Below are 51383 nucleotides of genomic sequence, written 5' to 3'. Positions count from 1 at the left end.
CCATCCCAGACCACCCAACCAGCCCATGGCTCCCTGAGGGCTGAGGCCTGTCGCTGTCCGTGGTCCTGAATCCCGCAGGTCCTGACTCCCAGCCTGGACAGTGTCCACTCCCCCCGAGGCCTCCCGGAGTCAGTAGGGTGAAGGCAGAAGTGTGGGGAAGGGAGGGGGTGAAGGAAGAAGTGGGGAGGGGGGAAGGAAACAAAGAACAGGGATGGGGGGGAGGTGGCCCCGCCAGACATTTCCAGAGAGAGAGTGATTTCTTCTCCTGTTTCCAATCGCCACAGTGACCGAGAACCACGGCGCAGAAGCTGGCACACCGCGGAGGAGGCCTGGTGGAGTCTGCGGCCTGGGCGAGTGTGGACAGGCACCGGGAGCCGGGCCGGAGCGGGCACGGGTGGCTGGGAGTGACACCGGGCAGAGCGGCCCGCAGTCTCCAGCCTTCCTGCTTCACCTCCCAGCTGACGACAAGGTGGTGCGTGTTCACACGGCCAGAGGGCGATCAGAGCTGCAGCTCCTCTGTCCCGGGTCCCAGGCGGCTGCATGTGCTCCTGACAGCGCCGTCACATCTCGCACAGCTCCAGCGTTTTGTCTCCCTCTGGGAACGTGGCTGAGTACAGCCCTCCCTTTCCCCGGCACAGGCCAGGCTCAGAGCCTCCTTCCTGGCAGACACATGACCCCACCCCACCCCCCATGTTCCAGTTACACTGTCTGTGGCTCTGGGCCTTTGCACCTGCTGCCCACACACACACACACACACACACACACACACACACACACCCCTGCAGTGCCTTCCCCCCTCCCCCCTTTCTCCTTCTCGGCCCAGCTCCTCTGTCTCCCCCACAGGACACGGCAGGGCAGGAAGGACCACGCTCACCGCAGTATCCCCAGCGGCTGGTCAATCCATTCACTTTGGTCCCTTCCCTTCCATATGAATGAGCTGAGCCAGACAATGAGCGGCAAGCAGCCCGGTCTGGGTGGCCCAGGTGATTAGAGCGTCACCCCGATATGCCAAGGTTGTGGGTTTGACAACCTTGTCAAGAGGTTGGCCACATACAAGAAGCAACCAGTAAATGCATCCATGAGTGGAAGAACAAACTCTCTCTCTCTCTCTCTCTTTCTCTCTCTCTCTCTCTCTCTCTCGCTCTCGCTCTCGCTCTCTCTCTCTGTCTCCCCTTCCTCCCTCCCTTCCTCTGCTCTCTAAATATCAATTAAAAATATTTAAATGCATGGCTAAATATCCTAGGCCTGGGAGAGGGGTGCATGTGGACACCCTGGAGGTGCTCAGAGGGAGAAGTCTCCTGGTTCTCAGAAAGGCGCTGCCTAAAGCAGCCTTAAAGACCATTTTGCATTTTGTATGCTCTCCCCTCCCTGCTTGGTCTCATTTTGCAGATGAGAAAACGGAGGCTGAGAGAGAAAGGGCCTTGGACACGGTTGGCCGGGGAGATGGTGGACATGCTGGAGCTGCCGGAGATGATGGGGGTGTCCTGCTGAGTGGGAGCAGGTGGGGCGGGCCGGCTCCCCCGCCCAGACCCATGGGCCCCATGGTGGCCACACACCCCCCTCGGGAGAAAATATTTGGGCCTCCGGCGGGAAGATGGCTCTGCCTCCCCTCCTCCACTACCTCACCTGCCGGAGGATCCTCGCCTCTGAATAATGAGCCATTCCTAATTTAATTACATCGTTAATTAATCCGGCTCTCCCCGGAGCTCTGAGCTGGAGTCTGAGGAACTGCTGCACCGGCCCCAGGAGGGAGGGGGCATTCTTCCCTGCTTCGGGGAGGGAGGAGAGCAGGTCGCACTGTCCCCTGGGACTGAGGGTGCCCTCTGCTGTCCCTCCATCAGCGCTGGCTCTGAGACGGCGGTGCTGGGCGGGGGGTGAGGAGGCAGCTGGGGGAGGAAGCAGGGGGCAGAGGGAAGCCCTGCTGGGGTTCCCAGGCCCGCCTCACCCACGCAGCCAGAGTCGGGCTCGGGAGCATCATGAGCATGTGATCATGTCTGGAGGGTCTTCTCGTGTCGAGCACTTTATCCCACTGAACTCTAACCTCACGGTATTTCCATCTGCGCCTTGCAAAAGAAGAAACTGAGGCTCAAAGGACAGGGAGTGCTATTTTTCTTTTTATTTTGCAAATGGGGAAACTGAGGCACGGGCAGAGGCTCTGGCCCTGGTCCCAGCCGGGGCTGCATCAGGCCATCTGGCTCCAGTCGGAGCTAGAAGCCACTGTGTTAACTGGGCGGTGGTGGGTGGCTTGGGAAGTGCCCAGGCTGAGGACCCTCCCGTGCCCTGGCGACAGTCACACGGGGCTCTCCTGGCTCCACCCCGCCCCCACTCCGAGGGCACCGTGCTTGCTTTATGCTCTGCTCTCGTGATGGTAATAATTTTTTAAACAAGGGGCCCTGCATTTTCATTTTGCGTTGGGCTCCACAAATACATAGCCCTCCCCCAGGGTCAGAGGCCTCCATCAGTATCCGCTCTGCTCCCCTTCCGACCTGATTTGGGGCACCCACCGCTGGCTGGCTGTCCTCTCCCCACCCCCCCATCTCGTCATGGCGGTGCGCAGAGATGGTTCTGCCCTGTGTCTCTCTGCAAAGCCCAGCACAGGGCCAGGCACAGCGTAGGACCGGGGAGTGCGGGCGGGGTCAGACCCGCTGGGGTGGGATGGAGTGAGCCAGCCCTCTTGGGGGTCCTGGGTGGAACTGTGGGTGCAGTTCCTAACTCTGCTTTCCACTTGGAGACCCTGCGATCCCCTCTGGCCACACCCTGACTCCTGTCCTGGGCTCCTCGCCCAGACACAGCCTCTCGGGATAAACCTTTAGGAGCTCTGGGCCCAGAGACCTGTCCCCTGCACCTCAGCTCCACCTGTTTGGAGTGAAGAGATTCAGACATTTTATCCTTCTTTGCCCAGGCTGGCAGCGGAGGCCCCAAAGGAGCCGACAAGGACAGGTCTCAGACCCTGTTCCTCTCCAGGCCTCCCTCCCAGCCATCTCAGGAGCCTCCGTTTCCTCCTCTGTGGTGGAGGGAGCGCCAGGGGCCAGGTCAAAAGCTCAACACACCCCACGGCCTCCAGCCGCAGCTCCTGGAGGGGCAGAGGCCCCTGCTTCTTGAGCCTCTGCATTCTTTTTTTTTTCTTTTTTTTCTTTTTTTTTTTTTTAATTGATTTTTAGAGACAGAGAAAGGGAGAGGGATAAAGAGATAGAAATGTCCATGAAAGAGAAACATCATTGATTGGCTGCCTCCTGCATGCCCCCTACTGGGGATCAAGCCCGAAACCCCGGCATGTGCCCTGACTTGCACTGTGACCTCTTAGTTCCTGAGTTGACACTCGACCACTGAGCCACACCGGCCAGGGGAGCAGCCGCACTCTTGAAGCCTGAGCCTCCAGGGGGCTGGGGTTCTCACAACTGAGCAGACTCAAGGCCCTGAAAACATAGCAAAGCCTGCTCCTCCTTCGTCTTCCTCTGATTCTGCCCCTCGCATGACACAGGTCATCCCAGAGCCCCAGCCTGACATCCTGGTGGGTTGGGGGTTGGGGACTGTCAGAAGGGGAACTGGGAGATGTATTAGTCAGGATGTGATAGGTTATGCTGCGGTAACAAACAGAACTCAGAACTCTCAGAGCTTTGACACCACAGTAGGTTATTGCTCACTTGTGTCAGTCCTAATGGGCAGTCCCCCTGCCATCCCTGGTACCAAGGTCACGGTAGCAAGGAAAATGAGCTGGAGATTGCAAGGGCTGCTTTCAAGAGCCAGGCCAGACTCAGAGCTCAATTCCCAGCCCCACCTAATTGCCAAGAAAGTGCAAACACCAAGCTCTGTTCTCTCCCGATGGGTGAGGGAGGTCATGAGATCCTCTTCTGGGACCCGAGCCCCCTCTGGTGTGAGAACAGCCCGCTCCAAACGCAGCCCTCAGCCCCGCCCTTGCTCTTGCTGAGAGGCAGTCTCACCAGCTTAGCATTAAGAACTCAAGATCCATCATCAGACAAAATGCCATCACTCCCTCCCCACCTCACCCTCCCCTCCTGCAGGCTCTGCGCCAGAGGCCACATCACCCAGCCGAGTGGAAGCTGGAAGATAAGCAATGGACGGTCCATCCTCATTGTTCATTTATCATTTATGCTCTCAGCCATAACGAAAGAGGATTTCCTAAAAAGTGAAGTAAGCGATCAGAAATCATTTAGGGAAGAGGAGTGAGCTAGCTGTACTAGACAATTATTATGTGCAACCCACAGATATACTAGAAAGTTGAAATGAATATTGACGTAGTACAGTTGAATAAGATAGCAATGTAATACAATAATATGATAAATGACACGTTTTCCTGTAACACGGTAATAATAATACTATTCCATCTGAGCTTCCTAGAAGCACAGACAAAACTTCCTCCAGCCGAAACCGGTGTGGCTCAGTGGATATAGCATCGGCCTGCAGATTGAAAGGTCCCAGGTTCGATTCCGGTCAAGGGCATGTACCTTGGTTGCGGTCACATCCCCGGAAGGGGGTGTGCAGGAGGCAGCTGGTCGATGTTTCTCTCTCTATCCCTCTTCCTTCCTCTCTGTAAGAAAATCAATAAAATCTATATATTTTTTAATAAAATATATTTTTTAAAACTTTAAAAAAAAAGCACACACACACAAAACTTCCTCCATAGAGTCACCCCTTCCTGCTTCTTCGGCCCGTTCTCTTTTCCCCTCCCGACTCCCTTCTCTTTAAGCTCCCAGTGTTCAGATTCACTGAGGGCAATCCCCCTCCTTTCTTAGACACCCATAACCCCACCCCCTCACCCCCCCATCCCACCTGCCTGCAAGGGAAGGACAGCAGCAAGTCAAGTGGCTACAGGATGAGTGTAAGGGAAGCCTCAGAGGGAAGATCGGAGCCTGCACAGGACTGCAAGGTCACTCCCTCGCCATCTCCCGGCTCCTCCTCCCGGATGGAGCAGAGGCTGGACGCCAGGGCATTGGGCACCTTGGCGCCACATGGCAGGGGGCCAGGCCTTGGCGTCACCAAACGCCTGGGACTGCATTTGGAGGGCAGACCCCCTTCCCTAACGCCCGATATCCTAATTCACTGGATCCGCAGGGGGACCCTGCAGGAGAGGCCTGTACTGTTACCCCTGACTCACAGAGGGGGAAACTGAGGCCAAGAAAGGAAAGTGACCTTTTCAAGCTTACCCGGCTCCCTTCCCCTGCAGACCCCGCCTCAGGGCAGGGGACCCCCACGCGGTGGGGGAGGTGCTCGGAGTTCTGAGAGAGGGAGGGAGCGAACAGGCAGCCTCTGTTTGGTCAGGAAGGAGGAGGGGAGGGAGATGGCTCCCCTCTCCCCACTCCCAGGCTTTAGTTGCCATGACAACATGGCCTACATTGCGGGTGTTTATTGGAACTTTGTGTTTTAATGGAGATGTAATTAGAATTAAAAGGCTGAGGCTAAAAAGGGCAGAACCCATGCCATCCCCTAGGGCAGTGGTCAGCAAACTCATGAGTCCACAGAGCCAAATATCAACAGGACAACGATTGACATTTCTTTGGAGAGCCACATTTTTTAAACTTAAACTTCTTCCAATGCCACTTCTTCAAGATAGACTCGGTATTCTGTGGAAGAGCCACACTCAAGGGGCCAAAGAGCCTCATGGGGCTCACGAGCCGCGGTTTGCTGACCACGGCCCTAAGAAGCCAGAACCCCCCTCCACCTCCCGACCTGACACTTTTTCTACCACCACACTGTCCCCACTGCCCAGGCAGGACCCTAGGCTGTGTCTGTGGCTGGTCAGGGTGGAACCATTAAGAAGGTCCCACCTATAACCCACAACCAGAGTCACAGTCTGACCCCAGATCTCCATGGAGAATTTCCAGTAGCTTCTTCCTGTGTCTTTTTTTTTTTTTTTTAATATATTTTTTTGATTTTTTTACAGAGAGGAAGAGAGAGGGATAGAGTTAGAAACATTGATGAGAGAGAAACATTGATCAGCTCCCTCTTGCACACCCCCTACTGGGGATGTGCCTGCAACCAAGGTACATGCCCTTGATAGGAATCGAACCTGGGACCCTTCAGTTAGGGCTTCCCGTGTCTTTTTTAAAGATTTTCTAATTGGTTTTTAGAGAGAAGGGAAGGGAGAGGAGGAGAGAGAAACATCCATGTGAAAGCAAGACATCGATGGATTGGCTGCCTCCTCCAGGATGGAGCCAGATACCTGGGCATGTGACCTGACCTAAATCAAACCAGCAACCTTTCTGTGGGCACTCAACCAACTGAGCCACACAAGCCAGGTCTTTAATGACTTCTTAAGTCAGTCATGCCAATCATTTTATCTTTTCATCCTCAAATCATTGAAAAGAGGCCACTCTGTCTCCTCCTGGACCTCTGTCAGAGGGGACCACAGTCCCTGGGTGCCACCGTGAAGCCTGCAAACCCTGGGGTCCCAGACCAGCCCTCGAAGGGAGCAAAGGCCCACGCTTGTGGAGAGGGTGGCGTGAATGTGTGCGCACCGCCAGGCACACAAGCAGCCCTATGTTTACCCCGAGTCTACCTCCCTGCAGGGAGCACGCTCAGCAGATGTATGTTGAGTGAATACATGACTACGAGGCAGGCCCTGCTGCTGAGCACCCTCTGTGCAGCCTCTTCGAGCGCCTGGCAGCAGACCTGTAAGGGTGGCACTGCCAGCTCCCACCCAGCCCCCAGGAAGCTCAGAGAGGGAACATGACCTCCCCAGGTCACACGGACGCATTTGAACACAGACCTGCTGACGCCACGCTCTTGAGCCTTCCTGTGGGCACGAGTGGGCATGAGTCAGGCGCACTGCCAGCCCAGGTGGCTGTCACTTTTTACAAACATACAACACCCTCTCTGTGCCCGGGGCTAGCGCAAGTGCTTTGCACTCAGTCCTCACAGCAACCTTACAAGGGAGGACAATTATTAAATGCAACTCACAGCCAAAACCGGTTTGGCTCAGTGGATAGAGCATCGGCCCAGAGACTGAAAGTTCCCGGGTTCGATTCTGGTCAAGGGCATGTACTCTGGTTGTGGGCACATCCCCAGTAGGGGGTGTGCAGGAGGCAGCTGATCGATGTTTCTCTCTTATCGACGTTTCTAACTCTCTATCCCTTTCTCTTCCTCTCTGTAAAAAATCAATAAAATACTTTTTTTTTTTTTAATGCAACTCACAGACTCGAGAACCTAGGCACAAGAGGGTATGTGACTTACCCAAGGCCGCACAGCCAGGGGGTGGAAAAGCCAGGCTGTCCACCTGCACGGGCGGGCTCTAGAATCCATGCTCCCCCCAGACCGCAGGGCCCCACCCCCTCAGCCCTGGGAAGAGGGCGGGACAATAGTGCTCAAAGCCCAGGGGAAATGCCGCTGGCTTTTGGACACGCGGCTCGGGGAACACAGTCTGCCAACCCTGAGGTCCCCCTGCCCACGGCCCTGCCCCGCTGCCAGCATCTCCCACCCAGACGGACACTGAGCCGAGACACCGAGGAGGGGCGTGGCCAGGAGGAGATGAGACATGAGACACACGCAGGAAAGCCCAAGACTGAGCCAGAGCCAGAGAGACCCTGAGAGGGACGAATGAGACCAGACCCGAGGCCAAAGGGAGCCCGCAGCCCCGAAAACTGAGAACCAGGCCGCGCAGAAATGGATCTTCTCTCTGTAACGGCACTTCCGAGCCGCTGATGGCAGAGGAGGAGGAGAGAGGGAGACAGGGGTGCACTCGGCAGTAATGCAGAGCAAGGTGGGGAGAGAAGGGGGCGCGGACATGGAGACTGGAATCCACCTCTCCACAGAGGCAACTGGAAACTCCATTTGGGTTTTCAGTTGAAGGTGGAAAGAAGCCAGGCGTTTGGGGGCAGGGGTGGCTGAGCAAAGACGGAGAGAGAGAGGGGACTCAGACAGAGAAAGGAGAGGACAGACACCCGAGAGGCAAGAGTCAGAGATAAAGACAAGGCGACCAAGGACATACAGAGAAGGAAGAAAGGCGGAGAGAAAAGCAAAGGCAAGTTGTAAGATCCCAGGTGCCCCCATAGAGACCAGCAAAAAGATCGCACTCACACACACAAATACATACAAGCACGCTCATACACATGCTCCTCACACTCCTGCTCAGGGCTCAGAGACCTGGGTTCTGGGATTGACGCTACTCTTTTTTCTTTTTTTAGTGTGTGTGTGTGTGTGTGTGTGTGTGTGTGTGTGTGTGTGTGATTTCAGGGAGAGGAAGGGAGAGGGATCAATGATGAGAAAGTACCATTGATTGGCTGCCTGCTGCATGCCACCCCCTGGGGATGAGCCTGCAACCAGCCAGCTTGATCTGCTCTTGAAAACGCTTTTCAAGCTGCAGGAGGCCCGCCTCCCTGGGAGCCTCGGGTCCCCCTGAGCGTGGGTGCGGTTGGGCTGGTTCCCGGAAGGCCGGGGCATGTGGGCAGCAGGCCTAGGAAGGCAGCAGGCTCACCGCGCGTCTTCTCTATGTGGAGGCCCCGGTGAGCAGGCACTGCGGGGGCCTGGGTGGCGGGGGGAGGGGGTGTCAGGAAGAGGGGAGCCTCTGGGAGGTGGGGGAACCTGGGAGGCAATGGGGGGCCCTGGAGGCAGGGGTCCAGGGCTTCCCCCACGGATGAGCAGCGAAGCCGCCCTCGGCGAACACAGCCAGGACAGGAACCCCTGTGAAGTCCCGAGATGCCCCCTCTGCCAGGGACACGGGCAGAGCAGGAGGGGCTGCTTTCCTGAGCCCTCCCCTCAGGAGTCAGGGCCGCGGCTCTGGTTCTTGTGCAGAGAGGGGTGGGCATGTCTGTAAGACCCGCACACAGTCGCTGGCTCTGACTCCCTCTCTTCGAGGTGCTCCGGGGCATGAATGGTAGGAAGCTGAGCCCATTACACAGAGGGGGAAACTGAGGCATCTGTGAGGGATTGCCGAGGGCCCCATCGCCCCCTGCAGCCACCCCAGCTGCCCATCGTACCCCGTCCCAGGAGGCCTCTCTCCTGAGCAGCCCAGCCCGACACTCTACCTCCCCTTCCACCCGCTCCCCCGGCAGCGGGGCAAGCACAACGGGGATGGCTGCAAAGAGCCTGTTGAGACTAGGGGTGTCCCAGTCCCACACTCCTATCTGGACACCCCAACAGGGTCCTGGACACCCCAACCAGGACTGAGACACAACCCGTCTGGGGCGCGAGAAAGCTATCCTGCGGCGCCATCTAGTGGCCGCAGAGACCGCCTGGGCCCACGAGTCCGGCTGAGACGGGGATGCTTCAGGATTGGGGGGCCCCAGGCACCCACCCCCCCCCCCCCCCCCCACACACACACACACACACACACACACACCGTCGCTGGAACAATTGGATGCAAAGAATTCCTCCAGCCCGGACACTGTGGCTGATATCCTAGGTCGGAAGCTGACTCACGCATCCCATGAGTACATGGACATCTCTACCTGCAGACCTCAGACGCCCCAAACCCAGCCTTCGTCTGTCTCATTCGTGCACTATGAAGCACTTATGCATGCCCAGCACTGTTCCAGGCGCTGGAGATACCACGATGCTCAAAATGAAGACCCCTGCCCTGCGGTGGGGCGCGATGGGGAAGCACAATAAGCAAGGAGCATGAGAAACAGGAAAACAATCTGGTGGTTTGAGAAGCAGGAAAAGGGAGCGTGTCTGGATAGAGCATCGGCCTGTGGACTGAAAGGTCCCAGGTTTGATTCTGGTCAAAGGCATGTACCTTGGTTGCAGGCACATCCCCAGTAGGAGGTGTGCAGGAGGCAACTGATCGATGATTCTCTCTTATCAATGTTTCTAACTCTCTGTCCCTCTCTCTTGCTCTCTGTAAAAAAATCAATAAAATATATTTTTTAAAAAGAATAAACTCCAAATGGATAAAAGGGGTGGGATCTTTTGGATAAACTCCAAAAGAATAAACTCCAAATGGACCCAGACAATAGGATGCTGAAGGGCTGGGGGTGGGAGAGGGGTGCTGGCTGGGGTGGGGGGGGGATGAGGGAAAAGGGAGACATATGTAATATTTTCAACAATAAAGATTTAGGAGACAACTAAGTTGGCAGGCATAGGTAAACGCTTGTACTCCCTGCCTTAAATGTAAGTCATGAAATCATAAAAATCCTAGAAGAAACCATAGGCAGCAAAATCTCAGACATGTCTCATAGCAATATGTTTATGATACATCTCCTAGGCAGTGGTCAGCAAACTGCGGCTCTTGAGCCACATGCGGCTCTTTGGCCCCTTCAGTGTGGCTCTTCCACAAAATACCACGGCCTAGGCGAGTCTGTTTTGAAGAAGTGGCGTTAGAAGAAGTTTAAGTTTAAAAGATTTGGCTCTCCAAAGAAATTTCAATCATTCTCCTGTTGATATTTGACTCTGTGGACTAATGAGTTTGCTGACCACTGGTCTAGGGCAAAGGAAACGAAGGAGAGAATAAACCAAAATAAAAAACTTCTGCACAACAAAAGAAACCATCAACAAAACAAAAAGGGAGCCCACTGTAAGGGAGAACGTAGTTGGTAATGATACATCTGATAAAGGGTTATCAGATGTATCTGATATATAAGGAATATATATATATATATATATTATACAACTTTACAAAAGACAAACAAGCCAATTAAAAAATGGACAAAGGACCTAAATAATTTTCCAAAGTGGACATAAGATGGCCAAGAGACATATGAAAAAATGCTCAAAGTCACTGATCATCAGAGAAATACAAATTAAAATGACAATGAGGCATCACCTCACACCTGTCAGAATGGCTACCATCAACAAATGACAAGTGCTGGCGAGGATGTGGTAAAAAGGGAACCCTGGCCGAAACTGGTTTGGCTCAGTGGTAGAGCTTTGGTCTGCGGACTAAAAGGTCCCAGGTTCAATTCCAGTCAAGGGCATGTACATTGGTTACGGGCACATCCCCAGTAGGGGATGTGCAAGAGGCAGCTGGTCAATGTTTCTCTCTCATCAGCGTTTCTAGTTCTCTATCCTCTCTCCTCCTCTCTGTAAAAAATCAATAATATATATATATATATATATATATATATATATATATATATATATATATTTTTTTTTTTTTTTTTTTTTTTTTTTTTTTTTTTAAAAGGGGAACCCTCATGCACTGCTGGTGGGAATGCAGACTGGTGCAGCCACTGTGGAGAACAGTATGGAGTTTCCTCAAAAATTAAATATGGAACTGCCATTTGGCCCAGTGATCCCACCCCTAGGAATATATCCCAAGAAATCAGAAACACCAATCAGAAAGGATATCTGCACCCCTATGTTCATAGCACAACTTACAAGAGCTAAGATCTGGAAACAGCCCAAGTGCCCACCAGTAGATGAGCGGATAAAAAAGCTGCGCAGCAGTAAGAAAGAAGAATCTTACCCTTTGAGACAGCATGGAGGAACCTGGAGAGCATCATGTTAAGTGAAATAAGTCAGTCGGAGAAAGACAATTTCACATGATCTCACTCATTTGTGGCATCTAAGTAACAAAATGAAGAGAGTGGATCCAGAGACATGGAACGGAATCTCTGAGGGAAGGCGGGGAGGGTGTGTGGGTGGAAGATAATCAACCAAAGAACTTGTGTGCATATAAGCATAACCCATGGACCCAGACAATAGGATGCTGAAGGGCTGGGGGTGGGAGAGGGTTGCTGGCTGGGGGGGGGGGGGGGGGGGGGGTGGGAGATGAGGGAAAAGGGAGACATATGTAATATTTTCAACAATAAAGATTTAGGAGACAACTAAGTTGGCAGGCATAGGTAAACGCTTGTACTCCCTGCCTCCCACAACCACATCAAAATTACAACTAAAATACAGAACAACCATCATCCAGAACCACTGGAAAGCTGGCAAAATGGAAGTGAAGGAGGAAGCACTGAAACTGGTAGGAGGTGCAGAGGCGTGGGACGGGCTGATAGGGCACCCACACGGGCTGCTTTTTTAATTGGGAGGGAGATCTTCTCTGCAGAGGGCCCAGCCCCATACCAGACCCCCCAGCCCAGAGTCCCAGAGCTTACTTACCGTATTTTCCGACGTATAAGACGACCCCCTAATTTTACAGTTAAAACATAGGTTTAGGCCTATATTCGCTGTATAAGACTACCCCCCACTTCCGAGGCAACACCAGTTCTTTTTTTTAATAGACCGCCTCTCTAACTCAGCCAATCCAAGCAGGCTTTTTATGCATGCAAATTATACATGTTCTGTACCTGAAGCTATACTATGTTCTAGTAAAAAGCCTGCTCAGATTGGCCAGAGTCAGAGAGGCGGTCTATTAAAAAAAGAACTGGTGTTGCCTCGGAAGTGGGGGGGTAGTCTTATACAGTGAATATAGGCCTAAACCTATGTTTTAACTGTAAAATTAGGGGGTCGTCTTATACGCTGGAAAATACGGTACTTACATACTATGGGCTGTAAAGACCAGTGCCGATTGGGGATCATGAGAACAGAGCTGCTAGAGATTCAGCTGTTCCTTTTAAAAGGCCAGCACCGAAAACTGAACTTACAAGGTCCCACTTCCTCTGAGGTCCAGCACCAGGGCAGGTCTTGGGAACACAGACACATACAAGGAGGAACTGGACTGTCGGGCACCGGGGCAGGAACTCAGAGGTGGCCTGCTCCCAGACACAGATGCTGGCATGGATCATTGTTCCTGTGCTGGGACCTCCCCAGAGGCAGGGCTGAGTGGCAGCCATTTCTGTTTGCTCAGCCCAGGTGATTCCCTAAGACCCCACCTCATCCAATTTACAACCCCACCCAAGCTGCATGCAGCAGCTTTTGCTTCTGAATGGCCTTTCTTTGCTCAGGCTAAAATCTCTCAAATGAGCTGTAGCTCAGTCAGGGAGCCGAAAACCTATCGATAAAAGGCCCAAGACCTGCTACCAGCACCAGCCTGCCTGGCTTCATAGCTGGGCCTCATCTGGGCACTTCCAACCCCAATACAAAGAGGAGGAATCTGCAGATCTCTCTGTAGCTCCTGCTGCGTGGCCCCATGTTGAATCACTGTATATTATAGCAGCCTCTGTTCTCACTGAGCCCCAATCGGCACTGGTTTTTACAGCCCGTAAGGAAGTAAGTATGTAAGTAAAGTAAGCAAGCTCTGGGACTCTGGGCTGGGGTTCTGGTGTGAGGCTGGGCCCCCTTGCTCCTCCGAGTGGCCTCTGCAGAGAAGATCTCCCTCGCGATTAAAAAAGCAGCCCTTGCCGAAGTCGGTTTGGCTCAGTGGTAGAGCGTCAGTCTGCGGACTGAAAGGTCCCAGGTTCGATTCCGGTCAAGGGCATGTACGTTGGTTGCGGGCACATCCCCGGTAGCGGGTGTGCAAGAGGCAGCTGGTCGATGTTTCTCTCTCATCGACGTTTCTAGCTCTCTAGCTCTCTCCCTTCCTCTCTGTAAAAAGTCAATAAAATATATTTAAAAAAAAAAAAAAAGCAGCCCTTGTGGGGGTGCCCTACAGCCCATTCCACGCCTCTGGAGACCCAAGAGCCAGTGTGCCCAGTGGTCAGTGTCAGATCATATCAGATTACAACTCTAGACATCCATAAGTAACACACTCGAGGGGAAGACTCAGTGAGCACCAAAGCCCCAGTCCGCAGGGGTGTTTCCTGCACAGCAGCTCTCCAATATAGTCACAGCTGGTTCTCACAGCCAATTGGCCTGGGGGTCAATTCCTCCCAGGGACGCCAACAGCAATCAAGTCTCAACTACAACAAGTCTGTGCTCACAGCCAAAGAGGCATGCACCTAGAGCTCCCAGCTCAGGTGACTGGGGAAGCTGAGCCACTGGATCCTACAGAACACTCTACCAACTCAAGGAGACATAGCAGCTCTACCCCAGTGTTTCCCACCTTCTCTCATGATGAGAATCACCTGGTGGAGTTGTTAAAACACAGATTCCTGAATCCCAACTAAGAAGTGCTAAACTAGAATTTTTGAGAACATATAGGTAAAATTGCATACCTAACTTAGTGCTCTGTATATAACATCTGTGTTAGAGCACTAGTTAAGTATACAATTTTACCTATATGTTCCCAAAAATTCTAGTTTAGCACTTCTTAGTTGGGATTCAGGAATCTGTGTTTTAACAACTCCACCAGGTGATTCTCATCATGAGAGAAGGTTGGGAAACACTGCTCTACCCAATATATAGAAACAAACACAGGGAAGCAGCCAAAATGAGGATACAAATAAACATGTCACAAATGAAAGAAATGGAAGAAAGCAAACTACTGGGTATAGAGCCATAACCGGTTTGGCTCATGGGATAGAGTGTCGGCCTGCAGGCTGAAAGTACTTTCTTCATATTTTTGGATTCTTTTTCCTTTTTGCTCTTCTGGTTGAGCGTTTTTTGCTTCCTCATATTTCAAATTGTTGACTTGATTCTCAAAATCCTATACTGCTGAATCACTGTATATTATTATTTTAAAAAATATATTTTTTAATTTATTTTTTTTACAGAGAGGAAGAGAGAGGGATAGAGTTAGAAACATTGATGAGTTGTCTTTCGGCTGTCTGGTCTAATTAGCATATTATGCTTTTATTATTATAGAAGTCACTGGGCTAGACACGTGTGTGTGTGTGTGTGCGCGCACACACACACACACACACACACACGCCTGTGCTCAGGCATGCACTTAGGGGAAACGCATGGAGTCTGGCGCCAATTAGATCACCTTCCCCTCTTGGCTCCTCTGGGGCCACTCCTGGCCCAGGGGATGTAACCTCACCACAGGGTCCTTCTTCCCGGGACTCTCCCCTCTCACAAAGCTCCTCTTCTCTGGAGGCCTGTGACCCTCAGGCTGGGCAGGCCCCACTCAGTGCACAAAAGCTCAGGCCGGGCTGTCTTGATTTCAACCTGTGACCTTGGCTTCTGTTTCCTCATCTGTAAAATGGGGGAAACAGTTGCTCCTACTTCACAATCATGGGGAAGGGGGAGTAAGTTAACAAATGTAAAACAGCATCTTGACATAGTTTTGTCATTATTAGCGTCTATTTAGGTGCTTCTCTCCTTCCTAGCATTGCTGATGGCTGTTAGACAGGAAGGACCGCTGAGTCATTTCCATGTCCCGTGCTCAGTGTCAGGTATACAGAAGGCCCTCAGGACAGGTTTGCTCAGTGAGCTCAGTGGCTCCTCCTCTCGCCATTCACTTACTGAGTGCTTCTGCATGCCAGCTAGCACTGGACTAGGAGCTGCAATTGAGTAGTGAAGACAGGGCTCCCTTCCACTGCAAGAAGAGTCATTTCTAGGCCAGAAGTTCTCATTTTTTTTTTTTTTTTTTTGCCTGACAACCTCTTTACACTCTTTTTAAAGTTTCAGGATCCCTGTCGAAAACTGTTTGGCTCAGTGGATAGAGCGTTGGCCTGTGGACTGAAAGGTCCAGGGTTCGATTTCGGTCAAGGGCATGTACCTTGGTTGCGGGCACATCCCCAGTGGGGTGTGTGCAAGAGGCAGCTGATCAATGATTCTCTCTCATCGATGTTTCTAACTCTCTATCCCTCTCTCTTTCTTTCTGTAAAAATTAATAATAATAAAAAAGTTTCAGGATCCCAAAGAGCTTTTGAGTATGTTAATATCTGTTGCTATATGCCTATTAGAAACTAAAACTGCCCTGACTGGTTTGGCTCAGTGGATAGAGCATAGGCCTGCAAACTGAAGGGTCCCAGGTTCGATTCCGGTCAAGGGCACATCCTCAGCAGGGATCATCTGATCGATGTTTCTAACTCTCTGTCCCTCTCCCTTCTCTCTGTAAAAAAATAAATAAAATGTTTTTTTAAAGAAACAAAAACTAAAAAAACTAAATATTTACCAATTCACTTAAAATAACAAACTCATTGCATGTTAACATAAATAACATATTTTTATGAAAATGTTTTTTCCCAAACAAAAGTGTGAAAACAATATTGTTTTTGCATTTTTGCATATGTCTTTAATGGAAGACAGCTGAATTCTCATGCCGCACTCAATCTGTGCTATCTGTTGCTTTGGTTCAAATATATTTTTAAAAATCCAACTCAACAGTTTCCTTTTTTGTAAAAATTGAGAATACTAACACGGCGCTGGAACCCGCCCCCTCAGAGTTTGGATCTACTTGGTTAGGCTGCAAAGGGCTTCCGGAAGGGGGCGTGGCCTGGCGCCCAAAGGGATACGTAGCTGGGATTGGACAACAAACGCGTCTGTCTGCACGTTGTCCCCGCCTTCGACCCCGCCCCTGTTCCTTCTCAGTAGTAAACTGACCTACCCTAACGCATGCGTCCTAAGAAAGGCGAGCACTTCCGCTCGCTCACCCCGCATTTCCGCTGGGACGACGAGGGGGGCCAGGGCGGAAGTAGCGTGGGGCGTGTGGGCGGGGCCAGGCGTAGCCATGTCGGCGGCCTTGCTGCGCAGAGGCCTGGAACTCCTGGGGGCGCCCGAGGGTGAGGAGAGCCTGCCGGAGACTCCCGGCGCGGGCCGGGGGGCTGGGGCTGAGGGCGGGACCCGGAGGGTGCGGGATTCTGTCCGGCCTTGTCCCGGTGGGCGGGGAGCCCCGCGCGCTGTCCGACCCGGGGCCGTTCCTCTGTCCCTCCAGCCCCCCAGGCCAAGCCGGGCCAGGCCCAGCCGAGCGGGGCTCCGGGGAAGCAGGCCGCGAAGGCGAAGGCGAAGGCGAAGGCGGCCCAGGCCGGGAAACTGCGGAACTCGGCCAAAGGGAAAGTGCCCAAGTCGGCGCTGGGTAAGGTGGGGAAGGGGCCGGGCGTGCTGCCCCCGGGGCCGGGCTGTGCCCTGGAGGAAGGGGACCTGGAGGAAGGGGACCTGGAGGCCGGAGACCTGGAGGAGGGGGACCTGGAGGAAGGGGACCTGGAGGCGGGGACCTGGAGGCCGGAGACCTGGAGGAAGGGGACCTGGAGGAAGGGGACCTGGAGGAGGGGGACCTGGAGGAAGGGGACCTGGAGGAAGGGGACCTGGAGGAAGGGGACCTGGAGGAGGGGGACCTGGAGGAAGGGGACCTGGAGGCCGGGCTTGACACGCGTGTCAGGCATTCCTAGAGCACCTCCTGTGAGCCATGCGCAGAGCGGGGTCCTGGGGAAACACAAGGGCCCAGGGCGCATGGTCTACAGCCCCGGGGGCAGAGAGGCATCAGAGAGTTTCAAAATCAACTGAAGTGTGAGGAAGGCTTTGAAGGTTTGTGATCTGAGAGGGACTTGGAATAAAAGACTAAGTCAGACTTCTGAGGGAGCGACATGTAAGCCCAGATCTGAAGGAAGTCTAGAGCGAACCACGGGGGAGAGTATTCTAGAGAGAATGGCAGGTGCAGGGTCAGAAGTGTGTTGCCTTTGACAATTTGGAAGAAAGAAGCCTGGTGACGGTGAGATGGAGTGAATGAGGGTCGGAGATGGAGCGTGTAACCAGGTCCTAGTCAGTGTGCCGGGTGCTAAACCCTGTGCAAACGCTCACTCGTGTAATCCTCACAGCAGCCCTGTGAGATGGTGCAGGTGGCAGCCAGGCAGTGCCTCCAGAGCCCGGCTCTTGCCCACCCCGTTCAAGTGAGAGGCGCTGTGGCCTGGCAGTGGTGAGGGTGCAGAGAGGAGAGACCTGTGCAGGTGGAAGCTGGGAGGGATGGGGGGGGGAGCACTGATGGGCTTCAGTGGTGAACTGGAGGGAGGGGGAGACACCGAGAAGGGAGCCCAGTTTCCAGAGCATCATGGGGGGTGTGGTGCCACTTAAGGAGATACAGACTTGGGGAGGGGCAGGTATGGGCAGATGGTGGGAGGGAGGATATGTACCAGGACTTGGGGAGTTCCTAGAGTTTCTGAACCTGGGCCTGTTGCATAAAAATTATTCAAGTGTTTGGTCAAAGAACTATGAAACCCAGGGAGGAAACAGCCCGAGCAAAAGTGTGGAAGCAGAACAGTGAGGCCCATTTGAGCGACAGTGATGTTGGTGTGAAGGGCATAGGACACAGGTGGCCCCATCCAGCCCAGACTTTGTCCCATAATCCTATATAATAAAGAGGTAATATGCCAATTGACCCTCGCATCACAAGATGGCCACCCCCACGTCATCATAAGATGGGGGTGACCAGGCCAGCAGGAGGGCAGTTGGGGGTGACCAGGCCTGCAGGGGAGGGCATTTGGAGGTGATCAGGCTGGCAGGGGAGCAGTTAGGTGTCAATCAGGCAGCCAGGCAGGCAAGGGGTTAGGAGCCAGCAGTCCCAGATTTTGAGAGGGATGCCCCAGATTGGAGAGGGTGCAGACTGGGCTGAGGGACACACACACACACCTGCACGAATTTTATGCACCGGGCCTCTGGTTGGTACATAATTGACCAGTGAGGGGACTCACAAGCCTCAGTGGCCAATCTGAAAAACACCTCTGTGGCTGCCGCTTCTGGGAACTACCTCTTTTGCCTGAATTACTGTGAAAGCCTCCGAGCTGGTGTCTCACCTTCCACTCCCCCTTCCTCAAACAGCAAAAGTGATCCTACAAAATGGTGTCTTCTCTGCCCTACACCTTCTTGTGAAGGCCTGAGTTCTCAGGGTGCCTAATGAGGCCCGCCTGGCCCGTCCCTTCTACTGCCCTCTCCTCCCCTTCCAGCCATTTTTCTCACTTCTGCTTCAGGGCCTTCACACTGCCTGTTGCCTCTCTCTAGAATGATCTTCCCGTAGGTACCACACTCTCCCCTGAGTCTTTTTTTTTTTTTTTTTTTTTTAATATATTTTATTGATTTTTTACAAAGAAGAAGAGAGAAGGATAGAGAGTTAGTGTTTCCCCGAAAATAAGACATCCTCCGAAAACAAGACCTAGCGCATGGAAAGATAAGACATCCCCTGAAAATAAGACCTAGCGCAACTTTGGGAGAAAAAATTAATATAAGACACTGTCTTATTTTCGAGGAAACAGGGTAGAAACATCGATGAGAGAGAATCATCGATCAGCTGCCTCTTGCACACCCCCTACTAGGGATGTGCCTGCAACCAAGGTACGTGCCCTTGACCGGAACCCTTCAGTCCGCAGGCTGACGCTCTGTCCACTGAGCCAAACCAGTTTGGCTCTCCCTTGAGTCTTTGCTCAAACATCATTTCATTGAGGCTTTTTCATGTGAGGGTTAAAAAAAAATGTTAGCCTTTGGCCGGTGTGGCTCAGTGATTAAAGCTCCAGCCCATGGACTGAAGTGTCACTAATTTGATTCTCAGTCAAGGGCTCACACTTGGGTTGCAGGTTCAATCCCTGGCCCCAGTGGGGGTGAGTAAGGAAGGCAAGCGATTGATGTGTGCCTCTCACATCAGTGTTTCCCTCCCTATCCCTCTCCCCCTTTCTCTCAAATCAATAAAAAAAGAATGAGCCCCCATCTTTGATTCCTGTTTACTATTCTGTTTTTCTCCGTGAAATGTGTCACCTTCTAAATACTCTTTACCACCTCTCTTCCCGCTGGGAAGGGACAACAAGGCCTTTGGCCAGGCTGTTGGGTGGAGGGGGGTAATGGGGAGACATCACGAGGGGCCTGGATAACAAGAGGGAGTGCATCTGAAATGCTGCCGCCTGCCTGCCACCCACAGCCGAGTTCCAGAAGCGAGAGCGGCGAGGCCACCTTGGCGTGAACCTGGCGTTTATGACCGGTGCCAGGAGCACCGTGCCCGAGTCCGTCACCAGGCAGGTGTGTCGGGGTGGCTATGAGGAGGAAGCGGGGGGAGAGCTGAGGATGTTCCTGGGGGTCTCAGCCCTAGTGTGGGGTGGAGTTTGGCTATATTGCTGTGCTGTGGGGGGTCTCCCCTGAGGGGCTAAGACAGTGGTCGGCAAACTCATTAGTCAACAGGCCAAATATCAACAGTACGAGGATTGAAATTTCTTTGGAGAGTCAAATTTTTTATACCTTCTAACGCCACTTCTTCAAAATAGACTCGCCCAGGCCGTGGTATTTTGTGGAAGAGCCACACTCAAGGGGCCAAAGAGCCGCACGTGGCTTGCGAGCCGCAGTTTGCCGACCACGGGGCTAAGAGCATACCAGGGGAGGGGGCAGCACTTGGCCACTGTGCCAGGTGGTTCTGCTCCCTCACGTCCTGACTCCTGCACATCCCCAGATTCTGCGCCAGAATCGGGGCCGCAAGGCCTGTGACCGGCCCGTGGCCAAGAAGAAGAAGCAGAAGAAGGCTGAAGGCACGGTGTTCACGGAGGAGGACTTCCAGAAGTTCCAGCAGGAGTACTTCGGCAGCTAGGCTCCTGGAGGCCGTGGGAGAGGCGTGGGCTCGGCTTCCTCCTCTGACCTCGCAGCCACTGCTGGGCCTGGCACCCTGCCACACAGAGGGGCCAGCCTGACCCAAGGAAGCCCCGGAGCTGGAGCCAGGGGCAGGGTGGAGTGGAGCTGGCAAGCTGGAAGCCTGCGGGAGCATTTGAACATTTAAACTCTGACGGGAAACCCGCAGGCCTGGGAGGAGCCGCCTTCCTGCCAAAAGGACCCTTTCTGACTTGTTTGCTTTGGCCCGGTGGGACCTCTTGGCTGTTTGCTGTGGAGGCCAGTTCCTGGGCCGCAGGGCCACACCTCCAGGAGCAGGGGGAGGCTGCTGGGTATGCTTCCAGGTTCTAATAAATATGGCTGGAGCTGGGTGTGCGCTGCTGGTCTTCCCTCCCTCCCTCCCCGCCTCCCAGTGTGGTTCCTGGAGCTCAGGGCAGAAGCCCTCCAGCTCGGCCCCAGTGCAGGCTGCCAGGGTTCACACAGCATCTGCTGGCATGGCCAGAGGGGCCCTCCTCCCCTGGGGGTCGCACCCACAGCTGCCAGAGGCTTTGATCCAGGGATGCAGCTCCAGGGTCTGTGGGAGGAGTTTTGCCAGCCTGTCACCCAAGTCCTATGCTCACCTGTGGGGAATGTGTCAGTTGGGCTGGTGGGGTGATTCAGAAGGCAACTGCAAGCAACAGGGTTTCACACTCGGGTCTGCCTGAGCACAAAGGTAGGGGCTGGACCCCTTGCAGCTGGCCCGGCCCAGCATTGCCTTCAGTGTCCTGGAAGCCAGAGGCCGCTTGGGATTGGGGGCCTTCAGAGGGCATGGGCACCTTCAGGCAGCTCTTCTACCTCCTCCCCTCCCCGCAAGGGCTTCATAGGTCGTGGCAATCACTTCTGCAGGGTCCCCTGTGGCTGGAGTCAACCTCCCTGCACGGGTACTAGTGTGCCAGGATGGTTCCTCAGCCCTACCCACTTCCTCGGAGCTCTTCCTGCTTATTAACCAGCTTTCCAGCCTGAGCCTGGACAGGAGTGCCACAGAACTGCTGGGGTAGAGCTGGACCTGGTCCCGTCTGCAGGCTTTGGCCCCTTTTCTCATGCTCCACCCGCATTAACCCTGGTGGGGGAGAGCTAGATGGTGTATCCTTAAGTCATCTTTCAAGCTTAGGCTAGTTGCAGTCCTTTTGAATGTGGGTGTGAATTCAGGACAGTGCTCCCTGAACAGCCCCAAAATGGAGGAACTAAGAACAGCAGGAACTCTTTAGCCCAGATTAAATCTGCTGCCTCCTCCCATATCCTGCTTGGTGGCCACATTCCTGGCCCATGACCTGTTCCCAGGGGATGTCACCCCACCTTTACTGGGCATGCATCTCCTCTCCCCCAGGGACCTAGAGGGAAGACCCTACAGTGTCTACACCATGGGCTCCTGGGGTCAAGTTGTAGCTTCCTGGTGAAGCTGCCCAAGTGACAGGCCTAGGTCCTTCCCCTTTTCTATTACAAGGGTGTCAAGATCAAAGGAAGTAAAAGCTCATCAGCACACCCAGCTCAAGGACTGTGGAACCTTATCTGGGTGCAGGATGACAGATGGCAAGAGGCCAAACTAGAACAGGTGGAGCTGGGCTGTTCCAACAGCCCAGTCCCCTCTGGTTAAACCCCCAGAGAGCCTTCCCCCTAACCAAGGGAGAGCCCCCCACTTCCCAGCTCTGGAAAACCACCTGCCGTGTGTTGGGGTTCTGGCCCAGAGTCCAATGTTAGTCACCAGTGATCCTATAACAAGCACACTTCACTCTGGGTTCAGCCTTAAGCATGCTGCCATCTCCCTCTGGCTAAGAATCCAGTTCTAAGACAGTTGGCTGGTTTGGGGCAAGAAGACAGATACAGTCTGCAATTCTTTCACTACAAAATAATTTATTATAATACAATCTCCAGCACAAGCCTCCTATGTACAAGCACACACCGACTACCCTACCTAGGGGGCCTTCTTCTTCCCCCTGGCCTTGCGGACCTCTTCTATCAGATCTTTCAGATACTGGATCTCCTTGGCCAAGGAATCTGCCTTCTCTTTCAGAGCCTCGTTCTTCTTCTCTAGCTCCTTGCACTCCCCGGTGAGGGCCTCCTGCTCCGCTCGCTTCTTCTGGCGGTACCTAGTGGCTGCCGTCTTGTTCTGCTCCATCTTTTTCAGCCTCTTATCTAGCTTCTCACCCTTTACTTTTGCTCCCACCACCTTCTCTACAGGAGGGTCGTAGGGTTTGGGGCCAGCAGACCCACAGGGGGTAGCTGGAGACGGCAGGTTCCTGTTTGGGGAGGCCCTGGAGGTGGAGGGGCTATGCTGGGGAGAGCCCAGGTAGGACTCGGGGCTCATACAGACGCCACTGTCATTGTCTGAGGTGCCCTCCTCCTCCTTGATGCTTTGAGGGACTATGGTAATAAAAGTAGCGGAGTCTGATTTCCTATCTCCTTCAGAGATGTCAACTTCACTTCCCAGCTCTAAACTGAATGAATGCTCTGGAATGCAGGACAGGGCCTCTAGGTTAAGGGGAGGAGGTTGCAGGAAGGTGAAGGGAGCAACCTGGTCAGTTTGTAGTAAACTTTCTGGAAGATGGCCAATTGGGTTCACTGTATGGAGGGGCTCCTTATTAATCTCCTGGTCTAGGGGGTCAAAGAGTTCACAGGGGTCATCCAAGGTGGCCAAAAGCTCATCATCGGGCATGGTATCCAGGTCACCCAAACTTAGCAGGGCATCGAAGTCAAACTCCTTGAGATCCATTTTCTCCACCATCCAATCTGTCCCCGAAAAGGCGTCCTCTGCAAAAGATTGAAAAAAGACATCAGTTCAGCCAGATGCGCAAGGCAGCCAACGATGACCAGAACTCCGTGGCAGATAAACGACGGGCACTTACCCTTGCCGTTGTCTGAGGCACTGACCAACCCATCCGCAGCCAGCCATTCGGAGGAGCCCGCCTTCGCCTGGTCGCTGGAGAACCCATGGGGTTTCAAGTTCTTGGCCACCTCCAGGTAGTCGTCTAGGAGATCTAAGCTTTCTTCAGCCCCCAAAGCCGACTGGCTGAAGGGGGACATCAAGCCCCCCACCAACACCTCGCTGCTCAAGAAGCTCATGTCGGTCATGTTGCGGGGCTCTGCTGGAATCGAGGAATGTGTTCAATTCGAATGTGTCTTTGTCGGTTACAGCAAGGCTGCTGCTGAATGCCGTGGAAAGCCTGCATAGGAGCGAGGAACAAAGTCCCATTAGCCGTCAGCTGGCCTGGAAATGTCACCTTTCCCCGCCGGGGCAGGACGGCTTGGCCGGAGGGACCTGGAAACACGTGGCGCCGGGGCCATTGTGCTCCTCCTCCCGGATGCCGGTCAGGAGGCTCAGTTGGCCCGAGGAGCCGGGCCATTCTCCAAGCGGCCACCAGAGGTAGGGCTGCTTCCTCTCCTCCGGGCCAAACAGGGCCGCGCCCCCGCCTCCCCCGCTTCCCCCGCCCTGTGACTCACGCCCCGGCCGCCGCCCAGCCCGCCGCCATCTTGGCTGCTGCCACGTTTCGCCAGGCGCCAGGCGGGCCTCGGCGGGTAGGGGTGGGGCTGGGGGTGGGAGAAGCGAGGCCACCAGGGCTTTTGCCCGGGCCCAGGCCGCGCTCCCCCAGCCCAGGCGCCGGCGTCTCGGAGCAGCCAAACTGGGGCCAGGCGTCCCCCGCGCTCGTAAAACCGCTTCCCCCTCCGCGGCGCCGCCGGCTGCGGCCGCGCCCATGCGGATCTCCGCAGGTCCCTGACGCCCCAGGGGCGCCCGGGAACGGCATCCCGACCCCGCACTTACGCCATGGCTTAAGCCGCTGGGAGGTGCCGCTGCAGAGCCTGGTGCTGCTGCCGCCGCTGCGATGGCCAATGCTGCCGCTGGCACTGCTGCCTCTAGTGCGCCATGTCGGCCGGAGCTGTGGGAGCGGAGGAGGGAGGGAGGGACACGTTAAAGAGACTACATCTGCAGCGGGAGAGGAAATGGCCGCGCCGGACGCGCCGCGGGTCTTTTATAACTTTTTCCTCACGATGACGCATCACAAGGGAGATCCTTCCGCTGCGGTCACGTGACCTCCGCCTCCCACCCATTTATTTCCACCTGTGGACGCCCTACCTCTTCCAACCAACGACTTTTTCGGCCAGGGCGTAACTCCAGAGAAAAAATGTGCTGTTTTAAAAGCCTCGAGAAACAAAAGATACGCTGCTTTACAAGGCTCCTAAGATCAAAGAGTCCCTCTCATCGCCGAGCGCGGAGGGATCCTTCGGACGTGCCCCGCTTCCGGTCCTAAGGGCGGGGAGAAAAGTCACTTCCAAGAAAGGTTTGTATTGTGAAGCCCCGGAGCCTTCTCATCGCGCGAGATGCCGGCGGAGAGCGCGCACCGAGCCGATTGGCCGCCCGTGGTGAGTCATATATATCTCGAGTTGTTATTGGCTCAGGGTCCAAGGTGGGTGGGCTCTGCAGTGAGGTGACCTCCTGTGCGCGAGGGAAGGGCGGGGCGGCAGAGTGTTTCCCTGCGTGTGGGGTCTGGCGGCCTGTTGTCCGTCCGCCCTCTGGGCGGCACAGCTCTGCGGTGGCTTCCTCAGGCCTGTCGCTGGCCACGGCGCTTCTCACCCCGGGAGTCCCGGGTGGTGACGTCGGGCCCCAGCCTCTGCGGTCGCTAAGCTGCCTGCTCGTAGCGTAGCTCCAACTAGGGACCGGATTGCGGCTGGAAGATGAAGCCAGGCAAAAGGAAATGTCCTTTCGTGTTTGATCTCACCACATGGAAGCCCTTGGGTAGCTGGAAGGGGAGCCTGAGGACCAGAGGCGGAAGGTCCCCTGATCCCTGCCCACCTACCATCGCAGGCAGCTCTGCGGCCTTACTCCGAATTCTGTCAAGTTGCGCCAGGAAGATGCATCATCCTATAGCCCAACCAATTCTGCTTTTATATATCCACTCTGCCAACATGTGTCTGCTCGTCTATTAGAATCCGCAGGCTATCACAGCAGAACTTGTTTGGTTGTTTCTCTAAACAAGGAAATAATTCACTCAACTACCTACCACTTCTTAACCCCCAGGCGTCCGCCTCCTACCAAGTTCTCGGGATGGCCCGGCGAGGAGCTGAGAACGCTGCCTGGAGGGAAGGAAACCTTGAGTTTGTGCCTCCAGCATTTCAGCGGGCCATAGACATTCCCAGGAGGGCCGAGCTGTGGAAACATTGGGAACCTCTGTCCTAACTACAAGCCATTGACTGGCTTCATCTAGTTCAACTTCTTTACAATGGAGAACAGGACGAATGGGATGGGGTGTTCTGCCCCAAGTCACACAGCTCCCAGGAGGGCAGTGTGGGGTAGGAGTTAGAAGGCAGACCCTAGGGGGCAAACCCAAAAGAATCCTGGCTCTTTCATGAACTAGCCAGGATGTTTTGGTTAAGTGACTTATTCTTGCTGGGGCTCAGTTTCCTCGTCTGTAAAATGGGGCTAATAATGAGTATATCATTATCCTTAGAATGAAGTGAAAAGTGCCTGGTACCTAATAGGTGCTCAATTGATTATTATTAGAATTCAGGTCTTCTGACCCTGACCTCCCAATCCCCACCTCCCCATCTCCATTATGTCATCCTGTTTCTCAGAGGGCTCCCATCATTTACTGAGAGGAAGCCAACAACTATAAACAACTGGTAAGTGCAAAGCATACTGGATCCTGGTGTGTGTGGTTTTCTTTCCCCTTGGGGAGTCCCAAGTATTGAGATAACATAAGTCGTCCAGCCTTTAGATCAAAGGCAGTGAGGGTCCCTGAGCCACTCCACAAGTCTTCCAAAGGCCTAACTAAGGACCTGCAGGGCGTGTCCTCCTTTTCTTGTTTCAAGAGACCTATCAGTGCCTCCTGAGGGCTGACCACGCAGATGGTTGAGAATTAAAGTAACACTGCCCCAGTTCTGACACAGCAGAGGTCACGGAAGAAAGACTGCAGTAGCAGCTTGTCCCAGCCATTCGATTATGGAGACCCAGATCCAGGACCTCACCGTCCTAGCGGACAGGAAAAACCAGTAGCACTCCTGTGGGAAAAGGTTTCACGCCACACACAAGTCAAAGCTGTTGGGAAGGAGACTTTTATTTTCTTCCCGTGCTGTGAAGGACATCACGTTTCCAGCTTTATCTCCTCCCTCCAAGAGAAAAAGGACAGCAGTTCCCTGGCTCTTAAGGCTAAGCTGCTTCTCTATGGAGCTAACCATGACAGGGCGAAAGGTTGGTGACTGACTCCAAATTACCAGCCAGACATACCAACTACGGTACTACTGAGGGCAGGCAAGTGACTGGAAGGCAAACTGGGGAGCTTGGCATTGGACCAGGAATTTAAAGACTACAAGGTCAAAATGAAAAGGTAAACAACACACTGTATATAACCAACCGCAGAACCACATCTCGGGCACACTGGCCACTCAATCAGTAGCTGTCCAAGAAGGCTACAGCCTCACTGCGCTAGCCCTAGGTGTCTTTGGCCTTGAGCTTCAGCAGCCAGGGCAGAGTTCTAACAAATCCTGACAACAGACGTCCCCAGCCAGGTCATCGTCGCAAGAAAGATGAGCCACAGCAGATGACTCGGAACACAGGCAGGATCCCCACTTACAGAAACCCCACGGGACTCTCCTGGGCCATGTGACCCTAAGGTTGATTCCTTGTCCAAACCACTCATGTTCTCAACCTGAGTGGAGTACGAGGAAGCAAACTCAGCTGGTCTGGAGTGTCACCCAGTGGACCACCAGGGGCTGAGACCCAGGAAGAAAGACTGTAGGCCTCAACACAGCTTTTCCAAATGAGCTTTGATTATTTATTTGGAAAAAGAAAAAGGAAAAAAGTCACAAGCAAGTGTATAAAAAATACTACTGTCCTGAATTCATTTCTAAAAAAGGGCAACAGGGAAACCCCAAATACACTTTGGAATTGATTAGAATTTCCAGACAATGAGGGCACTGTGTAGCATTAGGCTGTGGTTTGTGTATCTTAGAGGGTGTAAGTTTCCAAATGGAGACGGAGGACCAGGTGCTGTTGCTTCAGGAAAGGGGAGTTTTGAGCAGAAAGGCAGAATGGCGGGAAAGGCACCACAGCTTTCCCCAAAAACTAAAGGGAGAGCTGGGGAGGGAGGCAGAATGTTGCTCCCTTTACCAGAGAGTCTCAAAGTACTTGTCTGTCTGCCATGTTTTATGATGAGGTTTGCCCAGTTGGTCAGCAAAACCGCCAGACCAGGGCAGGGAATTCACACAGCTTCTGGTTCTGAGAACTCCTAAGAGGTTCTTGCTTATGAAATGGCAAAGTTATGGTTTCTTGGTTTTATGAAACACAGTTGAGAGATGCCCTTAGGAAGATGCTCTAATAGAGGAGATAAACTCAAATCACAATTACACTTGGCTTGAATAATTTGAGACTTGATCTTTAAAATGTTTTCTTTTTTTAGCTATTCTGTCAGTGTTTTATATGGAATTTGGTTGGAGACACCACCTTGGGAAAAACTGCAAGGCTTTTTTTTTTTTTCCTTCTGTTTTTGTCTAGCCTTTCAGTGCAAAGGCAGTAAGAATTCCTGCCTTTATATTTGTTTGTTTTTAAATATATTTTTATTGACTTCTGAGAGGAAGAGAGACAAAAACATCAATGATTAGAATCATTGATCAGCTGCCTCCTGTACACCCTACACTGAGCTTTAGCATTGTGGGGACCGAGCCCACAATCCAGGCATATGCCCTGACCGGCAATTGAACTATGACCCCCTGGTTCATGGGTCAACACTCAAACATTGAGCCGCACCGACAGGCAAATTGTATGTTTTATAATACATTTGGAAAACCAGATCCTTTATCTCAATTAATAAAAACTCATGTTTTGGCAACACTTTCTCAGCCCACCCCTCTTGGATGCCATGCCAGGCTCCACCCATTACCTTCTATACCATTCACCAGGGTAGCATTCTGGCATATAGAGTTTTAAAACCTCATTTTGATTCTGAACAGCCAGGCTGGAGAATCCCTCAGGGTTCTGAGCTTTATGATTTTTGTTCTCTCCCAAAATCTTCATACAAATGAAACAATTGGACCACGTAAAGGAACACTTGCACACATAGAAAAGACAGGAAGTTCTCCAAGGTTAACCCTAGTTCTCAACCCCCTAATCCATGACCAAAGGGAACAGGAATCTCGCCATGGACTCAGAGGCTAGCTGAGGTCTCGTTATTTATAGAGCGTTTTCATGTCACTGTCATTGGGAGGGAAGGAGCAGCTGCAGGGAGCTTCGCCAGAATCTCACTGGCTGGAGAGGTAGTGTGCACAGAGGAAACAGCAACACTCGATAGGAGAACAAAATACTGGACAGGGTGATCAGAAACAGAACTATCAGGCTTTTGCCACAAACAGGAAAAAAATACACCAAACAAGAAGATGCACTGGCATTGTGTATTGAACACTCCTCCCCACCCCACCCAGGATTCTTCGTACATTGCAATAAATAGTGCAATTTTAGCAGCGGGAAACAAGGAGCGCAGGAAGTCCCACCTCCTGCATGTGTGTTTTATCCATGTGCACTCTTCCTAGGTAGCACCATTCTCCCCAGGTGTTGGGTGAGAGACAGACGGGGGTGGAGGGAGAGGGGAGGGGAGAGGTCTGAGCATGTGTGCTTGCCTTTTGGCCTCTGGAGGTGCCTGGAGGGTTCAGCAAACAGCCCTCTCCCACTCCTATGGCAGACTGCTCTGCTCTAAGACAACATCCTAGAAAGGCAGGCCTGGTGGGGGGGAAACATGGTCACTGAGCCACAACCGGTGACTGGGTCTTCCAGCTGACATCCTGCTGCCTGTCAACCTCCCTCCAACCTCTGGGGCTAAGGCTGTGTTCCCGGAGGCCTCATCCTTTTTAAGGACAACGAGGCAAGGGAGAGGGTGAACGGACTGCTCATGCAGAGGTGCTGCCCTCTGCCTCCGGCACACAGGTGGTGTTAGTCTGGACCAGCCACACGAGCTGGAGACATCAAGTACACAGACCCTCTCCCAGGCCACCTCCGGTCCCCACACTCGGCACGCTCACTGATGGCCCCTAAGAATCTCCAAATAACTGCATCAGTTTACCTTGAACCCCCAATCCTGTGTGGGCAGTAACAGTGTTCCCGTGAGAGACCTCTCACACTATGGCTACGAGCTGGTCAGAAGGTTGGGGGAATGGGCCTCTTTCCCAGGAACCTGAATCAACGGCCAGCTCTTCGGCCACTGTACCCCAGAACCCCTAAATACTGCCTGAGCGCTCTGCAGAGGTCAGCTTGGAAACATGCGATCAAAAGCTCAGTGATATTCAACTAAAGGCAGCGTCTTGATTGGCAGGTGTGCTCCAGGGAAAGGAACAAAACGGGCATGAACAGCAGGAAAGGGAGAGAAGACGGAAGAGAAGCAGGCCAAAGGGCGAGGCAGGACAGACGGGAGCGGAAAGCCTGGGCCACATGCAAAACCCCGAGTGGTTCCCATAGCTCGGGCCAGGGCTTCACCTCGACAATTCATTCCAGCAAAATCAGCCCGGAGCACGGGCGGAGGAGGAGGAGGAGGGAGCACAGTGTTTGGTAACAAAAATAGAAAGGGTTGGGTTTGAGAAAATAGGAGATTTAAGAGATGTCATTCTAACCAGCGTGAAGTGACCAGGGCGATGACCAGCAAGACGGGAGGCACCTAGGACCCTGTGAGGCACCATCTCTAGAGCCCGGTGATCCTAACAGAATCCAGGCCTGACTGCCAACACCCACCGGCCTTTGCCTGCCCTACGTCTGCAGCAGCACCTCCGGCTCAGACAGCGAGCAATAGAGAGTGTACCCCAACTCGTCTATCTCTTCCGGGGTGAGCTCAGCAAATAAGTTCACCTTGGGGTTTAGGGCACTGGGCAGGACTCCGGCCTCTAGGTACCTGATGAGTCCCCTCAAGGCCTGCAGGAACCGATCGGCCAGCACATCTGGAGACCAGTCAGCCTCCTCCTGCGCCAAGTGGAGGATGACGTTGGTGAGCTGGCTGGCAGTGAGGGGGCCCAGAGCTGGCGTGGACTTGCATATGGCCTTGAGGATCTTGAGGCACAGAGATCGGCAGCCCGAGTCGGCCTGGTCCAAAGCCCACAGGCGCGCCGTCTCAGCGGGACGCAAGCTCAGCCGCCACAGGTTGTCATACTGGGCTAGCCGGTGTGGCCTGGCCACCAAGACAGTGTCACCGAGAGTCACTGACGGCAAGAAGTCAATGACAAGATGTTTGTCACGCTCATATTGCACTTCCAGAGTCAAGGCCTCTGGGGGGGGCGCCGGGCGGATCACATAGTCCAAGAGAGACCCTATGGCCGGCCAGTTGATGGAGCCGGCCACCACCTTCTCAAATGTGTCCGCCACCGTCTTTGGGGAGAGGTAGCCCCCTACCACACAGCGGTCCCAGTAACTACTGCCGCGAGGAAAGTACTCGGGGTTCTCACGACGAACCAGGAAGAAGCCGGGGACATTCATGATGGTGTCCTCGCCGGGAATGCACGACCACAGGTTCTGCTCCAGGACAAGGGGCACAATGAGCTGGATGTGGTCCGCTGTCACCACCTGGTGAGAAGAATTAAAAGGTTTTGAGGGATGTGATCTGCTGGAGAAGCCAGCTTCCTCACACACAGGTCCCTCTATCTTGTATTTCCCCAACAATAAAGGAAACTAAGAATTCTTTCCTGCCAACCTTTCAGTTCCGATAGAGACATACTGAGGATTTAAACCCAGGTCTGCAGACCGCAGCTCGTGCTCATGCCACACGGCACACTGTATTGAGACATGAAAGCATGCGGGACAGCCCCCACGCCTAAAGACCCGGTAGGAGGAACTAGAAAGGAGAGGCAGGGACAGGAGTGGAGGAAGGAGGAGCCTCTTATGGTTTCCCGGAAGTTGTGTGACTAAAAACCAAAGATGGATTTTTAAAGACCAAGATAAATTTTTAAAAAATGAATGAGCCAGGACCGGTTTGGCTCAATGGATAGAGCGTCGGCTTGGGGACTGAAGGGTCCCGGGTTCGATTCCGGTCAAGGGCATGTACCTTGGTTGCGGGCACATCCCCAGTAGGGGGTGTGCAAGAGGCAGCTGATCGATGACTCTCTCTCATCGATGTTTCTGGCTCTCTATCTCTCTCCCTTCCTCTCTGTACAAAATCAATAAAAAAAATATATATTTAAAAAAAAAAAAAAAAAAAATGAATGAGATCTGTATCTGAAAAAGACAAGACCCAAGATAACGATCTCCAAATGCTCCCGGTGTGCAGGGTTCAGAAGCAGTCAGACTCAGTCTTCCCGGCAAGCCTGGGGCACTCATCTTTTGTACGATAGCACGACTGAGCAGCACCCTGGTCAGCCCCCAGCCCGGCCCGGTGAGCACTGCCTGTTACCTGCAGGTCGTCATAGAGGCTGCCGCTCAGGTACATGTCCCGGAGCGGCATGTCAGGCAGCTTGGCCCGCAGGAAGCCCCGGAGCTCAGCACATATGTCCACCGCAGCCTGCTTGGCCCGAGCCTGCTCACCGGCAGGGATGGCAGCCCGGGTCCGGTAGTAAGAAAGGAGTTTCTCCTGCAGGGACATGCGGAGTCGTGACTTCTTCAAGTCCACCTGGCCCTTCCTGGCCAGTGGCTTGGGCTGGGGCGGGCAGAATGTGTCTGCCAAGGCAAGAGAGAGAGGCACGTCAGCTCTTCCCAGCTGCCGCCACCCAGAAAGAGGAGCTCACACCACAGGCAAGTGCGAGCACGGTGCCTGGCACGTACGTGCTCACGGGATGTTTGCTACACGCGGGAGTAGCACCGAGAGCCCGCAGGGAGGGCCCAGCAGGGGCCAGGGGCGCTCTCACCTGTGTCAAAGGCCGAGGGGTCCGTGGGGAGGGTCTGCAGGGACCGGCTCAGGCCCGTCTTCATGTCCTTGTTCAGCAGCCGGGGGGAGCCCATCCAGTTTGGTTCTTCCCAGCTCCTCTTCCCCGAGTGGCCCAGGCGGGTGGGGCTGGTCGGGGCACTGATGGCCCGGTCGTACATCTGAAACAGCCAGAGGACCACACATGTTCCTGCCTGCCTGCTCCCCTCCTGCCCGGCAGCTGTAGTGAGCCCTAAGCTAGTTTCCAATACCTTGGCTTTATTCTGGATTATGGAATACTCTCTCCATGTAGAAAATAGGAAAGTTCAGGAAACATGAAATGATATAAAGAAGAAACAGATTTATCCATAATGTCACCACCCAGAGATAAATGTTAATAATTTTAGTGTATTTCTTTCTGGAAGTGTAGGTTTAGGTAATTAGGATCCTGCTCTATATATACTTCTGAAACCTGGTTTTTTCACTTATGATTTTTGTCATTTACTCAGACCAGTAAAAATGAGCCGGTGTTCAACATTATGGTGCATCTTCTAACTATACAACACTGTACCTTCCGAATGTAAGGGTGAACTAATTTATTTAACACATACTGAGTGGCTAAGACGTGCTGTGCTAGGTACAGGATAGAGCACTAACCAGAGGCCCCTGGAGCTTCCAGTCCATAGAGGGACACAGGCAAAACATCAACAAGTTAAATGCAAAGTAGGCAGAAAGGTAAACGTTAAGATTAGAGGAGAAAAGGGAAACCGGAAGTGTTTGCGTGGTGGGGTTGCTATTTTAAATAAGGCAGTCAAGGAAGAATCTTTTGGGTATTGGTAATTTCTCACGCGCTGGGATAAACGTCTTCATTTGATTTCTTTAGGGAAGAGACCTAGCAGTAGCCTTAACTGAACTCTTGTAAGGTCTCATCTAATAACCAACGACCCAGCTGGACTCCGTGAGCGGCGCCCAGGCCCGTTCCAGACCAGCTCTGCTCCGGAGAGGCAGCCCCGCCCCCGCTCCACCCGGGCTCGGCTGGCCACTTACCCGTTTCACAGCCAACGTAGCAATGCCCAGCATGGCTGCTCCGCCCACCCCCAGCACCAGCCGGGCATTGGAGAGCACAAAGTCGATGGCCGTGCCGATGCCATTGTCATCCTTCTTGCCTTTGCGCTGGCCAGCGCCTGCCATTGCTCACCTGAGGATGAAGGCAGAACACAGCCGTCACCACCTGGGGCCTCACACACTGCTGGCTGACAGTCACTGCCAAGTCCAAGAATATTTCCCCCGAGCGAGAGCTAGAGCCTGGGTGGCCCTTTTCTCCCACTTCCACAGTAACAGGCTCCACGGGAGGGCAAATGAGACACTTGGCCAAATGAACTGCATTCCCACGTCAAACACAGAGCAAGCCAGGCCGACAGAGTTCCCTCTGTATTTCCAGGGCAGCAGGCCAGAGGCCAATCATCCTCTCCAGTGGCCGCTGACACAGGGGTGGGACGTATCCCTCAGGTGAGGCAGCAGAATCCAGCCAGGACCACATGGACATTGCATGGTTCCCACGTGATAACCCCCGTTCTGTGGTTGTTTTAACCAAGAGAAGCTCTGCTAATATATTTGTAGTAGAGGGAGCCACAGGATGGAGGCACTCTAAGTCAGGGGTGGGGAACGTCTGACCAGAGGGCCATGTTGGCCCTGCCAAGGCGTTAGGGGTGAGCTGTCTGACGCAGGCTGGTTTTTAGGTAGATAACTGTTTTCAGGTAGATAATAACATCCTGGCCCATGAAGGAGGTTACAAAAATCTAAATGGCCCCTGGCAGAAAAAGGCTCCCCCCTGCCGTAAGTGGTCCCTGGATGTGAGCAGCAGACAGAAGGACATGTCCTCCCTCCGAGCAGAAGCCAGGAGGTCCCTCTCCCCACCCCTGGCCATTCAGTCCTGGTCCATCTGACTGACTGGAGAGTGCAGGCGGTGATGGGGCAGAAAAGGAAAAGCCTGGGTTTTTGAGTCAGAAATCCTGAGATGGAGTCCTCGCCTTTGAACCCTGAGTTATTTAACCCCTGAGCTAGGAAACGGGGGGATGATGCCCGCAGGGCCTACATCACAGAGCTGTAGTGAGGGGAAATCCTGTATGGAAACCCTTCTATACCGTCAAGTACATTAAAATAAACTGTCAGCCAAAACCGGTTTGGCTCAGTGGATAGAGCGTCGGTCTGCGGACTGAAAGGTCCCAGGTTCGATTCCAGTTAACGGCATGTACCTTGGTTGTGGACACATTCCCAGTAGGGATTGTGCAGGAGGCAGCTGATCGATGCTTCTCTCGCATCGATGTTTCTACCTCTCTATCCCTCTCTTCCTCTCTGTAAAAAATCAATAAAATATATTTAAAAAAATAAACTGTCAAGTACTCCAAAAATTTGGGTTTATCATTATCTTTTCAGATTTGCACCCACAGGACAAAAGTTCAACTTCCAGAAGGCAGCCAGCCATCCAGCTGCTCTCTGAGCTACCTCTGAGCTCCTGAGACAGAGGCAGGAAGGGCCTCTAAAGCTCAGGCGCATGCTGTCCTGGGCTGGAGATTAAACCGTTAAGTTGAGCAGACGGTTCCTCCTCTAGCGCGACATGCTCCCACCCAGGGGCCTGGTGACCTGAAGGGTGCGCAGCCGTGAGCTGCAGCAGGAGCTGAGGGCTTCCTCTAAGGTGCCCGGTTCCAGCTGGAAGGGCTTCACCATGCGCCCTGCCAGTGGGAGCTCCAGGCAGGGCCCGGCTCCTCCGTGCTATCAGAGCGCTGGGCTTTGATGGGCAAAGAGTCTCCGTTTTGCAAGATAAAAAGTTCTGGAGATGTTACACCACAGGGTGGACATTCTTTTTTTTTTTTTTTTTTGCCATTTTTAAAATATAACATTGCTTAGACGGTCTGATACAGAACAGCTTTGCTTCTCACTATGAATTGGAAGTACTACACAACTGAATACAAAGAGGAACAAAAGTACAAAACCAAATCTGTGATTTTGTTCATGTGGCATAAACAATGTGAATATTCTTAACGCTACTGAACTGTACCCTGAAAACTGGCTGTGGCCTGGCAGGCAGAGTGGGCAGGGCGGGGCAGGGCAGGGAGTGGAGAATCTGAGCACCGCCAGCATTTCAGAAACACTCCTCACCCCAACAATCCTGTCAGGCAGGCAGTCACACCATCCCCATTTCCAGACGAAGAAACGGAGACAAAGGTGACGGCACTGGCCCAGGGTCACCATGGCAGTAAGTGGGGCCAAGATCGGAACCAGACGAGCTGCTGGGGGTAGTGTACGGGGTCTCAGGCAGCCTGCTCACATGTCCTGTTAACCACGAGACCACAAGCTTTCGGGGGCCTCTGCTTCGTTCACTGCTCCGGCCCCGCCCATGGGTGACACACAGTATGTGTTGCTCAAGTGAGCTGTGACCCCGGTGGCTTTTCGTTTGTTTTTTCCAAGGAGGGGGTGGTGGCGACCTGTAACCCAACTCAGACAAAACTGATTAGGAGCTCAGGACCTCACTATATGGTTCCAGACCTGCCGCCCTTGCCGAAACATAGATAGAGCCTCGGCCTGCGGACTCAAGGGTCCCTGGTTCGATTCCAGTCAAGGGCATGTGCCTTAGTTGCGGGCACATCCCCAGTAGGGGGTGTGCAAGAGGCAGGTGATCGATGATTCTCTCATTGATGTTTCTAACTTTCTATCTCTCCCTTCCTCTCTGTAAAAAATCAATAAAATATATTTTTTTAAAAAAAAGAAAGCCAATCTCCAAAGGACTGGCTTACATACAAACCTGCCGCCCTTGCCGAAACCGGTTTGGCTCAGTGGATGGAGCATCAGCCTGGGGACTGAAGGGTCCCAGGTTCGATTCCGGTCTGTCTGCCATCAACCTAGTGGCTGAGGACCAAAAGCCATTCCATTCGGCTCCTCCCTGCTTTCCCTGTGGAAGCTGAGCAGTCCCTCCTAGCTTTCCCCTCAGTTATCCCCCATTCTTCTTTCTCCTCCTGCTTCGGCCAGCGGGTCGCCAAGCCCCGCTGCGGTACGAGCCGTATTTACGTGCGGCCCCCCCACCTCCTCGGTCCAACCTCAGCAGCCACGTTCGCTGCCTCTAGTCTCTCTCCCCATCTTCTCCGGCTGCCGCTGCCGCGCTTCCTCTCCCAGGACATTCAAAGCTGTGACGGTCCCCCTCCTATCAGCCGTCCCATCTCCTCCCCGGGGGATTCGGTGTCCTTCCGGACCGGGCCCAGCCTCCACTCCAGCCACCTGCCTCGCAGGTGCGCCGTTCTAGCCAAGCCAGACTCAAGTTTCCAGCACAAAGTGCAGCTGCACCTCATTGGCTGCTGCTTCCCATCTACTCAGCAGCCTCAAATGTCCTCTTTCCTGCAGCTCCCTGCGGGTCCCCGCCACCACCTGCCCAAGGCAGCTAGGTTCCTGAGCTCTGAGCTCTGGCCCCCTCCACTACAGCTGCTCATGCCGGCATTACTTCCTGCTGATCTCTTAGAGACCAACTCCCTGGGTGGACAGTACCATCACCTCTACTCCAGCGCCTACAGGAAGGCCAGCACAGAAGGCGAAGCTGCCGAATGACATACAACCATTAGGTTACACTCAGTAGGACTTCAGTAACAGTGGTATCGGGAGCAATCCCAAGTAATCCTCAGTGCTGTGTGTGCATGCTCACTGAATTCTCATAGCCTGAAGAGGGAGTCTGTCCATTTTACACACGAGGAAATGGAGGCCTAAACCCCACAACTACTAGCAGCAGTGCCAGGCTGTGCACCCAGACACTGGCCCCCGGTGTCTGTGCCCTCTGCTTGCTTTACATCACAGACCGCTGTCCCGGGATCTAGTTATGTTTTGGGGGATGTGGTCAGACCTGCAGGATAACTGAATGTACAGAAGAATGAGCCAGCCTGGAATTAAACTCTGATCATTTTAACCGATGACTTTTCTCGCGTTTTCACAGTTAAACCGTTATATGTGAACTAGAATGGTGATAACAATCCCATTCTGGCAGGGCTTGAAACTCAGGGCCTCTCTTTTCTCAGTAAGGGGACAGACTTCTGTTCATGTCTGTCGTTTCTCTGCTAATTTCTAATGATTAAAGGACTTCAGTCCCTAAGAGAAAAGGGTCTCCCTCTCCGGGTCCCCGGCATCAGAAAAAAAAACAAAAAAACGAAACCGCCGAAATGGGTTTGGCTCAGTGGATAGAGGGTCCCGGGTTCGATTCCGGTCAAGGGCATGTACCTTGGTTGCGGGCACATCCTGATTCTCTCTCATTAATGTTTCTTCCTCTCTGTAAATAATCAATAAAACATATTAAAAAAAAAAAAAAAAAAAAAAACCGCCGGGACCGGTTTGGCTCAGTGGATAGAGCGTCGGCCTGCGGACTGAAAGGTCCTGGGTTCGATTCCGGTCAAGGGCATGTACCTTGGCTGCGGGCACATCTCCAGTTGGGGGGGTGCAAGAGGCAGCTGGTCGATGTTTCTCTCTCATCGACGTTTCTAACTCTCTGTCCCTCTCAATTCCTCTCTGTGTAAAATCAATAAAATAAAAAAATTAAAAAAAAAAAAAACCAAAACCTACAGAAACAAGGTCCTACCTACCTGCAGCTGCTACTGCATCTGTGAGGCGGGCGTGGGCGCGCAGGCGGTCCGCAGAAGGCACCTGAGCCCGCCCTCCTGGGAATCAGGATGGACGAGGACAGGAGAGGTCTTAAACCAGGCCCCCCAGTCTGCGCTGGAGGAAGACCAGGCCCTTTTCCAGCTGCCTCTCCCGGGCCTCGGGATCCTCTAGCTTCTGATTTTTCCGGAACTCACGGCGGATGGAGGCGAGATAGAAGTCCCGGTCCGTGTAGCGGAGCTCCCGGCCCTGGCGCAGCAGAGCGCGGTAGAGACTCAGCACCGCCTCTCGGCTCCACGGGGCCATGGGGGACGGGCAGGGGCTGGGCGCCAAGCTGTAAGCAGGAGGGAAACAGAAGCCTGGAGTCAGAACTAGTGACAGAAGGGCCTACGGAGACGATCTAAAAGTCACGAGTCCTTCCTGTACGTCTCAGACACCCCCAAAGTCGCACTGTAAGTTAGGGACAGGGTTAGGGCAGACCCCAGCCTCTCGCCCGGCTCCTGGGAAGCACAGTTTATGCGGAGGGGCCAGGGCTCGGAAACGGAACTGCCTGGGCCTGAATCCTCCCTCCGCGGCTTACCACGTGACTTTGGACAAAGCACTCCCCCTCTGAGCACCCGCCTTCTCCCTGGCAAAAGGGAGTGATATTTGTTACCAGAAGCTGCTACATGGTTGAGAACAGTGTGATAACACATGTAAAGCATGTGTAACAGCATTTCAGCGCAGGGGAGGTCCAGGCTGCCCAGAGGACCCTCAGACACATGGATCCTGAGCTCATCGCCGTGGGCAGATTTCTTAGCCCCTCTGCCGTACCTGCTTCTCACCCGGAAAGTGAGGATTCAAACTGCATTCTGCCCAAATGGCGGGTATGAGGGTAAGAGGAGGTACCGTATGGGCACATGTCTGGCACAGCACTTGGCACATACCAAGACTCCACCTATCTCGCATGGCGATCACTAGTGCCACCGAGCCTGGTATGTAAAGGCTCAATAAACAGATTTCGTTCCTCGTGACCTGCCACCATCCCCTTCCAGGAACAGGGTTTTGGCGTTAGTAAAGTGCTTTGTCACCCATTTTATTTACGTGAAGGAACCTAGGAGGTGGTCAGGGGTCATAGTAACAGTGAACACTTACTGCTTACTATGTATCACACATGTTCTAAGCATGTCCCACATCTCACTCTGTCAACAGTCCCAGGCCATCGTCAGCGGGGAGCCTGCACTCCAGGGAGAAGTCACCTGCCCAGGGACCAGGGTGGCTGCACCCCTGACCCCCATTCCGGCCTCGGGAGGGAGGAGAGGGTGCCCTCTGGCCGGGGCCCCACCATGTGCGGCTCCCAAACTTCCCCGGCAGCGCCGGGCACACACCAGGAGCCGGAAAACCAGGCTGATGAAGGGGAACCTCACAAGCCCCTGCGCGGGAGAATGAGCCCCCCGATCCACAAATAAAGGAATGAGACTGCGGGGGGAGGGGGGTCTGAACTCTGGGCCCAAAGCCAGCGAGCCATCAGCCTCTGGCCGGGCCGGACCGAGCCCTGTCCCTGCCCCTTTCCTCGAATGTAGGGCTCCCCCACCCCCACCCCGGCCCCGAGGGCCGCGCCAGGGAGACGAACCCAGAAAACCAGCAGGGAACGTGCTCTATGAGGTGGGAGGCGACTGTCACGTAAGGCTGTTCGCACGGGGTCCCTCTGGGGAGGGCGGCGAGGGCCCGGCAGGTGCCAGTCCCCCGCCGGCGGGGGGAGGGGGCGGGCCGTGTCGGGGTGGGGGACCCAAGGGCCGGAGCGGCTCCGCAGAGATGGCCCAGGGCGGGCTGGGGAGACCCCGGCGGCCAGGCCCGCAGCCCCGGCCCGGGCCGAATGGGGGCGCCGGGCAGCGCCCGAGAGGAGCTCAGCGAACCCGGCCCCGACCCCCCCGCACTCACCCGCGGGCCGCGCTACGACTCCTCGGGACTCGCCTCTCGCCCGGTTCCTCTCCCCGGGTCACCCAGCAACATGGCCCCTTCACTTCCGGGACACGACCTTGTGCGCGGGGCGGAGGGGTGGGACTGAGGGAGGACGGCGGCGGCTGGGGGCGGGTGGACTTCCGGTCTCCTCGCCTTTAGGGGCGGGGCCTGGGCTGCGCGGGTCACGCCCCCTGGGCCGGACCTTGTCCTCAGCCCTGAGGCCACGCCTCCTTCGTGACGTCATCTAGGGACCCGGAGATGTCGTGTTGCCGGGGATGCTGACCTGGAATAAGGAAATTCCAGCCGAAACCGGTTTGGCTCAGTGAATAGAGCGTAGGCCTGCAGACTGGAGGATCCCGGGTTCGATTCCGGTCATGGGCCATGCCCCCGCCTGAAGTCTTTTCCAGCGTCCTCCTGCCCCTCATCTACATACTTGGGTGCCTCCTTGGGGCCCACTGAAATGTCTGCGCAGTGAGGGCTCTTGAGCGGGTCAACGACAAAACCGGCCAGGCCCTGCTTCCCAATTTATCCCCTGGCTTCGCTGTCTCCCAGCAGCTCTGAGGCAGGAGCCATGCCTTCTGGAACCTGGGAACCTCTCCCCCAGTGCCTCCGGGGTGCCCAGCTCGGAGGGAAGCCAAGGAACGCTCCCAGTTCCACGCCACCGTTTAGCTCAGTGCCCTCTGGCTCATTTCCTAATCTCTTCCTGCCTGGGACTATTGAGGATTAAAATCCTCAGCCAGTTTGGCTCAGTGGATAGAGCGTCAGCCCTTGCCCCAAAAGGTTGTGTGGGTTCGATTCCCTTGAGTATCTGGGTTGCAGGTTGACTCCTGGCCCAGTTGGGGTGCGTGGGGGAGGCAGCCAATCTATGTGTCTCTCTCACATCAATATTTCTCTCTCGCACCCTGACTGGTTTGGCTCAGTGGACAGAGCATCGGCCTGCAGACTGAAGGGTCCCAGGTTCAATTCCAGTCAAGGGCATGTACCTTGGTTGCGGGCACATCCCCAGGAGGGGTGTGCAGGAGGCAGCTGATGGATGTTTCTCACTCATTGATGTTTCTGACTCTCTGTCCCTCTCCCTTCCTCTCTGTAAAAAAGTCAATAAAAATATATTTTTTAAATTTCTCTCTTTCCCTCCCCATCCCTCCCTTCTTCTCTCTAAAAATCAGTGGACGCCGAAACCGGTTTGGCTCAGTGGATAGAGTGTTGGCCTGCGGACTGAGAGGTCCCAGGTTCCATTCCGGTCAAGGTCATATTCCTTGGTTGGGGGCACATCCCCAGTGGGAGCTGTGCAGGAGGCAACTGATCGATGTTTCTCTCTGTGAACGAAAGGTGCCACATGCTAACCTGACAAGCTCCGGGGATGCTGTGTGGCAGTCTTGCAAACCCAGAGACCTAAAGTAACCACAGAGGATGGTTTGAAAATTAAATATCTAACTACAAACAGGTTATAGTGGGTAGTCATGTGCTAGGCCGATATTTTCCCTGACAAAGATCAACTTATTATAGATCTTTCCTGAGCCCTTTTGCCTGTTTGCCTTTAAGATAACATATCTGTGAGATGTCTGGTTAACTTGTAACTTCCCTTTTTCCGGAGCCCCTGGGGCACAAAAAATGTGGTGGGCGCCAGGACAGATGCCTCAAATTCCTTCTTTATCATGTTAATTGTTCCTGCACTCACCTTAGTACGTGTCCATCATTTTACTTTTTATCCAATCCCAGGGGTTTCCCACTGCTTTGCTTTCTCCCGCCTCCTTACTCCATCACCAATGAATTTCATGTAACCCACCTATGTCCCTCCTTTGATTGCAGTGTATAAATAGAGAAATGTAACCCGCCATTCTCCGGAGCATTATCTCAATCCATTGAGGTTCTGCTTCCCGGCTTATGTCAACAGTTTGGCTCAAATAAACTCAACAATTCTTTACAGGTTTCAATGGTTTTTTTCATTAACATCTCTCATTGATGTTTCTGGCTTTCTACCCCTCTCCCTTCCTCTCTGTAAAAAAAAAAAAAAAAAAAAAAAAAAAAAAAAAAAAAATCAATAAAATATATATATTTTTTAAATAAAAATTAAAAAATCAGCGGAAAAGATATCCTGGGTGAGGATTAATAACAACAACAAAAGGTACCTAGCACTTAAGGAGTGGTAGCTCCTCCATTCACTGATACAAGAAATCATCCTTGCCGAAACCGGTTTGGCTCAGTGGATAGAGCATCGGCCTGCGGACTGAAAGGTCCCGGGTTCGATTCCGGTCAAGGGCATGTACCTTGGTTGCAGGCACATCCCCAGTAGGGAGTGTGCGGGGGGCAACTGATCGATGATTCTCTCTCGTTGATTTTTCTAACTCTCTATCCCTTTCTCTTCCTCTCTGTAAAAAAATCAATAAAATATATTTTAAAACATAAAATAAAATAGAAAAGAAATCGTCGTTGAGGGCCTCTGATGTGCAGCCACTGTCACAGGCATTGCAGAGAACAGAGCTCAAAACCGGGTTTCCTGGTTGCTCAGTCTCCAAACACCTCCAGGATCTGACACTGCCTTCGGGGCGGCCCTGTCTGACGTTATAGGTGAGAAAACCAAGGCCCAGAGGTCCGGCACTTTCTCCAGGGCCCCAAGCTGGGCCCCGAGAAGCCCTCAGTGGAACCCAAGTCCTTATGACTCCGAAACGGGCTCTTTCCACTCCCCCGGCTGCCCTACTTTGCTCTTTAAACAAATGGTTTTGTGACCCAGATAAATCTAAATGGTGACATTTCCAGCTGGAAGACCTTTCATATCCCTCCTGACCCTGCTGTTCCATAGAATAATATTTTAGGAGAGGGGGGTCTCCTGGGCGAGGGGGGTCCGGGGGGGGGGCAGGGAGGGGAAGAGGTGCCCTTCAATCAGCTCCCCCAGCCTCTCCTTGTCTTCAGGGTTTTCTCTTTACAACTCGCAAGGCTCCTCCTGCCTCTGGTGCCTCCAGGGCAGTGTGCGGAGGGGGGTGGAGGGGGAGAAGACCGGCAGTGAGGCCGGTGTCTGGCGCCCACATGCACCCGCGGTGGCTTGTAGACTGGAGACCCCAGCCAGGGGCACTGACCCCGGCCTCAGGGCTCTGCCGGGTCTCACGGGACCAGGGCCTTCTGGGATGGCTCTGAGGGATCCTGCAGTTGTGTGTGACCCCTGAATGATGACGACAGCTCCTCATGGGGTCATGAGGGAGAGAGGGAAGCACTTATCCCACCAAACAGTGGCTCACACGGAGTAGGCCTTTCATGTGGAATAAGTTCATTAACATTGTCCTGGGGTTCGGGAGAGAGGGCCATTCCCCGGAGTCAGGCCGGTCTAGTCTCAGTGGGAAGGGGCGGGGATGCACAGGGGACAGTGACTTACGCTGATTGCCTTGGTTTCCTCCTCTGTGAAGGGGACAGACATGGACGAAACATTTCTGCTGAGGGACCGTGCGAACCAGCACTGTTGTTCCCGGTGTATTGACCAAGTAAGTAGTCAGTCGCCCGTTCACCATTCCGTGAGCACCGTGTGTGAGCCAGGAGCAGAGGGGAGAAATAGCACACGCAGTTCCTGTCAGGGGGCGTGCCGGTGGAGGGCGGAGACAGACGAGCACACAGACAGGCTCCAGGAGAGAAGCCGTCACGGGGGGACACGGAAGCGCCTGGGACCCAGGGCAGAAGCAGGGAGTGGGCACTGTTAGGTCCGGGCAGGGGGGCAGCCAGAGCCCAGCCAGCAGCTGCAAGGTGGATGGTGACAGAGACACTGGCTGGCTGGCGCCTTCCTAGGGCCTTCCTGGACCCCTGGCCCGAGGCAGGAATTCCACCTCTCATGCCCTCCCCCTCCCCCGTAAACGGCTGTATAAAAGAGGTACCTGTGCCGCCTTTGGCGCCAACTTCCCTGGCCCACCCCGACCAGCGAGCTTGGCCTGGAGAGCAGATTAAACCCCCCCCCGCTTTTAATCGCCCGGACTCCGTGTCTTGCTTCTGCGTCGCAAACCTCTCAGCTGGAGCCTTACAGGCACCCCTAGCCGGAGCACAGGTGGGAGCTGAGGCTGGCCGGGCTAGCGTCCGGAGGCAGCCAGCGAGGACTGATGGCCTACAGGTGTGCACCAGCACCCTTGAATCCCAGCTCCCCGTCCTGAACCTTCTACAAGGTTCTCAACCTCTCTGAGCCTTGGTTTCTCCGCTCATAAATCTAAGTTCCTAGGCAATCAGACCTCAACACGCACCCCTGCCGACTAAAACGGAGGAGAGAGGAGCAGGGCAGGCAGATGTGTGCGGCGGGAATGGTAACCACGGCTGACGTTTTAGGGAGCCCTGAGGGTGGAACACGGAGGAGTGCAGACAGAGCTCCCACGGGAGAGCTCACAGGCCTGGAGCCCCAAAAAAGCAGGAGCAGAGTCCATGATGAGACTGAGAGAGGCAGGGCCCAGCAGCCGCCCGGGGGATCTGGCCCGGATCCAGCTGCAGAGGGGAGTCTGTGACATGGACAGACTTGGGGGCCGGGCCACTTTGCGGCGCTAGCCTGGTGGGCTGAGCCCTGCAGGAGGCCGGCCTCAGGCCCCCGCGGTGTCCCGGTGAGAGCCACCAGTGGCCAGGCAGAGTTCGTGCTTCCTGAGCCTGTCCCATGGCCGGCACCGGCACACACCGACCCCAACTCACACAGCCCCCTGAGGACAGGACTGCGGAGGAGACGCGAGGGGGAGGAGACAGTCGGTTTTCTGGGAAGGCAAAGGGCAAGACGAGAGGACAGATGGTGGAGAGCGCTGTCAGAGGGATCATGAGGGCACAGAGGAGGCGGAGGGAGAGGGAGCGAGCAGGCCAGGGGGCAGCGGGGCAGGGTGCCAGGCTCCCTGCAGAAGGCAGAGAGGGTGAGGCCCTGGGGCCTCCGTCTCACCAGTTCATTCCCTTCACGTTGCTCGGTTGGTCCCTGATGAAACGGAGACCCTCTGCAGATGCTTGTCGTCCTGATTGGAGGGAAACTGCTTTTGGATGACAGGACAGAAAGCTCAGTCCCGCGCCTCCAGCGAGGACCCAGAGGGCAGGCGCTGTGATCGTCCCGCTGGTGGAGGAGGCGGCCAGCGGGCCAGGGGCCCGGAAATCACTCTCAGAAAGCACCGCCTCCCTCACAACGGGGTCTGCTCTAACCAGATGTCACCAAGTCTGCACTCGCCAGACCAAATCTGAAACCCTGCACAGGAGGGAGGTGGAAGTGAGTGAACTCCTTGCTGCCCGAGTTGTGTCAAAGGGTGAGGAAATGTAAGCTTGCTGGGTTTTGTGTGTGTGTGTGTGGTTTTTTTAAATATATTTTATTGATTTTTTACAGAGAGGAAGGGAGAGAGATAGAAAGTTAAAAACATTGATGAGAGAGAAACATCCATCAGCTGCCTCCTGCACACTCTCCACTGAGGATGTGCCCGCAACCAACGTACATGCCCCTGACCGGAATCGAACCCAGGACCCTTCAGTCCGCCGGCTGACCTCTATCCACTGAGCCACATCGGTTTCGGCTAAGCTTGCTTGTTGAATACCCTCCCTTGGCCAGGCCGCAGGAGTGGGGGGTGGGGCCTGGCAGGGGCGCGGGCTCAGAGTCCAAATCCCAGCATCTCCACTCCACACCCCTGCAACCTCTGTGAGTTTCAGGGCAGGAGAAAGGTGGGGAGGCTGAGTACAGTGCCAGCCCAGAGCCATTGCTCAATGCATGTTACTCATTTTTCTTTCACGTCCTTTATCCCCACGGATCCCTACTGCTCTCCTGTGCGGGCTGCGTCTCAGTGGACCCATTTCACAGATGAGGCGGCACCCTTCAGGCCGACTACAGCCCCCACCTTCTCATCCTCCAGGGGCAAACAGGAGGTCTGTGTGCTGGATTGGGCCAAGAGCTTTGTAAGCCCCAGGCAGCTACAAGAGCCAGCTTTCCTGGTTTCCTCAGATATTTAGATCTTGCAACACTAGGCTCGCCACCTACGAAGAGGAATAGCCATCACCTTTGGACAGAGTCTGAGCTCCCCAGCTTACCTACCCCCACCACTCCCTGTTGTCTCACCCACGGGTGCTCCCTCCTCTCCGTTGCCTGTCGGGCTCCTGTAGTCTCCGAGCCCGAGTTTCTCATCTACGTGGGAAGGGGAAGGAATCCAAGAGAAAACCCGATGCCCCAGAGCCACGGTGAGTGTGCTCCCGGACTTACCTTCCCAGCTGCCTCACAAGGCTCTGGCCTTTCAAACAGAGAAGGAAAACCGAAAAGGCATAGCTCGTTCTGAGCTTGGACTCAAGTCCAAGGTCAACGCCTCTGAAGTCCAGGAAAGGAGCTGAAGCCGAAGCCCTGTGTGCAGCCTGGAGCTGGGGGGGGGGGGGGGGGGGGATAGGGACCCTCTGCCAGGAGTTCCAGGAGAAGGGGGTGCAGGGGTGCAGAGCTGAGAGCCGAGGATACCCCAGTTACAGAGGGAGCGTTACAGGAGGAAGGTGGGGATGGGGGGTGTAGGGTTACTGGGCTTAGGGTCAGGGCATAATGAATGGCAGCTGTCATAGCAGTTAGAGACTGACTGAGAGTTTGTCCAGTTCTGCCCCTCCCAGCCGGACTGAAAACACACACACACACACACAAACACACACACACACACACATGCCCCAGCCCAGAGAGAAAAACTGGAAAGACTGGCCGAAACCAGTTTGGCTCAGTGGATAGAGTATCAGCCTGTGGACTGAAGGGTCCTGGGTTCGATTCCGGTCAAGGGCATGTGCATTGGTTCCAGTAGGGGGTGTGCAGGAGGCAGCTCATCGATGTTTCTTTCTCATCGATGTTTCTAACTCTCTATCCCTCTCTCTTCCTCTCTGTAAAAAATCAATAAAACATATTAAAAAAAAAACACACACACAAAAAACTGGAAAGACTGGCCAGACTGTACTTCCCCAACTTTTTATGTCTTTGGTGCATTCCTCTGGGATTCGCTGTTTGGTGTCAAGAGGGAGGGAGGGATGTGACTGGGCTTTCCTCTACATGGCTGTCAGATGTGTATGCACTAACTCTTGCGCCAGGAAAGCTACCTTTATCCTCTACGATGCCACGGACAGCCACGGGCTCACGCAGCGTGAATCCGAGGACCCACCTGCCGGCCTCCGGCATCCTGTGACTTTGGGATTGCTGACCGCGGGTCAGCGTGACCTCCCCCAGGTCACAGCTCTGACGGGGCGCTGGACCACTTCAGTTCACAGCGCCACTCAGGTCTGTGCTGAGGATCCGCTGGAGCCAGCGACCAGAGCTGGTCCCTGCTGGCCGCTCCCTCTGCACCTGTTCCCTTCACCCCTTTCCAGCCGCCTCCTCTCGGCCCGGCGCACCCCTTCAGACCCGCCTGCAGGGGGCCTGGCTGCCTTCCCTCAGGTGACCACTCCCGTCGGAGGAGACGGCAGGGGGTAGCGACAGGGCTGCGGGTGACAGCACTGCAGGCCACGGGGAGCCACGGACTGTTATTAAGTCGAAGGGTAGTGACGGAGCAGACCTGGAAGGCAGAGGGGCTGCGCCCCAGGGCGCCTTTCACGTCATAGACTGTGGAGCTACCATGTTTTCCCGAGAATAAGACATCCTCCAGCCAAAACCGGTTTGGCTCAATGGATAGAGCGTCGACTTGGGGACTGAAGGGTTCTGGGTTCGATTCCGGTCAAGGGCATGTACCTTGGTTGCGGGTATATCCCCAGTAGGGGGTGTGCAAGAGGCAGCTGATCGATGACTCTCTCTCATTGATGTTTCTAACTCTCTATCTCTTTCCCTTCCTCTCTGTACAAAATCAATAAAATATATTTAAAAAAAAAAATCCTCCGAAAATAAGACCCACTTACAGGTTTCCTTCTGAGTGAAATATAAGGCATCCCTCAAAAATAAGGCCCCCCTTAGGCTAAACATGAGAGATTTGGTCCACTGATTCTGAAAGAAATGGAGTCACAAGAAATTCGCCAGGAAATTCAGGAATTGGATTGTTATGATGATGTTCCAGAAGATGATGACATGACTGTCATTGAATAAATGAGTAAATTCTTGATACTGTAGGATTCACAGTTTGTCTGGTTTGTGTTGACAACTACTGTACTACCGTCCCGTATACAGGTAATAAATTTCCTTTATTTTCTTTTTTTTATATTTTATTGATTTTGTACAGAGAGGAAGGAAGAGGGATAGAGAGTTAGAAACATCGATGAGAGAGAGTCATCGATCAGCTGCCTCTTGCACACCCCCTACTGGGGATATGCCCGCAACCAAGGTACATGCCCTTGACCGGAATCAAACCCAGGTCCTTCAGTCCCCAAGCCGACGCTCTATCTATTGAGCCAAACCGGTTTCGGCGAATTTCCTTTATTTTCATTTAACAATAAATGTGTCCCGTATTCTTCTTCATGGAAAAATAAGACAACCCCTGAAAATAAGACCTAGCGCATCTTTGGGAGCAAAAATTAACATAAGACACTGTCTTATTTTCGGGGAAACAGGGCAGTTGCCTGTGTCTTCTGACATGTCTTTTGGCGGAGGCAGTGTGTTGTCTTGTTCTTTAGAACAAGATGGCAGTCTTCCAACAGGCGGAAGTAAAATGTCTGGAGGAAGGGCTGCCTTCCCAGTTTGCACGAAGGCCTGTGTGGAGAAGGTGGTTGGAGGGCCTGGAGGAGGGAGAAGGAGGAGCAAGGGGTGATTTCTGCGTTGCCAGGTCAGGGTCTGGACTGCATGGCAACCCCAGGGCTTAAGACGAGATGTGTTCCCAGAGGGTGAGCAGGGCTGGGAGGGCCCTACTGCCGGGGTTCTTTTCCCAGCCTTAAAAGGGTTCAGCATTCTGCCGAGACCGGTTTAACTCCGTGGTAGAGCATCAGCCTGCGGACTGAAAGGTCCCAGGTTTGATTCTGGTCAAGGGCATGTACCTTGGTTGCGGGCACATCCCCAGTGGGGGGTGTGCAAGAGGCAGCTGATCGATGATTCTCTCTCATCGATGTTTCTAACTCCCTATCCCTCTCTCTTCCTCTCTGTGAAAAATCAATAAAATATATTTAAAAATAAAAAAAGGGTTCAGCATTCCGGAGAAAGGGGCTGATGTGTAGATTCAAGGAGTCCAAAGATGAAAGATTTTGAAAGGCACTGGGGGTCAGGGGAGCTTTAGCTAAAGGAACTTAAGACTACCCATTGTCTAAGGACCCCGTGCTATTTATTAACACAATTTGTGCTGAGGTGGAGACATACACTTCAAAGGGTAGGGTATCAAAGGATATTGTCAGATTGGGGAATAGCCTACAGCTCTTCAGGTGTTTGGCCAACAGGAGGCAATAAAATGCTCTGAGCTGTCTGGCAGCAAGCAGTTATCCTATTCAGGTTTGGGGGAAGTGCCATTTAGCCGGTTCCAGCAGGTAAACTACATATGTGGCTCACCCTTGTTGAGGCCCCCAAGCTTCACCAACCTTTTGGTGAAACCCTTGTAATTATCACATGCTGGAATTGGTTCCCGGCACCCTATGTGTGGTTTATTTAGATGACAAGTTCTGATGTTTGTACATGTTCTTGGTCCTTTGAGTCTTAGAACTTGACCCCCGGGTGCCCTCCTGCTGGGTCGCTGGCCAAACAGCCTTCCCTTCCCTGGGGGTCTCGGCAATCCACAGGCCACACGCAGGCTGGAGAACAGGAGGAGCCCTCGCCAAACACAGCTCCGCAGTGGGAAAGTGAGGGGTGCTGTGGAGGGGTGAGTGAATCCCTTGAGGAAGGGAGCTGCCCTGGTCAGCCAGGGTGCCAGGGTCTTTGGGGTCAACATCCACTAAAACCACTAATAACACAAGTTAGAGGCCTGGGATGGGTTGCCCAAGGAAGGGTGAATTATGTGCACATCGTGTCAGTACAATGCAGTGGGGTTTGGGGAGCACTCTGGGCCCTGGGCAGAGTGCTGGGGACACAAAAGTGAGGAGCACGCTCTAGACAAGACAGATGCCCTGGAGGTGCCCACTGTCAGCGTTCATCCCGAAGCTCCACCACTTCCTGTGAAAGTTCTGGAACCTCCGTTCCCTCATCTGTAAGAGCGCGAAAAGGACGTGCCCGGCTCCTCTGCACCTTCAACACTTTGACGCGCCCCTAGCGTTGCCTCTGCGTTGTCTATTGCTTTCTAGGCTTGTTTTTTTAGGATTCTACTTCTCCGTCACGCTAGCCTTTACACACCTGCCTGCCCATTTGGCAGCAGCATCTGCACAGCTGCCTGGAACCCCAGTGTGGCCTCCAGTGAGAAGGAGGAAAACCGGGAAGCGTGGCCGCTGCAGCGACATGTCTCACCCTCCCACTAGGGGGCAGTGCAGGACCGTCATAAGGGCGGCGGGGACTGGTCCTAAATCCCACCTGGGAGCTGAGCGCCTTGGAGCAGTTCTACTCTTAATCTCCCTAAATCCTAGTCTCCTCACCTCCCATCTCCCAGGGTGGAGAACGGGAGGACACCCCCAGTACCATTAAATTCCACAAGAGAAAAGCTGACCCCCAATGACCACTGTCCTCCATCCCACAGGATTACTAGCAGGTGAGGTAACTGCACAAAGTGCCCGGCATGTCTACAGTAGATGCTCAACAACTGGGTACTCCTGCTCCTGCAGGAGCCTGGGTGACCCTGCACCCAAGGGAGATTTATTCAGTAATGTCTGGAGACATGGCTGGGGCCACACTTGGGGGACTGGGTGCGAGTGGTGTCTAGTGGGCAGGGGCCGGGGACGCCGCTAACCGCCCTATCACGGACAGCCCGACACAAAGAATGGCCCGGCCCACAGTGTCAGCGGCGCCGAGGCCGAGAAACCCTGGCTCCTCCCGGTGGACGTGGCGCTCCTGGAGGCCAGAAAACGTCGGGTCCATTTCTACGTCTTCCTCAGGGCCTGCTGTGCAGCGGACAGTCAACAACCGAGTGTAGGACTGACTTGAAAGGCCAACAGTGGCAAAGAGGGTGGCACAGATATGGGGGGTGAGGCCCGTGGGTGGCAGGACAAAAGGCCTAATTGTCCCAGAGCGGGGTCACGTGCCTAGCTGCATGGGCCCGGGGCTTCCAGAGAGAGGAGCTGGATTTGCAATAACAGAACTGCTTCCTAAGCATCCTCACCGGATCGCGTTAAATGCTGGCCATCGAGGGGACCCGATAAGGGCTTTGTAAAACCGAGTACCCCCTCCGGAGCCTGTGCCCCAGGACGTGGTCACGGTGAACTGGGCCTGGATTGGGCGATTCCCTGTCTCCTAAAATCTCAAGGACGTCCCTCCCACCTCCAACCGCATGCGAAGGGCTTGGCGCCTTGCGAGTGCTCCGGAGGCACCAGCCCCTGCTCTGGCCACCAGCACTGAGGTCACTCCTTTCCGTCCCTGGCCTCGGCCTCCCCATCTGACACGGAGGCTGACAGCCAGCCCACAGGGACAGAGGCAGAGTTCACGGTGTCCATTCCCGCCCTCTCTGAGATTCTCCTTAGAAAACACCCAGAGGGCCCTTCCCAGGACAGACCAGGACCCACAGGTCCCAGGGGACCCTCCAGGAGGCCCCCCACATCCCACGGCTCCAGGCGCCATCGCCGCCCACATCCCCGGTCAGCTCCCCGGTCAGCTCCCCAGGAGAGGGGGCTGGTCCTGGAGGCTGCCGTCTCCTCCTGCCTGACGGCTGATGACAGGACCAGCGCTGTCAACCCAGGTCCAGCCCTGTGCTGCCATCAGGGGCGGAGTCCAGTGGGTGGAGGCCGGGGATGCTGCAAACATCCGAGGACCCACAGGCTCAGGGAGGAAAGGACGGAGGGGGACGCATTGGTCTTGATGCCCCAAGAGCACGGAGGCCGCCTGGGGAG

General features: G+C 54.1%; 4 protein-coding genes across 5 annotated transcripts; 1 reads left to right on the top strand and 3 right to left on the bottom strand.

The window, feature by feature from the left end:
* Positions 1 to 16265: 16265 nt before the first annotated feature.
* On the top strand, positions 16266 to 20548 carry RPS19BP1 (ribosomal protein S19 binding protein 1). The gene is made up of 4 exons (XM_084879280.1): positions 16266 to 16388; positions 16541 to 16681; positions 19505 to 19602; positions 20027 to 20548. The coding sequence occupies exons 1-4, from the start codon at positions 16337 to 16339 to the stop codon at positions 20159 to 20161; spliced, it is 426 nt and encodes a 141-aa protein (XP_084735406.1). The 5' UTR covers positions 16266 to 16336; the 3' UTR covers positions 20162 to 20548.
* Positions 20549 to 22048: 1500 nt separating this feature from the next.
* ATF4 (activating transcription factor 4) lies at positions 22049 to 24188 on the bottom strand. Its single transcript, XM_084880031.1, has 3 exons — positions 23975 to 24188; positions 23061 to 23378; positions 22049 to 22965 (listed from the first exon to the last, which is right to left on the bottom strand). The coding sequence occupies exons 2-3, from the start codon at positions 23284 to 23286 to the stop codon at positions 22130 to 22132; spliced, it is 1062 nt and encodes a 353-aa protein (XP_084736157.1). The 5' UTR covers positions 23287 to 23378; positions 23975 to 24188; the 3' UTR covers positions 22049 to 22129.
* A 3174-nt stretch (positions 24189 to 27362) lies between these two features.
* Positions 27363 to 33203, bottom strand: MIEF1 (mitochondrial elongation factor 1; the record flags this gene model as incomplete). Of its 2 annotated transcripts, XM_084880022.1 has the most annotated exons (4): positions 27363 to 30742; positions 31566 to 31828; positions 32017 to 32194; positions 33060 to 33203. In XM_084880022.1, the coding sequence occupies 4 exons, from the start codon at positions 33201 to 33203 to the stop codon at positions 29936 to 29938; spliced, it is 1392 nt and encodes a 463-aa protein (XP_084736148.1). In that variant the 3' UTR covers positions 27363 to 29935. The 2 variants fall into 2 exon arrangements, with proteins under 2 accessions (XP_084736148.1, XP_084736149.1); XM_084880023.1 differs by lacking the exon at positions 33060 to 33203 and having other exon boundaries at positions 31566 to 31742.
* A 4533-nt stretch (positions 33204 to 37736) lies between these two features.
* MIURF (mitochondrial elongation factor 1 upstream open reading frame) lies at positions 37737 to 39721 on the bottom strand (the record flags this gene model as incomplete). The annotated part of the gene is made up of 2 exons (XM_084880057.1): positions 39564 to 39721; positions 37737 to 37977 (listed from the first exon to the last, which is right to left on the bottom strand). Exon 2 carries the CDS (start codon positions 37947 to 37949, stop codon positions 37737 to 37739), a length of 213 nt encoding a protein of 70 aa, XP_084736183.1. The 5' UTR covers positions 37950 to 37977; positions 39564 to 39721.
* Positions 39722 to 51383: the final 11662 nt, after the last annotated feature.

This window comes from Pipistrellus hanaki (assembly GCF_964339955.1).
Source record: "Pipistrellus hanaki genome assembly, chromosome: 3".
Taxonomy (NCBI): Eukaryota; Metazoa; Chordata; class Mammalia; order Chiroptera; family Vespertilionidae; genus Pipistrellus; species Pipistrellus hanaki.
The sequence above is the reverse complement of the archived record's forward strand: the minus strand, read 5'-3'. Positions and strand labels throughout refer to the sequence as shown.

Bases quoted from the DNA above. Each gene is read 5' to 3' on its own strand.
- RPS19BP1 (XM_084879280.1), top strand. From the start codon at position 16,337: ATGTCGGCGGCCTTGCTGCGCAGAGGCCTGGAACTCCTGGGGGCGCCC. The intron at 16,389-16,540 runs GTGAGGAGAGCC...CTGTCCCTCCAG, and splicing joins ACTCCTGGGGGCGCCCGAGG to CCCCCCAGGCCAAGCCGGGC. The intron at 19,603-20,026 runs GTGTGTCGGGGT...GCACATCCCCAG, and splicing joins CCGAGTCCGTCACCAGGCAG to ATTCTGCGCCAGAATCGGGG.
- ATF4 (XM_084880031.1), bottom strand. From the start codon at position 23,286: ATGACCGACATGAGCTTCTTGAGCAGCGAGGTGTTGGTGGGGGGCTTG. The intron at 22,966-23,060 runs GTAAGTGCCCGT...AATCTTTTGCAG, and splicing joins TGCCTCAGACAACGGCAAGG to AGGACGCCTTTTCGGGGACA.